At 46.5% G+C, this 71,347-nt stretch overlaps 1 protein-coding gene across 5 annotated transcripts; it reads left to right on the forward strand.

Moving 5' to 3' along the window:
• Nucleotides 1-6,833: 6,833 nt before the first annotated feature.
• Nucleotides 6,834-23,724, forward strand: Wnt5a (Wnt family member 5A). 5 transcript variants are annotated; one of them, XM_051140812.1, is made up of 5 exons: nt 6,834-7,058; nt 12,791-12,924; nt 14,145-14,395; nt 19,078-19,370; nt 22,879-23,724. In XM_051140812.1, exons 1-5 carry the CDS (start codon nt 7,053-7,055, stop codon nt 23,335-23,337), a joined length of 1,143 nt encoding a protein of 380 aa, XP_050996769.1. In that variant the 5' UTR covers nt 6,834-7,052; the 3' UTR covers nt 23,338-23,724. The 5 variants fall into 5 exon arrangements, with proteins under 5 accessions (XP_050996769.1, XP_050996776.1, XP_050996779.1 ...); XM_051140819.1 differs by lacking the exon at nt 6,834-7,058 and adding an exon at nt 9,945-10,576; XM_051140822.1 differs by lacking the exon at nt 6,834-7,058 and adding an exon at nt 10,646-10,808.
• The last annotated feature ends 47,623 nt before the right edge of the window (nt 23,725-71,347 follow it).

Raw genomic sequence — 71,347 nt, forward strand, 5'->3', positions numbered from 1 at the left:
CAGAGACAGACAGACCCTGGGGCTCACTTGCCAGCCTAGCCGAGTAGGCTAGCTCTACGTTCAATGAGAGACCCTTTTTGAGAAACTGAGGTGAAGATTGATTGAAGAAGACCCCTATTCTCTCTGGCCTCTGCATGACTGGACCCACATCCACATGCACATGAACACACCTACACATACGACAACCACACACACACACTTAGCATGTTTACAGCTTAAATGAGGGCTAGTCAGGCATCTCAGTGGTAAGAGCACTTTACTGCTCTGGAAAGAGCTCCTGCGTTCAGCTCAGCCTATAACTGCCTAGAACTTTAGTTCAGGGGATCATGATGCCCTTTGGCCTCCTCAGGAACCTCTACACACATGGTGAACATCAACTCATTCAGCTACACACAAATATACAAAAATAATCTTTTTTTTTTTTTTTTAAAATGAATGTCACATCTGCTGATAGGAATGTAAATTGGTATGGCCAGTAAAGACAGCAATATGGATGTTCCTGGAAAAACTAATAAGAAAACTGCCATGTTGTCTTAGTCAGGGGTTGGGGGGCGTGGGGGGTGTACTGTGTAATATGTTGGCTCTAGTTAGCGCCCTTTATGCTTGAGGATTGATGAGGACAGATTATTTTAGAGTTCCTAGGCTGAGGTTATATAGCATGATAGAGTACACCTGCCTAGCATGCGTAAAGCCCTGGGTTAGAGCCCCAGCAGACACAGAAAGGCCTGAAGACGTTCTCTGCACAGGAAAGAATGATAGCTATGTGACTGCTAAGTAGCTTGGTTTAGCCATAACACATTTGCACACCACAGCACTTACGCACTCTAACGGTACAATCTTTATTTGTTGATTTAAAAATGACAAAATTTATGCGTAATATTTAAAGATTATGTCTCAGGGATGGGGACGGGGAAGAGAGTAGCTTCTTCTGTTCATCAGCATTGGGAAGGGTCTGGCTCTCTCAGCCGTGCCTGCTGTAGCATTCGTCTCAACTATCTCCACGTCAGCTTGACAGGTAGCCCTGCGGAGGCTCACCGTGGCTTCCTATCTGCAAGGGACAGATTTGATCTCTAAGAAAACCTATTTAGACCCAAGTCTGCACATGTGCCAGCTCTCTTCTAAATGGTTCTGATGGTGCAGCCAGTGGGTATCACAGCATGTTCAAGTCTGAAAAAAAATGTGAAATATACTTCGTGTGTCTAGACATCCCTTCTAGAGAGAGGAGCTTAGCTAAATGGGAGAGCAAGCTGCTACTACATGTGCAGGAATGGCTGTGTGGTGGGTTTGGGGGCATGGGGGAACTAGTGAAATTGATGAAAAAAGCTCACTCTGACTTCCAATGCCTTACTGCACAGATTTAGACACATGATACTAACAATTGTAAAAACAGGTTAATAATAAAATAGAACAAAATAAACGCCCAGCCTCTTGTTCTATCTCTTTCTAAGAAATTTAGTTTCCCTTATGTGGAGAAAAGGGCCACCCACTCCCTGGAAGCAGTCAGTCTGTGCTTTCTCAATGCAGGCAGTCACCATGGGCAGAAGTTGGACCAAAGCCTTCTGTGTATTCCCAATGGTTAGAACAGCTTGACTCTGGCCCTTTTCTTGGTTCTACTTTCTGTGTGAGGAAACTTAGACTCACAGGGACGTGTGGTCACTGCACGGTCACTCAGACAACAAGAGCCACAACAGTAGCAGCAACAACAACAACAACACAGTCACACCTTTTTTTCCTACCCCTACCATCCCTTAAAGGCCAACGAGCAACAATACAAACAAATAACAACAATGGATAAAGGAACAAAATATGCATCCAGGACCACTGAGCATAAGGGGGAAAAAAAAGTCTGAGAGCAGGCCCAGGGCACATGGAGCTTGAGATTCTTTTGTTTTGTTTTGTTTTGTTTGAGACAGGGTTTCTCCATGTTGCCCTAATTATCCTGGAACTCACTCTGGAGACCAGGCTGGCCTCGAACTTAGAGATCTGCCTGCCTCTGCCTCTGAGTGCGAGGATTAACTGTGTGTGTCATCATGCCCAGCTGAGCTTCAGATTCTTGAAGCTCATCCTTGAGTCTTCCTAGAGACCAAAAATGGCCGCTACCCTCAAGGGAGCCTTTGTTCCCCACAGGCTAGTGGCCAGGGGCAGTATTATGGGATGGGATTACTTTGACTGTGGCCATGTGGTGCTGAGGAAGCACCCCCAGCCCCTTCCGGACTCTTTGTCCCCTTTCTAGCCTTCCATCTGCAGGGCCCTCACACAGCCCTGCTGCTCTTGACTCTGAAGCAAAGAGGTAAACATCTTGGGGCCCTTTATTAGTTTATTTCAGAAGATGGAGCCTGTTTGTCCCTAGGGCCCAGCCCTCTTTTATGGCCTCCAGGCCCTCTTGACAAATTCTAGTGACTGGAGAGAAAAGCTGCTTTCTACAGCAGATCATTAAAACACCCACCATAAACCCAGGGCCATAAAACATTATTTGCCAGGCATAAAAAGAAGGTAGATTTTCCCAGAATGACAAGCCAGGCCTAGCTTTCTCCCGCTGGGAAAGGCGGCACACGGATGCCGTCGTTCATAAATTCCTTATCTTGCACTGTGCTTTGGGAAAAGAACCCTGTTGGGAAAGCAGCCAAAAAAATATTGATTTATTTGTTCCGCAGAGTCCAGAGCATTTTTAATGAGAGAAGCACAGTGATGCCCTGCCAGTGTGTCTTCGGATGACTTAATCTGTGAACACACATCCCAGTACAGGCATAGTTACCTAGGAGATGAGGGACTTCCACAAACTGGAGGATGTCCTTCGGGAACCTTCCTCAGTGGAGAGGCATTGACTTCTCCCCATTCCATCTGTTGGTTTCACAGTCAAATCAACCAACCAGCAGGCACCCACAATGAGACTGGTTCTTAGAATGCAGTCTAGCTCTCCAGGGCACTTGAGTCCTTATGGAAGGGCTCAAAGGGGTTTCCTGGTTTGTTCAGGTCACATGTCTGAAGGACCACATGTCTGAGATCCTTAGTACTTGGAGCTCAGTGTTCCAGTGGCATAGCTCCGTGCAGCCGTTATTAAAATCACCAGCTACGAAGCTCTCATCCCTTTATCTGGAGTTACTGGGACCAGATATTGCTGGAAATCTTGCCATTTTTTTTTCTTGAATGATTAAAATATAGTATTTAACTTAAATAGCATTGGTGATATCTGTGGAAATAGCCCAATGATCAAAAAAAAAAAATGTTGTATTTCTTCACTGAAAAGGATGGTCATTCTCTGGCAGTGAAGTGAAGACTGGCTTGAAATGCTCTAGCCAGAATTTGCATGGCACAAAAAGGGTTTGAAAAACCTCAATTTTCAGAGATGATTTTTTTTTTCTAGAAGAGTCAGAGTCCAGCAATAAGGGAGTGCCTAGCCCAGACTCAGTGTATCTGTGACCATCTTGGTGTATCCTTACCACCCTCTGTCAAAGCCATCAATTCCATTCTAAGTGCCCTATTGCACACCATCTACTTTCTGATTGCTTTCATTTGTGGTGTGTGTGTGTGTGTATGTGTGTGTGTGCATGTGTGAGTGCATGTGTGTGTGCATGCATGTGTGTGTGTGTGTGTGTGTGTGTGTGTGTGTGTGTAGAGTACCTGTGAACAACTAGAAAGCAGCAAGGGAAGAACTGGGACCCCAGGCTCCATCTTGCACTAGAGGGTCAAGGGATGAACCATTGAGGCAGCATCTATGTCCACAAAGGCAACTGTAGAGACACAAACAATTATCCAGGTAACTCAGGCAATGGCTAAGTAAACTAGGGTTAGGCAGCCAGTGGTTTTGCTCTGACTGTAAGTAGAAGGGATTTCCCCTTCTATCCTATTTGTTTATGTGGCCTGCATTTGGAATCCAGGGCACTTGGGAGCCAGGTGGCTTCTCTGCCCTTTTGGGGGCTCCATTCATGGTTACTCCTTGCTTGTTCTAGCCTGGAGGTGTGTTATCCCAGGACAGAGCTGGGATGCCTGCCTGGGGACACCTGGGTGGGGGGTGGGGGGTTGCAGAGCATGGGAATTTCTTTGCAGCTGCAGCTACAGAGTTGAGTAGCTGGAAGCAGAGCAAAGGGAGGAGACAGAGCCTGGAAGCAATTCTCATGATACAAAGAAAAAAAAAATCAAACTCATTTTTATTCCTTTTCCTCAAGTGTGCAGATCTAAAGCTGCATGGAAAAAATCATAAAAATGCCCACAGATTGATAAGGGATGAAACCCTAGAGAGGTTTGGGAGAAAGGAACCCCAAGGAAAGCCAGAGGTTCTCAAAACTCCCCATCATGCCTTGGGGCTGCATCCTTAGCTAGAGAATTGCCAGTGGGAGGAGAAGGGTCAGGAGCCACCCATCTCTTCCAATTTGTGTAGCTCACAAAACCTTGTTTGTGCACCAGGGATGCAGGGATGGGGAGGAGGCGACAAGTCAGTGGAGGAGCAGTCACATCTCTGGAGCTGAACTTGTGGCTTATACATGTTCTAAAGTGGGCTGCCAGGGATGCGGGTCGGGTGAGGAACAGGGCAGCAAACCCAAACTGTTAGCACCAAGCTCAAGGGCAAACCAGGGAGTGGATGAAATGAACTGTCTCATGTGAGTGGTGTGTGTGTGTGTGTGTGTGTGTGTGTTGTGTTGTGTGTGTAATGTGTGGTATGTGTGTGTATGCTGTGGTGGGGTCTGTGTGTAATGTGTGTGCTGTGTATTTATGTGTAGTGTGGTGTGTTATGTGTGGTGTGTATGTGTGTGGTGTGGTACGTGGTGTGTGTGTGTGTGTTGTGTTGTGTTGTGGTGTGGTGTGGTGTGTGTGTATCCTCCACCCTTGACCATTGGAAGATGGAAAAGATGGAGACAAGAATTGCACAATCCCAGGAGACACTGTTTGAACTTAGCATCCATGGCGTGCTGGAGGCTGGGGTGGTGCACATCCATCAACTCTCTGCCCAGTCGAAGGCTTAACAATTTGAGGTATCTAGAAGTGTCTACAAGTTCTGGATTCTGGATCCTAGTTCACCTAACTTCACAATCTTGTTACTTGAGAGCCGCTGTCTGGATTCGCACTGGCGGCATGATCTCTATTTTTGCCTAGCCCTGCTGGGTCCCAGAATGAAGAGCTATTCTGTCTACCAAACACCGGGGACTTAGCACGGTGTGCAAGCCTAGCCTACCCCTCCAAGCCCAGGCTTCAAGTTTTCTTCCCGGGCCATAAGAAGGGGAGGGTCCACGACAGGGAGGTCCTCTCTGCAGAGGCTCCACTAAATGCAATTTAGGATAGTTGAACCAAAGGGTCCGGTTCGGAAAGCTGGGGGTTCAGCCTTCCAAATGGGTTGACCGCTTTAGAAAACGCTGAGCCAGTCAGGAGGCGGGTAGGCAACAGTGGCCGAGTGGACCTCGTTCAACAGATGCCTGGGGGATGGGAGCCTTGAGGAGGGGGCCTAAGGGGGAGCGTACCCGCCTCCCGGCACCCCGGCCCGTAGTACAGCTTTAAAATCCTGCGAAGTTTGTCATAGGACAGCCTCACCACGCATGCGCATAGGCAAAGTTGACTTTTTTTCGTCCCCCCCCCCCTTGCCTCTCCAGCCGCGTTTGGTTCTGCAACTTTAAAAATATTTTTTTTTCGTTGAGAACACCAAGGGAAAGAGGAATCTGGAGAGAGGGAGGGCGAAAGTGAGGGAGCTGGCCAAGAGGGCCGGGGTGGGGGTGCACGCGGTCCCCACGCTGGGCAGTCAGTCTGTGGGGTACTGCGTCGCGTGGAAAGTTGCTGCAGGCTCTGAGGCGCCGCCTCCGCCGTCCGGAGTCCTGTTAGTGCGGCCGCTGCTTCAGGGGCTCCTTCCGCCGCCTCCGCCCGGCCCCACGACCGCCCCTAGGACCCTGGCCGCGACCGAGGAGGTGGGCAGCCTCAGCCGCCATGGACCTCTGGAGTTGAGTCGCTGCCGCGGAGCCCCGCGTCCGCGGTCCCTTGCTCTTCTCGCCCTGGAAAAGCCGGGGGTTGGAAAGACGAAGGTTAATCGGGAGAAAGAAAGAAGGGGACCAGAAGGGGGAAGCCAACGTTCCCCACGGGGTAGCTGTCCATCAACGTCTCCAGCCCCCCAGCGGCGAAAAGTTCAGGGCCGACTTGAACCCATTTCTGCGCCCGGTTTTTGCCAGACCCTAAAATGAAAGGACAAAATTTGGCGCTGACTCTTGCAGCTCTGATGGCGACTTGTGCAATTTCAGCGGCATCTCCCGGAGAAAAAGCCACGCGTGCCTGATTGTTCTGTGTTCCAAAGCTGTTGCTGCTGCTGCGTGCGTGCGTGTGTGTGTACGTGTATCTCTGTGTCTGTGCGCGCGCGCGCGTGTCTGCGTGTGTGTGTGTGTGTTTGGGTGTGTGTCTGTGTGTACACAGACGTCCACTAGCTAACTCAGCTGCCGGAGCAGCCCCTGGAAGCAGACGTTTCGGCCACAGACCCGGAGAGGAGGAGCTGACGATCAGGAGGAGTGAGCCGCCAGGAGTCTGCAGAATTCGTGGTGTGAATGAACTGGGGGCACCTTGGGCACAGGGATCGCCCCCCCGCCTTCCCCGCCTCGGGCCACAGTCGAGTAGTGGGACATTTTTTTCACCTTCTTGTGAAGAATTTTTTTATTATTTGTTGTAAAGTCTTTTGCACAATCACGCCCACATTTGGGGTTGGAAAGCCCTAATTACCGCCGTCGCTGATGGACGTTAGAGAGGGAGCGCCTCGCCGCGGAACAGTCGCCTGCGCGCCCTCGTCGGACCCGCGGCTCCTGCACTGTGTCCCGGCTCGGCCTTGCGCTTGCTGCTCGCCCGCGCGCGCCGGCGCCCTCTCGGTTCCTGCGCGCATCTCCACGCTATACCAGCTCCTTAGCCCGAGCCCGGGCGCCAGTGCTCGCTTCCGCTCCGGGTCGCTGCGCCCACCCGACGCGCCCAGGAGGACTCCGCAGCCCTGCTTTGGATCTTCCCCTAAGGTTTAACCCGGCCGCCCCGCTTGGATTCCTCAGCCGCCTTTACTCTGGTGGCGACTTCCTCTCTGTGCCCCCTCCCCCCTCGCCATGAAGGTAAGTGCGCACCGACGCTTGCTACTTTTTTTTCTTTTGAAAGTTAACTGAACTTCCATCTATTCCTGGCCCCTCCATTTCTCCAAATGCCTAGAGAAAGCTAAACTCCAGTGTAGTAGGCAGGGATTCCTATCTCTTCGTCCCCTTGCCTTGGGGACACTGCCTCTGCGTCCTTGGAAACTTTTCGCACCGGCGGCTATTCTTTAAACGTTTTCAACTATAGCGAAAAGAGAGGGCATGTAAAATAATTCGGGTCGGAGAACCCGGCGTGTTGTTTACTTTGTGTATTTCAGCAACAGGATAATGTTGATAAATCAAACATTTATCAATCAGACCCTTACTTCACGGGCATTCGGAGATTGTGTGGCTGGAGATCCGAGGGGGACAAGAGGACTCCTAGGTTAGAAGAAAAGTTGCGGGACTAGGAAAAGTAGGGGCCACCTACCCCAGAGCAATGCACTCCCCACCCCCAACCTCCGATCAGGGCCAGGTTCCCGGCTGTCCAGGTCGAGTAATCCGAGCGTTCCCGGCCCCTGTGCCTTTAAGAGTGCCTGGCGGGGGGCCAGCGCGCACCCCGCGCTGGGAGAGGGGTCGCGTTATTAGCATTATTAGCGGCCTCTGGGTGAGCTCTGGCTCTTTACTGCAGCCGTGGGGGCGGGGAGTCGTGGTCCTAGTGGCTTTAATCCTGCCCCCTGAGCAGAGTCAGCCTAGTGCTTTAGGGACACCAGGGCCTCCGAGTTGCAAGAGCAGGAGGGGGTTAGTTTGTGAACTCGTGTTTGTTTTAATTGTCAGTTGTGTGTTAAAGCCGAGTCACACACTCCGAGGGTCACCGAGAGTTCACTTTTACAAAAAAGTTAACGTTTCGTCTTGGAATATAACTAGCAATTTTCCAAACAACTTTTCCTCTGTCTGCTCTCCGTGTCTCAAAAACAATTTCCATTTATACCTTGCATCTCTCGTTTCCAGTTTTCTAGAGAATTAAGATGAAAATCAGAACGAAGATGTGTTCTAAAAGCAAACAGTCTTCTTCCTTCAAAGAAAGGCTTTTAAACTCTGGTGCTCTGAGGCCCTGTTTTAACCTCTATGCCCTGTCCAAGCCACTGCTCCTGGCTGGTACTTTAAGTGGACAATTCGCTCTTGGGAAATAACTTGGGCCCTGCGATGAGGTTCCACCTCCTCATCTTCTGCCCGCCTGCCTATAATATTAGCACATTTAGCTAGGTTTGGTTTCAAGACATTTTCCATCAGGGTAGGTTTTATGGGGGGGTGGGTATGGTGTGAAGGAGAAAATATGAGTATCCAGCGACTGGGCAGTGGAGGGTATGGGTGGTCGCGTGGGAACCCTTGCTTCGCTTTGAGGGCTGGGGGAGCTGGAAATCAGTTGTTCTAAAGTCTTGGACAAGCCGACTTTAGCCTTCCTCTCTGCGGTTCTACTCAAGATCCTCCGTAGGAGGCCCAGCTCAAGCCCCCGGTTTCCCCTCCTAAGCGCTCCTGTGCACAAGGGGTGCGCTAAGCACCGGCAAAACTCAAAGCTTTAACATGGGCTTTCTAGGCAGCCGTGCGGTGCCGGCTGCCCCCTGTTGGCCGTCTGGAAGTAGGGCGCCTCAGAATTCCTTTCCTTCAGCTTGCATCCCTGGCGACCACTCACTCCTTACCTTCCCTCCGAGAGTCCTCTGAGACCTCGGCCAGGGAACAATCTGTGTTGCCTTGAGCAGCACTGCGAATAGGAAACGGCCTTAGGTGTAACCCAGCAAAGGGGCCTCGGGCAATTGGACCAAAGATTCGGACTCTTTCTGGCCCCTGGAGAGGGAGCTTCACCGTAAGAGGCTTCGGGTGTGGCCTTGGTTGTCTCACCAATTCTTTCTATGGCCCTGGATACCTGTTGCGTTCCCCTCTTTCAGCCAGCTTCTTCGTTTATAAAAAAAAACAAAAACAAAAACAAACAAACAAGCAAACAAAAACCTAGTGACTTCGTCTTCTTCGTCTATAAACTTTGTCTATTAAAAAAATCCCCTGTAAAGATTGAGGACTGAACTGACTTTAATTTCTCACTCCCTCTCGTGCACTCGGCTTAATTTTGGACAGAAAAATGTGTGCTGAATTGGGTGAGATAATTGTGTGTTGGTTTTGGGGAGCCCTAGGGTGCATCGCTGAGGCTCGGGAAAATGAGGAGAACGGAGCTAGAATGTTTTTCTCCTGGATTGTCACTATTCTCCGACTTCCCGACGATTGTAAGTCACTCAGAAACTATTCATGTACCTTACCCTGACTGTAGCCCCAGACAACCTCCGGCTTATCTCACTGGCTATTCCTGCCTGCTGCGCACGCACACGCAAGCACATATAGTGCTGTGGTCACACCTATTCATGGTTCAGGGCAGCTATAGCTCAGCTGGGCCCAGGCCCGAATGGTGGGGAGCAACGCTTCCTTTGTCTACTCCCCCTTAAGCAGACACACTACTGGCCATTTCTTCACCGCCTTCTCTCTGCTGTTCTTGAAGCCCAGGAACCAAGTTTGTGCCTGCACCCGAGTTTTCCTCCGGCAAGTTTCTCCACTCTTCTACTTAGTTCGGAGAAAGAGCAGACTGGGGAACACAGTTTAGTTTCCACCTCGTCAAGAACGGAGACCTTCTGGGAGTTTCCCATCTTCCTTTTCGCCACCGGGAGCCTGGGTCACTTTCTTCTTCCGCCTAGTTGGCATCTTTCATTATTTCCACTCCCAGACTTGGGCCCTAAATGTAGCTTCTAGCAGAAGGAAATGACCAGAGAGTGAGGTAGGGCCACTGTCGTGTCGTCCCCCCTCCCATTAAGGGGCCGCCTGTTTCTGCACTTAGGAGCTGGATGCTTTTGCACGCCTCCTAGACCAGAGAAGTCCTCCTCTTTTCCCACCAACTTCCCTTTCCCTCGCGTTGGCACCTTAGAGTAGCATTCCAGCATGCACCTTTCATCTCGTCCGTCCTGAAGTCTTTGGGGGTTCGCTTTTGGGGAATCAGCAGCAGCGAGGTCCAGCTGCTTCGGCTTCAGAGACCTGCAAATGCTTTTCCTTCACCTCACCCACTCATGCGCTGCACCTCTTAAAAGCCCGCAGCCTCCTCTGCAGGCGCGCGAGGAGGACAGATGCTCCGTCTTCTCAGTCTGCTTTCCCAAGCCTCCGTTGAAAAACAGTTGGCTGGATCTCTGGATAATTCTGACCAGAACTTTAGTTTTAGCCCTGCTGCGGCAGTCTCTCGAAAGTTCTCTTTCACACGGTCTTCTTCGCTTCCGACCCCTCGTAAACCGGGTGGACGCTTTACCGTCTAGAGTGCAAGTGTTCGTTAGTGAGTTCTCTGTGAATCCCTGAATCGCTCAAATTTGTGGGACTGCAACAGATTGGAAGAAAACCGAGGTGTTCCAGGCAAGTGCAAGGAGTCCAAGGCAGACGCTGCTCTCGGGGTTTTCCCTGTTCATCTCCTTGGGACACTCTTACTCAGAAACTGAGGAGACCGGAGTTGAGGAAACTAGCAGTTGGCCGAAGTTCTGGTAAATGGTGGATTTGCCCCGGGGGCGTCGGGCTGGGAGAGGGTTCGGTTTGTGTGGTTTCGGCTCTAACAAAGAGATTCCCTGTAATCCGCCGAATCTGTTATCAATTTCTCTACCACCCGCGCCCCGCCCCGCGCGCCCCGCCCGCCGTGAAGCTCCAAAAGTGAGTGAGGCCCGCCGCGATCTGTGAGCTAGAGCCCCTCGGAACGTGTGTTTCTGTGCACACGTGTGTGTAAGTGTACACGAGCGTGTGTATGGATGAGTGTTTGTGCGCGCGCACTCACGTTAGTGCATGGTTTTAGTTTCCACTGGGGACTCCAGCCTTTTTGCAGCCTGGGCCGCGCGCAAAGAAAGACCCCGAAGCCCACCCCTCCCCTGGAGGAAACTTGACACTTCAGGCGGGGGTAGGGAAGGAGACTGAACCTTCTCTCTTTCTCTTAGACTGGGGAAACTCCAGATTTCCATTCTCCAGGATGCTTTCCCAGCTTTGCGGTGCTTTGGGGGACGACGGGGGCGGAGGCTCCGAGCACTGGCTAGCTGGCCCTGGGAAGCACATAAGCATTTCCTCTACCAGGAGCCCGAAGGTGTCGAAGCCAAAGGGGTGGCTCACAAGGGAAAGCTACCGCGTGCTCCAGGGCCCTTTAATTTTCTACTGCCGACCGGGGGTTCCCTTTACTCCTTTTACTGAACTGGTTTCGCTCGGCAGGACCTTCGCCTGCTGGAGGTTCACTTTTCTTGCTTTTCCAAAGGAAGGGGCTCCCTCGGGGGCTGCGGGCGTCACAGAGTTACACTTATCAGAGCTGTGAAAGGGAACGCTGGAAACCTGCTCCTCCTAGCCACACTCTTCTCTCTCCGCCGCCGCCTGCAGGTGGAAATGTCACCAGTGGGAGCAGCAGCAGAAATGTCTGCCCCCGACTATCTTCAGGAAGGAAACTTCTCCACTTGGCTCCCTGTGCCCTGGAGGCCAGGGACACCTCACTTCTGATGCTTAGGAGCTGGCTCCGCTGGGGGACCTGTTGCCTTGGCCCGGCCCGGCCCGGCCTGGCCCGTTTGCCAACCTTTTGGAACTAAGTGAACTGAGCCCGACTTGAGCTAGAGAGGCTAGACGGAGGAGGCCTGGTGGCAGTGTACTTCAAGACACAGGCTCGCAGTGGTGCGATGAAATCATGGGGGACAGCTCCAAGAGAAACACCAGGCCCTTTGTGGTTTTCGCCCCCTTACCCCCAGCAGCTGCTGGACGTGGGGGCCAGAGGGAGAGGAAAAAAAAGTCAGAATAATGGGGCCCGAGAGAAGGGCATGCCAAGGGAAAGACCCTCTTATAAAAGAACTGAAGCCGGAACCTTCTTTCTACACGGGACGTATCACTCCTCTCAGACTGAGCTGAGGCTGCTGGCAGGAGGAGGCAGGTTTTCCGGATTCCCTGGGGTGGAAGAGCGGACCTCTCTTCCCAGTCATTATCCCCTACCCTCAACTCCGTCTACTCCCCGCCCCAAACTGGCTGAAGCAGATCCTAAAGGAAACCCAGGCTGCTCTTCCCCATCTGGAAGTGGCTTTCCCAAAATCGGTCCCGTAAACTGATTATGAAACATACGATGTTAATTCGGAGCTGCATTTCCCAGCTGGGCACTCGCGCGCGCGCTGGTCCCTGGGGCCTCGCCCCCACCCCCTGCCCTTCCCTCCCGCGTCCTGCCCCCACCCCCACCCCCGCGCCGGCCACCCCGCCTCCTCGGCAGCCTCCGGCAGTGCGCTCCACTCGCCTTCGCGCTCCTCTCGCCCATGGAATTAATTCTGGCTCCACTTGTTGCTTCGGCCCAGGTCCGCTGGAGGAAGAGGGTGGCGGCGGGTACCCGAGTGAATTCCCTAGGAGGGACTGAGCGCGTCGGGAAGCTAGAAGGAAGAGAGGGGGTGCGGGACTGGAAGTCGCAGGAAGCCTGGCACCAGGGCTTTGACTCAACAGCATTGAGACATGTTTGTAATCGCTGGCGTGCTCCGCGCGCAGAATCCCAGCGAAATAAGATTTCCTGGTGAGGTTGCGTGGGTGGATTAATTTGGAAAAAGAAACTGCCTTATATCTTGCCATCAAAAAACTCACGGGGAGAAGCGCAGTCAATCAACAGTAAACTTAAGAGACCTCGGATGTTTCCGTTGTTTAAACTTGTATGCTTGAAAATTATCTGAAGGCAATAAACATCTGCTCCTTTCTTTCCTCTCCAGAAGCCCATTGGAATATTAAGCCCGGGAGTGGCTTTGGGGACGGCTGGAGGTGCCATGTCTTCCAAATTCTTCCTAATGGCTTTGGCCACATTTTTCTCCTTTGCCCAGGTTGTAATAGAAGCTAATTCTTGGTGGTAAGTTGATTCTGTGTGCCTATTCTTTGCTTTTCTTTCTTTCTTTCTTTCTTTAAGTACTCTTGCATTATGCTACAGTGTTGAAAGTTGAAGAGCGAGCGTGGGTACAATTACATTTATCTAATAGATGCATATATTTTCTATGTGCTTTTAAAATACGAATTGTCTTGTAACCTGCTAATTTTGTAAATTATACACTCAGATTCATGGGGGGAATCCGAATATATAAATCTCAGCGCTTTTCTATGAAGCCCTTGTTGAGACATGGGCTTGTAGTATGTTGTGTAATAAGGGAGAAGTACACTTCTCAAATAACTGCAAGCCTATCTATAAAGTTTACTATTTGCCACCTCCAGGTAAAATTAAAATGTGTTTCCTTTTTACTTTTCTGTCATCTGGGGTTATTCATCCACAGTGTCTGAGGTAGCAGAGTTCTAGAAGACAGCTAAACCCAAGTAGAGAAGTGTTTGCTACTTGAAATTTGATCAAAAGGAGGTGAACTTGAAGTAGTCAATGACAGTCTCTCTCCCTGGACTGGAATCTGTCCAGGGGGTTGTATGTGATGGCGTTCTGGCTATTTTCTCACTGGGAAAGGCATAGCATGGCTTTTTGTTTGGTTTTGTTTTTCTGACTGTCAAATGTGACTTCTGGTCCCTGGATTTCCTGTCTTGGATCCTTCGCATTCACTCTCTTTTAATGTGTCTGAAAACATGGGGGACTTTTGTCGGTCTGTATAGACATCCCTTTGTACATCCATTCATGGAAGGTCCTGCTGCCTCCCACTGCCTAATTGTCTCTACTTTTGATGTTCCTGGATTTTTGAAACAGATCCATCCACTTTGTGGGCACCACCGAGTCATTTTCTCTAAAGTCAGTGGCTGGTCTCTGAAAAAAAAAATTCCCCCCTTTTCTCCGTGAATCTCAGAAATCTTGGTTCAGGTACCCATTGGCTGGCTAAGAAGGCAGTGAGAACTCTAACAGAGGAAGCCAGATGGCCGGGTGGGGACTACACAATACCTCTGTTTTCTTCGGAGTTTAAACAGAGGAGTTCTATGAAGCCCTTCTCATACTTTGTCATGCGGGACAAACAGGAGAGAAAGGCATCTGTATGCTTCAAGCTCTTTACTACTGACATGCTTTTGGGTGGGTGGGTGGGTGAGGGGAGCTACCTCTAGAGTTCACGTAAATCTTGAATGCACATCTCCCCCTCCCCTTTGCAGGTCGCTAGGTATGAATAACCCTGTTCAGATGTCAGAAGTATATATCATAGGTGCACAGCCTCTCTGCAGCCAACTGGCAGGACTTTCTCAAGGACAGAAAAAACTCTGCCACTTATATCAGGACCACATGCAGTACATTGGAGAAGGTGCGAAGACAGGCATCAAAGAGTGCCAGTACCAGTTTCGACATCGGAGATGGAACTGCAGCACAGTGGACAACACCTCTGTCTTTGGCAGGGTGATGCAAATAGGTAGGGAACCCCTTGTGATGCTCATCAGCTTTGCCCTGCGCTGGTCATTCCGTTTGCTTGAATGCTTGATGGGGGGGGGGCATCTTTACAGCTTGCGGTGATGGCTTGAAGATTTTTTTCTCATGATCCCCCCACCTCTGATGGTGAGTTTCTAACTTGCTGAACCAATTGGGAAGGCATCATCACAGAAGCCTACACTGCGCCGCAACACTTAATTTCTGTGAAATGCATTTTATCTAAAACAGAGTCAGGACACTTGCTTTGATTTATCAAAAATAGATGTGGCACGGGGGGGGGGGGGGGGGGGTGGGGAGGGCAATGCTGAGCCGTTTAAGCTCTTTTATATCTAAAAACCCTTTGGATGGTTATAAGTGTCTTAAGCCACAATCCAAATGGCCCAAGTTGTCATCTTTCAGAGCGTTGGCAACGCCGACAGTAAGGTTTTAATTTTCCTAATATAGACATTTCCTGGGGCTAGAGAGATATATAAAGTTAAAAGCTTTATTTTTAGTCCCAGAAAGAATTTTAATAAGAAGTGATACAATTTATGTGTATGATTTTTTTTTTTTTTTTTACAATCGGCAAAAAATTACACACTCGGGCTTTCAACCAACTTTGAAGTAGTTTTAAGTGTTTTGCTTACAGTTTGAGTTTTAATTTTAAATATGTATGTTGCTGAATTTGGTGCTCCACTCAGGGATGAGATAACATTTAAATTGAACCAAAAGAAAAAGAAATTGAAAACTCAGTTTGCCTGTGGTTTTCTGCAATAGACTAGGGTCCTACTTGACAGATGGGCCCTGTGTGTGTTTTCTACTGTGAATATTGTAGGCCTCTTTAGTTTCATGCAAACAAGCCCTTATAATTAATACGACTGCAGTGACTCCAAAAGTAAGAAGCAATTTATCAAAGGCAATTAACTGTTTATACTGACTGGAGATAAAAAGTTGGCTTAATATCCATCACAGATGGATAAAATACTTCTGAAAGAAAACCCTAAAAAAGTGCATTCATTGAGAACAAAAAAGAGTGGTCAGTGGATGCTTGAGCCAGGAGAATTCATAAACTAAAGTAACACAGTTTTGGAAGCCACTCCCATAATCCAGTGGGAGTACAGCCTTAGCCCCAGCCTGCAGGGTTCACGGGCTTTGTCCTTTCTGTCAATGATTAAAATGTGCTAATGTATATTCTGGGGTCAGCCTGGAGTACCAAAGCCTCAGGAACTAGAAATGGTCCCTGGATATAGGCTGTCTCCAGGTAGTGACATGGGGATATAGTGAAGACTTATCTCTACCTCTGACACTTCTGAACTCTCCGGAAATGTCAAGTATCTGTGTGTCTCCTCATATGTGCCTCAGCTGCCATTCAGGCCATGGGACAGGGATTAGAAAGAGCCAGAGGAAGATGCTTTGCTGGGAACTCATTTGGACACAGCTTTGATCCAACATCCTTTCCTGAGTCTCAACATGAGGCCTAGCCTGGGCAAGAGTGGACTAAGCGCTAATTTGCTGAGGGGCTCTGAGCAAAGGTGGCCCATGATTTGAAGTGTTTGTCTCCTCCAGGCCTGATTGGAACACTTACTCCAAAGGTCTATATTTAGTTGTACTCTCTTTGGTTTTTGGCTGTGTGGTTCTCCATGGTAGGGGCTGTGTGGTGGGGCTTGTGCGAGTTCTACCCCCTCATAGCCTGGTGTGGGGGGGGGGTGAGTGACCATGCGGTGGGCTGGTCATCTGATGCCCCAAGAAGCACAAGTTGCATCTTCACTGGCCAGAAGTTCCCAAGTCCCTGGTTGTCCCAGAGCAGAAAGCCACCTGGCAGATTAGGTGTGACTCTCAAGAGGCCTTTTTGTTTTGTTTTGTTTTGTTTTGTTTTGTTTTCCTTAATATTTGAAAGAAGAGAAGGAGAATAGGAAAATTAGAATGAGCTTTTTCGGGATGAGAATGGAACAGAATGGGAAAATGTCTGTACCTTCTTTTTCCTAACTGAGGCTTTGCTTAAAGTCAGTGAGCTTAGGGGACCGTTGAAAACACCTTTGGTGCCTAAGGTGTACCCAGGTCACTCCAAAACCCTCAGTACCTCAGAGATGTGGGGAATGACAACTGTCTGTGAGAGCCTGACCCTGTGTGGGGCCAGTGTCTGAGAAGCTCTTGCCGCCACGCCACCTCTGACCCCTTTCTCTGCTCATTTTTCTAAGGTGCCAGTTGCCCTAGAGGCTCTGCGCACAGCCGGCTCCTGAAGGGCCCAGGCTTCATTTTGGAAACATTCTCATTTTTCATCACCCTCCCCTTTCCTCCCAGCTTTTGTCTCTCTCTTGTCTTTGTTTCCACACTGTGAAAAGATGTCAGGAAGGCACCATTTTTAGGGGATGTGAGGATCCAGCTCAGCATTGGTTTCATGCAGAGGTAAACTTAACCAAATGAGCAGGCAGGATGACTGGATAGGCGCACAGGCCTCTGGGGGACCAAATGGCACTTTTCAAACTGCTGTTTCTCCAACAAGTCACCAATTAGCTTAGAGATTCCTACCAGGTTCTGTATTCTGGGTGAAAATGGAAGTGATTGAACTAGACCTATGAGAAAAGGCTGTGCAATTTGTGTTTTGTATAAAAGCCCCTTCTGCTCTGTGTAGTCAAAGGACACCGTCTGGGTGTGTGTGTGTGTGTGTGTGTGTATGTGTGTGTGTGTGTGTGTGGAGGGCGGGTGGGCCCTCTGTCCTCAGAGGATCACTTTATCTCCTCTTCTCTACTCACAACACTTTTATTCCACACCTCTCCTACCCAGGCCACAATGTTTTCTGTATGATCGGTGTTAATCTTCAAATAACTTCGTCCAATCCATCTGCTCTCCTCATTTATTTCCACTCCCCTGATATATGTACTCTGCTGCCTAAGTTGGACTAAACAGATGTACAGCCCCACTGGAACTTTCTGGTTGGATCCTCCTGCCAACTGCCAGCATACCCCTGAAGTTGTTGTTGTTGTTGTTATTATTATTGTTTTGTGTGTGTGTGTGCAAGAGAGAAGAGTCTGTGTGACTTGAAGCCATAGTCCTTCCTGGGGGATGTATGGGCTTATGGAGCTGTGGGACAGTTATTCCCAGAGAGGGATAGGCACCAGAGTCCTGTATAGACTTCCTTGGGGCCTGGCTGGGTCCTCCTGAGGTCAGCTGTCTTTGTGCTGCCCTTGCTCCATAAAGATTGCTAGCAGGCTGCTTTCTAAATGTATGAGAGACCCAGTCTGGTACAGGGACTTTTAGCATCAGAAGGGACCTTTTTATTTCGAGGGCCTCAGTTTCAATACCCTTATTTTACAGTTGATTTTGAAAGTGAGGCCCCCATCTTTCCTCCAAATGCAGGCCCAGCTTCATTCAGCTGGGCTGAAACGTTAACCCCTTCTCGCTCACAGTGCAGTCTGTGTGCCAGGTTGCTTCTCTGTATGCAAGCAGAACTTAAAAACAGTCTTCAATTAATAGTGTTTTCTGGGGAGATCATCTTTACCAGTTTGAGAAAAGAACATTTTCTATTCCCCACCCCACCCCCCATTTCCCCTAAGTCTGTTTGCTTCTTCTATCCATTGTCATCTCAGCAGTTTGAGGCCAAGGCAGGGAGATAGGGCGGGAGGGTCAGGGATGGAGAGGAACTAGAAGCTGTGGCACCACAGCCAACCAGGAGGGCTGTTTTAAACTTAACCGCTCAAAACTTAACCCAGATGAGAAATTTCAGGGCAGGTTTGCAACTGTTGTGCAGGTAAAGAGTGGAGAGGCCATAGGGGAGGAGAGCTTACCACTGCAGAAGGAGAGTTACATGGCAAAAAGTAACTGTGGCCCTCAGGCAATGTCTGGCTGAGGGTGGGGACCTGGGAGTCACAGAGGCTTCTAAGCCTAGTGAATTATGTTCTGCTCAAGATGAAAATAATATCAACATTAGAACGAGGGTAAAAAAAAGTCTAGGCCCGTTCTGACTTTCCTTCAACGACTTCTTTCACGTATGTTTTTGGAAATAAGATGTTTTGAATATCTTCAAAAGGGGTTAGTGAAAATCAGCCCAGCAGTGTTAAGTCCTGACTAGGCTCTGACCGTCCCAGCCAATGCAGGTATCCCTTCCTCCTTTGTAATTTCTTGCAGCTCTTTGTGACTGGATCCATCCTTCTGAGCATGCCTCAAGGTGGGCCTAGGGCCTGGGTGTGTCTTTTGGAGTGGGTTTCAGGGTGGGGTGTCAGCTTGACGTTCATCTTTGCCTGTTCACTCCAGTAGCAACATAGGCATGCTGGGTGTCTTCTCTCTCCTTTAGCAAATCATCCAGGTTTCCTATTTGTTGGGGCTCCCCCTTCTCTCCTCAGATGCTGCAGTCCAGGTTTTCTTGGCCCTCGGTGGGCCTGAGGACTGTTTGCTCTGTGTTTTGACTGTGGTTTCTTTCAGCCCCACAATTGGATCTAAGGCCTGATGTCCTGGGGGCCCCTACCTCCCCAATCATTGGTGTGTGTTGAGGCTCTTTCAGCCTTCTCCAGCCTGCACAAGTCAGTGTGCTGGAGGCCTTAGTGGCACCCCCACCCCCAACACACACACACACACACACACACACACACACACACACACACACACACACACACACACACACACACAGAGCAAGATCTAGGCCCCTGCATGCAGCTGGCCATCAAGTGACCCCCTCATCCTTGCCCGCAGGCAGCCGAGAGACGGCCTTCACATATGCAGTGAGCGCAGCTGGGGTGGTGAATGCCATGAGCCGAGCCTGCCGGGAGGGCGAGCTGTCCACCTGTGGCTGCAGCCGTGCTGCTCGCCCCAAAGACCTGCCTCGGGACTGGCTGTGGGGCGGCTGCGGGGACAACATCGACTATGGCTACCGCTTCGCTAAGGAATTCGTGGACGCACGAGAACGGGAACGAATCCACGCCAAGGGCTCCTATGAGAGCGCGCGCATCCTCATGAACCTGCACAACAATGAAGCAGGCCGCAGGGTGAGTGCCACGGTCCCCGTGCTACAGCTGCCTCAGCCCCCCACCCCACCCCGTTACTTCTTATTCCCATCCCCGCCCCATCTCCGTCCCCCTTCAGGTGTGCGCTCTTGAGAGAGGGAGGAGAGAGAGGGAGGGGGGAGGGAAGGAGGGAGGAGAGAGAGAGAGAGAGAGAGAGAGAGAGAGAGGAGAGAGAGAGAGAGAGAGAGAGAGAGAGAGAGAGAGAGAGGTGGAGGAGAGGAGTGCGAGCGCGCGCTGGGCTCTCCTGTTACCTTCACTCAGTTCAGGTCTCTGTATGCGTGGCTTGGCGTTTTCTGTCCTCCTCTGCCTCAGCCATTATTGGGCTCTTTGTCCTTCCTTCCTTCCTGTCTGTCTGTCTGCCTGCCTGTCTTTTGGAGGGGGTATCAAAACAGGGTTTCTCTATGAGGCCCTTGAGGGCCTCCAACTCAGAGATTCACCTGCCTCTGCCTCCCCAGTGAGTCCTGGGATTAAAGGTTTGTTTTTTCCTTAAGTCACTTCCTCTCTCTTGGGCCTCTTTGGACAAAGGCACACATTCCAGAAACTCTGCCCCTCCAGGGGGCTGAATGATCCGCAGTGATGGACTCTGTTTCCTGGAGCTCCAGCTGTTTTCTGAGGAGCATCTTTTAGTACCCACTGGGTGGATAGCAGAGGTCCCCCATTTGTGGCTGGTTTTCAGTTTGGAGAGCACTGAGCAAGACCTCACCCCCAGCATTGGACGCTTTTCTTTTTTTGTCTTTTGGCATTATGTAGTGGACCTGATGAGCTGAGAGTTTTTCCAAAGGGCCTTTTTAAGGGAAGTTTTAACTCTCAAGCCTGACCATCAGGCCAGTCCAGGGTGACTCTAGAGAGAAGAGAAAGCGACAAACTGTCACCAGCCTTCCTGAGCCTCCTGGTCCCTGCTCTTGCCTTCCCCTGGTGGGGATATGAAAAGCTACTCCAAGATATTTTAAAAGGCCCCTTTTCCCCCTGCGGTTAAACACATGGCACTTTATGGCTGCTTTAAAATGAAGGGGTGAAAATGTTTCTTAACTTTGGCAGCATTGAAAACCAGGGCCATTATTTTTTTTTTTTTCACAGAACCCAAGGTAGGTGCCAGGAACTTTCTGGTCAGAGATTTCACTCTTCTGTATTTTGGTGTGAGGGAAAAAGGAAGATAATCACAGAGTAGAACTCAGAGGACTAGAGGGAGCCTCAGAGTGCCCAGTCCCCACACCCTCATGTTACAGATAGGAAAACTGAGGCCAGGAGGACCTTTGAGTGGCTGCATAAGAAACGAGGCAGATCTGTGTTTGAAGCTTCAGTTAACTGGCTTTAAACACACGCACCAGAGCTGAAGGCTGAGAGGTGGTGTGTGGAGATGCTGCCTTTAAATCAGGTACCCCTCTCTTAGTTTCTGAGCCTCAGTTTCCACATTTCCACACCTCCCAGTGGTGGTGGTAGTGACTGCCACTTGGAGTCCTCGTGAAGACTAGTGAGGTCAGGGTTAGGGTCTGCCATAAGAAATCTGACTTGCAACAATGTTTCCTTTGGTTCAAGCTCAGATTTTAGCTTAAGGTCAGCCAGTAGTCAGTGCTTAATAAACGATACGTTGAGTATTAAACATTGCAGAATAATAAGACATGGGGAAGTCAAAGGTCATGGAGATCATCCCAGCTAACTTCCTGTCAGAGTGGCTAGTGGCTGTTAAACGTTTGAGCCTGTCAGGGAAGGTCTAAGTACAATGAGCTTTTGTTTGTGTTTCCCTGAGGGGACAGACTTGGGCCCTCAACCTCAGGGATGGTCCCTCTTTCTAGGCTGTGGTTGCTCTGAGCCTACATGTGACTACAAGGGAGTCTTCTGGCGCTATTCTCTGGACACCCCTAGGAGCCCTTTCCAGGTTCCCACCCTCCTGCCATCATCATTCCTCCTCTGTGTCAGATCTGACTGGCACATCCAACCAGAAGAGGGGGGCAGGGGCATCTTTGGAACCTCCTTCTCACTTCTTTCTGAGAGAGAAATCCTGAGGGGTATTGTCAGGAGAGGGACACGCATTTCCAAGTGGCATGAGGGACCCTCGGAGCAGTTGAAGAAGTGCCTTTTCCATTTTTGTTGCCCTCGATACTGACATTGCATCTTCAAATGTGCCGCTTATTTGGTCTTGGTGTCATGGGAGCGATGAGCTGAGAGAAGGAAGCAGCCCTTCTCCAGGGTACCTTAGAAAGTTCTACACTTTGCCAGGAAATCATATGAACATTTCTGCAGGGCGTTAGCATTAGGTTTTCCTTAAATGGGAGCAAAAGTTAAATATATTTGCAAAACCTTGCTCAGACTGAAAGTCTTTATGGCAAGAGAGTATACCGTGACCCCCTATTAAAAGAAAGTTCCTAGTGAGTCCTTGGAGGAGGAAGGTGGTTCTTTGGGTAGAAGAAGCTCTGGGTTATGGACAGGCCCCAGCCAGCACTGCCACACCATGATGACTTGGGAAGGTCGCTGGCATGAGGAACTGTGGGCAGCCAAGGCTATAAATAGGCAACCACCACCTCCACTGGGCACAGTGCTGTGGGGCCAGACCTATGAGCCCTGCTCCTGGGAGGCCTGAGGTGACTGCGCAAAAACCCAGGGCCATGGCCTCATCACCCTGGAGAAAGACCAGGCTTACTGAGTGGGTTTGGAGTGCCCAGTGCTTCCCCACCTCCCTCCATTTTATCCTTCCAACTGTGCTAGGAAGTTGGTACCATCCACAGGTGGCAAACAGGCTTAGAAAAGGAGTAGCCAGTTGCCTAAGTTCAAGAGCAGAGTCAGCCATCTTATGTCCATAGCTGCAAGGTGGTCCTAGAGTGGGACAGGACAGGGTAGAGACTGTAGAGGAAATATCAGTGGGCATAACTGAGACCCAGACCAAGTTCCCCTGCAGCCTGGCTGTGTGAGCCCCTTGCTGCGTCACTTTGCTGTCATCTATTTCTGCACATGCTAAAAAGCTGCTGGTATGATTGGACATGGTAGGATGGGTGAAGATTGAAACCCTGATCTCTCTGGGGGCAGACCCCTTCCCAACTCAGCATGTAGCAAGTCATTGCACATGCTTGGTGTCCTACTGTTGGGGGTTCAAATCCCGGCACTCCCCTATTTCCCAGTAGTTGGGCAGGAACTCATTTCTAGAGGAGGCCCCCATAACCTTCACAGAGAAGGGTAACAGCACACCCCTCAGAGGCTTGGGTGTGGGCACATTGCCCTCCTGCAAAAGTGAAGGTCACTGGAATGTTTTGTTACTGCTGTTCCCATCCGACTGTGATAGCTGTAGATTGATAAAACCTAAGAAGTTGTAGAGCTTCAAAGGGATCCCACAATATTTCTAGTGGGATGAAGAATTAACACGGCCCCTGATTCTGCCAAGGGACATGGCCGCCTCTTCTAGAGAGCCGAGGACAGCTTTGCTCACCTCCCCATGTCTGCATCTCAGTCCCTCCAGGGATGTGTGCCCTTTTGTAACCTTCCCTCTTTCCTCCTACAGACAGTATACAACCTGGCAGATGTAGCCTGTAAGTGCCATGGGGTGTCCGGCTCATGTAGCCTCAAGACATGCTGGCTGCAGCTGGCGGACTTCCGGAAGGTGGGCGATGCCCTCAAGGAGAAGTATGACAGCGCAGCAGCCATGCGGCTGAACAGCCGGGGCAAGCTGGTGCAGGTCAACAGCCGTTTCAACTCCCCGACCACTCAGGACCTGGTCTACATCGACCCGAGCCCAGACTACTGCGTGCGCAATGAGAGCACGGGCTCGCTGGGCACACAGGGACGCCTGTGCAACAAGACCTCAGAGGGCATGGACGGCTGTGAGCTCATGTGCTGTGGTCGTGGCTATGACCAGTTTAAGACGGTGCAGACCGAACGCTGTCATTGCAAGTTTCACTGGTGCTGCTATGTCAAATGCAAGAAGTGCACGGAGATTGTGGATCAGTTCGTGTGCAAATAGTGGTGTGCCTGCCCATCACCCAGTCCCACTCCCAGGACCCACTTATTTATAGAAAGTACAGTGCTTCTGGTTCTTTTTATTCCCCCACCCCTCAAGAATTGCAGCTGGAACCATGTATATTTTTTTTTCTTTTACCATCTAAGAACTCTGTGGTTTATTATTAATATTATAATTAATGTTTGGCAATAGTGGGGGAAACTAAGAAAAATATTTATTTTGCGGATCTTTGCAAAGTTAGTACAAAACTTCTCTCTGATGCTACAGGATAAAGGGGAAATAACACATATTTGAACTTAGCTGTGCAGTTGGGGCTCCCATCTAAGAAGGTATAGGAACCATTTTCTCCTCAACTATGGAGTTCTATGGGATGGGTGGTATCCAGGTGAAAGAGTGTACAGACCCATGGGTGACTCAGTTCCTGTGACCAAAGTGAATTGTAGATGCTCTCGTACAAGACAAAAGATCTCAAATATAGATATGTTAACTATACATATATGGCAAAAATACAGGCTATGAGACACGCCCCATTCCAGAAGTTACCAGCTTGCTTTTTGTACTTTAAGGAGGATTTTTTTTTTTAGGATCTTCTATCTTCATAAGCAGGTATATCATGTTGGCTACTATATCCCATCCACAGATCCATTTATGGATGTGCCTTTTTCTAACAGTTCATGAAACTTGGGGAGCTGGTGGGCTAGGGGAGGGAAGTCCCCAGAAATGAGAAAACTTGAAATATCCTACATTGTGGCCATAATCTTATGAGCCCACCTGATTCTGAATACTAGACTTGATGTCTGAGAAGAGATTTTTGACTAAAAAAAAAAATCTTGTTTTGAAAGCCATTTTTATTTTCTTTAAAAATGAAAAATTGCCCATGAATCTCCCACTTGCAGACCGTCTACCCAGGCAACAAGGAAATCCCATGTAGCTGAGCACTGCAGAAGGGCAGAATGCCTCTTTGAGGAGACAGTGGCAGCCACCTTCCTACGGTTTGACCCCAGGCCCTCTCTGGATTCTGTGCTGGTTATGCTAACAAAACGCAGCTCCCGGGGGATGTTCACTATGCTCAGCAAGCGCTACTCGGGGATTGTCTGTCCTCTCAGGCTTTCCTTTGGAGGTATAGTAACTTCATGTGTTTTGCTGATATTACTTGGCCCCAAGGAGTCCAAAGAGGTGTCGAGGCTATTTGGCTGTTATAGTCCTGTGTTTAGACTATCCATTTGTGCTTTTCCTATTATCCTGCAGGTGTACGCTAAAACTGTTCCTAGTGTATTTGAACAGTTGCATTTATAAAAGAGGGGATATGGTTTAATGGTGCCTGATATCTCAGTCTCTTGTACATAACATATATATATATATAAATATACATATATAAATATAGAAATACTTATATCTCAGCACAGCCCTGGGCTCACTCTCTGCCTGGAGTACTGTTGTCCTTCATGGCAGTCCAATTGAGATTTCTTTTTTTCCCAAAAGGTTTGAGTCTTGACATTGGCCTATAACTCCACAGGATCCTACCAGGAACACCAGAAAGCAAGCTAGACTCTGAAGAAGCATTCTTCAGGGCTGATGTCCCGAGACGTATGTGGGTTAGAAAGTGGCCTTTCTGTTTCCTGCCCACCCCTAGTTCTCTACCCTCTTTGGTATTCTTTTGTGGGGAGAGCACTGTGGCTTGTCACAGCCATGGGCCTTGACAGGCTTGAGAGGCCCCCAGAGGCCAGAAGCCTCAGCCTCATCTCCATTTGTTCAGCTCATTTCTCAGTGAGGACTTGGGCCTGTCTGACTGATGGGACTGATCTGAAATCCTGAAGCAAACCTGCTCACCACAGAGATAGCTAGTTTAAACAATGTGTTAAAGTAAGGGCACCTCTATTTCAAAAGTGACATCTGCTGTGCCGTTTTCGTGGCCTGATACTGTTTTTCAATGTTAGAAAAGACGTATGTGTCCCTTCATGGGCTTGGTAGCCTTCTGGTCACCCCAGTCCTGTGGCTCTTAACTTATTGCTCAAAAATATTCGTTTCCCCTTTAGCTACAGTGAATTGCAAGCAAAAGATCTTGAAATGAAAAAAAAAAAAAAAGCACTAATTTAGTTTTAAAATGTCACTTTTTTGGTTTTTATTCTACAAAAACCATGAAGTACTCTTTTTTTTTTTTTTCTAAATCAGATTATGGTTTTTTTGTTTGTTTGTTTTTGTTTTTGTTTTAGTGATTCATGTTTATGAGCAGAGTGGAGTTTAACAATCCTAGCTTTAAAAAAAACTATTTAATGTAAGATATTCTACGCATCATTCAGATATTTTGTATATCCTCTGTGGCCTTTATTCTGTACTTTTAATGTACATATTTTTGTCTTGTGTGATTTGTATATTTCACTGGTTTAAAAAAAAAAAAGAACATCGAAAGGCTTATGCCAATGGAAGATAGAATATAAAATAAAATGTTACTTGTATATTGGTAAGAGGTTTCAGTTGTCCTTCAGCTAATTCATGTGGAGAAATATTTTTAGGAGAAGCCACGAGAAAGCTTTGGGCAGCTACGTATTCAAATAAAAGAAAAGTGGACAATTTTTTACCCAAACCGAACTCTTTGGAAGCCTCAAAATAGCTCTATACGTAACAGAACAAAAGTGGAGTTCTTGTTTCCTATATGTTTCTTCAAAAAGAGAGACAGAAATCAAGCAGATGGCTTAAAGCTGGTCACAGGATTGCTCGCATTCTTTTAGCATTATGCATGCGACTTAATTGTTTTAGAGTGTGTTGCTATTGTAACATCCCAGAGATGAACCAAAAAGGCTCATGCTTTCATCCGTGACAGGATTTTTAGCTTATACACACACACATGCATGTATATGTGCATGCCTGTATGTATCGTTGTGTTTATCACTGCGACTATTGTGCCTCTCTGTTACCATGGGCCTTGTGGGGCATCTCTGTGTCCCACTTGAAGGCAGTCTTTATGGGAAAAAAGCAAGGGTTCCTTGCAAGAAAGAAACTAAAGGTTCCTTGTGTGATGTGCAATTAATAGAAGGCCTTCTGCTTTCTGGAAATGTATACCAGAATCCGGCTAGGACTGTGTAGACTGATAGATACATTAGCTAGCCCTTTGCCTTTTTCTTTTCTTTTCTTTTTTCCTTTTTCCTTTTTTTTTCCTTTCTCTTTCCGGATAACCTTGTAACATATTGAAACCTTTAAAGGAAACCAAGAATGCATTATTCCACAAAAAAACAGTAGACCAACATATAGAGTGTTTAAAATAGCATTTCTGGGCAAATTCAAACACTTGTGGTTCTAGGAGTCACATCTGTTTCAGTTTTTCTTCAGTTGTATATTGACCAGTGTTCTTTATTGCTAAAACATATACTCAATGTAGCAATGTCAGCATCTTTTTTCTTCCCATCCTGGAGCGCATTCAAGACCTTCCCAGTACAGGAACATCAATGAAACATTTATATTCAGGCAGTGGCAAGCAGAACCATGTCCAAAATGGTCAGTATTGGGCTCCAGGTCAAGGCTGTATTGTTGCAGCCCTGCTTCTTTGTGCTTTTTGACCTTCTGGGGCTGCCACTTCCTGTGAGAGCAGCTGCCTGTCCACATACTTTTCTCCAAGGATTTCCCCAATAGCAATTTCCTATGTATTTTTCTGCAACATTATTCAAGCCACTGGAACCTTCAGATCTGGCCAGAGAGCAGGATGAAGCAGCCTGTGGACAAGAGCTGACTTAGCTGGCCAGAGTGGTCACTAGTGCACGCCACCTGTAAAAACTGTTTGGTCTGAAATATAGGTAGAGAACGGGGATAGCACAGTTGCTTGTAACTTTGAGTGAATATTTAACGCAAACAAGCACGTAGGCGCAGCTCTATGGCACTGCACTGTTACTGTAAAGCATACGTTGAAATATTTATTTTCTTGAAACATATTTCCTAGTTTTCCCTCTCTCTGAGGACTGGTAAACAAGATGCGATGTTGTTAAAGTTGAGATGATGGGTTTTTTGTTTTTTTTTTTTTGTGTGTGTGTTTGTTTGGTTTTTTTTTTTTTTTTTAAGTCGCAGAGACATTTAGAGACATAAGAATTAAAGCGTATAAAAGGGATCCTCTAATTTGCCTGTTATCATGGAGTTTACACTTAGTTCTGATGATTTGATGATGTTTTATGTTAGGGAAACACCTTGTTAGCCAACTTTATAAAGCAGATGTCACTAAAGGTTGGTGTGAGCCAATCTAGATTGAATAAAAGCTCTCATAGTGTTTTCAAAGAAAGGAGGGACTGACATATTAGACGAATTTATATATAGTCTTCAATTTGCTGAGCTAGAAAGGAGACAAAGATTATTTATTTTTGTTCATATCTTGTACTTTTCTATTAAAATCATTTTATGAAATCCAGCATGCTCCTGTGTGTGTGTGTGTGTGTGTGTGTGTGTGTGTGTCTGTGTGTGTGTGTGTGTGTGTGTGTGTGTGTGTGTGTGTGTCTGTGTGTGTGTTCAGCAGAGAGGGCTTGAGTTCATCTGAGTCTGATGTGGGCTTGGATTATGGCTTAGAACTTCCGGGGGGGGGAGGGAAAGAAAGAAAGAAAGAGAAAGAAAGAAAGAAAGAAAAAAACACTTCTATTTCTGGCATGAAAGGCCATTATGTTTGAACCCCAAGGATTCATTTTATACATTAATGCTGATCTCTCACTGGCCTCTGGTCAACTGCTCCTTTTTCTTATTTGCTTTGCTGAGGCTGAGATGTAAGAGTTGTGCTAAGGGATTCTCCCCTGTAGACATTTAGGATGGAGAAAAGGGATTACATTTAAAAACGAAGTAAAACAAAACAACAGGGTGGTGGGGGGGGGGGGGAGAACGAGCTGAAGGGAGAAATAAAGTGGTGTGTGAGATCAAGAGCAGATGGAACCAACCGGAATGTTTTGTCGGTCGCTTCGTTCATGACACAAAGACTGTGGTTTCTTAGCTAGGGGTCCCCTCACCCCAGCACTACTGGAAGGTCCAGCTGGGTGGCTGGCTGGCTGGAGTAAATCTGTCCCTTTCAGATTTACCAGTGCTCCTGGCCTCCACCTACTCCACGGCCAAGGCTGCCTCCCTTGATGGTTGGAACATCAGACAAGTGCCCTGGGGGAAGAACCTCACTCCCAGTGGGAAAATGCAGCTTCTGATGTGGGGCTGAGGTTCTGGGCACTTGGGGAACTTGGGGGGATCAGACCACAGAGGGGTACTGATGCTTGTGTGTAGACCCAAGAGCAAGATAAATCCCCTGTAGATGTTTCTGTGTAGACACTGGGGATCCTGCAAGTTGTCTTTCTCCCTAAGAACAGATATGGGGCTAACAAGGGGTTTCAGATGTAAACAGTGACATTTGCTTTGCCACCTGGCACAGCTGAGGGACAGCTTTGCGATGCTGAACACCTTGTACTTCAAATGGAAGAGGACAGGATTACTTAGCTCCTAGAGTTGCATTGCAGGAAAACCCACATAAGCAGGATTCTATGACGTACTCATAGCACCATAAATGTTGCCTGGGAGGGGAGCAGGTAAGGCGAGGGACTGTCTAAGCCGGAGGGTTCCTCTAAGAGGTAATGTTAATACTTGCTCCCTGTGCGGAGTGGCCTTTCTCCAGGCAAGACTACAGTTCTGGCTCCTACTCCCTACACCCTGATTTTGGTGCCTCCAGATTTGTTTTGTTTAACGTGCATAGAATTTTTAAGGTATGCAGATTAGGTGTGGACTTTTAAAAGAGACATCATTTCGCATTAACATTTAGGTTTCTGGCTTGAAAGTCAGGAAGAATCGGGACTGGGCACTTGTACAGCTGGTCCAAGCAACTGCCACTCCAGTGCCCCCCCACCCCTCCCTTGTTTTTTGTTTGTTTTGTTTTGAACAGAGTATCCCCCTTCCTCAGGGGCTCTTCACCTCAGCATGGTGACCGTTTTTTTTGTTGTTGTTTGTTTTGTTTTGGTTTGTTTGTTTGTTTTTCTGGTCCAGGTGATTCTCGTATGCAGCTCTCTCTAGCACATTGGTGCTACACCAGACTTGACAACATCACTCTCCCATGCATGGCAATTAGATTTTTGTCTCCAGACATTGTTAGATCTCCTGGGGTGGGGAGCACCTAAGAGTGAAGGCAACATAAAAGGGTGTGTTTAGATACTTGCCAATGAGGATGAAAGGGCAAAGTAACAAAAACCCCAGGCTTTCTGTGCAAACACAAATCTGACATGTCATAGCAACTCAATAAATGCTTTGTGTGTGTGTGTGTGTGTGTGTGTGTGTGTGTGTGTGTGTGTGTGTGTGTGTGTGTGAAGAGGCTTTCCCATCCCAGGTTCGGCTCTGCCACTCACCTACAGTATCATCTAGAATCTTGATGATCTCAGCCCTCATGTGGAGCAGGGAACAAAAGCAACCACCCAATTAGAGTTAATATTTAAATGATGTGACCTACCCCCCCCCCCCCCCCCCCACCCCCTCCCATGGCTGCCTCACAACCTACTGAAAAGGTGGAATTCGTTGAAAAAAAAAAAAACCTTAAAGCACCAGTGATATTGTCCTAGCTAGCCCGACCCTCCCCCATCCAGCTCAATTAATAGGCGCTCTGGTGTGTGACAGTAGCTGAGTGAGCCAAGACACCTAAAATACTTCCCATCAACCTGATGGCAGGCAGGAAGCACTCCTGGCCAGGAAGAACCCTCCTCCTTCGGAGAACTCACAGCATCCTTAATGTAGGATAGGGCAGTGCAGCAACCCGAGTGCAGGCAGGAAAGAAGCCTGCAGCTGAGCCCCCTTCGGTGGAATGTGAGTCTCCTGCTCAAAGTGTGGACCAGTCTTATTTGTACAAATTGGGAATTAAAAATGTAAGTGTGCCATTGGAAGGTAATTTTTTTACTGCCCCCCCCACTTCTCCCCTTTCTGTCCTTTTCTTTTTTTGACTTGACCTGTCAAGTCAGGGTCTCTCCACAATGTAGGCTGGGCTAGCCCCAAACTCGCTGTCCTCCTGCCTCCACCTCCCAAGGTAGAAGTCTATGATCACAGGAGTGTGCTACTGTGCCTGATAACATTTATTCTTGTCTGACACTAATGGTTCCTTCTTTCCTTTTGTTATTTTTTGACTCTGATTGGTCGATGAAGGAATGGGTAATTTTGAGGATTTAAATCTGACTCTTGCCCACCCATCCACCTTCTTCTCTCCTCCTGCCACAGTTTGGCAGGTTACCGGAAGAAGGCTATCTAATGGGACACTGCTTTGTCAGAGTCCCCATAAGTATGACCAGACTCGTTCTGTCCAGTGGGGGGATTGGGAGTGTTGTGTAGTTCAGGACGGGGGATTAGGAGATTGGAGCCTGAGGTTTTGAAAAGTCACTGTGAGTTCTCTTTGTGTCTTTCTGTCACCCACCCTGAATACCAGCAGGAGCCCCAGTGTGGAGAGGCCTGGGTCCCTGACTCACCCTGTGTAGCTGTGTAGGAGGGGCATGCATCTACCAGGCATTCTCTCGGTGGTTTCCTTATGAACTTCGACTGTAAATCTCTGAGATTTGGGATTAGGAATTTCACTTGTCCAATACGCTGGTTCTCCTGATACTTCCTTCCTAAAGGCCACCACTGTGTCCCCAGACTCCATGTGGGTCCTCTATCCAGAAGAAGATGCAGACCAGGTGAGTCCAGGGAACATACTGGTATCCCGTCTGATCTTCCAGGAACATGGACCCCTGATGACTTTTCCTGGAGGTCTCTTCAGGATGTCTGCTTACCCTAGATAGGAGCAGCATGGACAGACTCGAGAACAAGCCCATCCAAGTCTGCCTTGATGGACTGGTGCCCAGTGGAGAGGGAGGCTTTTAGGGCTCTGTCGCAGGTCCTGCAGAGAGGTCAGGGCTGTCTACTGTGGTGTGTGATCCTCCATCTCCAGGGAAGCAGTCTGAGCTCTTTGAGACCTCTTGAGACCTAGACTCTGTTGCTCTCATTGCATTAGCTGGCTTGAGGCCTGCTGAGATTCAAAGGCTGGGGAATGACTCACTTACTCCCACACACCCACCACAAGCATGGTACAGAGGGAAGGTCAAAGCTTGCAGCTAAAAGCAAAAGGAAAGGAAAACAACAATAACCACCCCCCACAAGCAAGCAAACAAACACAACCCTGGCTCCAAGCTTTTTCCATGAGCTATGCATCCTTTGGCTACTTACTGAACCTCTCTGAGCTTAAATATTCTCATCTGTAATACAGGAAACTGTGACAGTGTTATGGGTAACGGTGGAGACTGTGGCTCCTGTTATCTGATACCTAGCAAGTGCGCTTACTATGACCATCACAGGCATCTGAGAAAAAAAAAGCCTTTCCCATCGCCAGGGTTCAGCAACTCGGGGTGCTCCACTCAATGACTCAGTGTGCGCAGGAATACCTCCAGAAGGCTTTCTCCTGTTTCAGGAGCGACCACCGCCATTTGGCAGGATATAAGTTCGCCGGCTCCACAGCCCTGGCCCTAGCATCCCTGGCATGTGCTGCAGGCAGCCACCCATGATCCTTGGCCAGACCCTTGGCTCCCTCCTGGCTTCAGCTTTCTCCTTCAGCCCAGGGACCACAGCACAGGATTCTGGACCCTAGTAGCTCCCATTTAGTATGCCTAGGCTTCCCAGGCCTGGGGAGAACACTGCAAGACCAGACACTCTCACAACTTGACATTTTACAAGAACTCTAGTCCAGTAGCGGTCACCTGGCTGTTCCTCCCTCTTCTGCCATTGGAGGGAGCCATGAGCGGCAGGCAGGGACTTTTCCTCTGCACATGAACCAAGGTGCATCAGGGTCCTGGACCCATGCCATTTGGTCTGCATTCTGGCTCACCACCATCTACCATTTTGCTGTCTGGCTCTGGGCAAATCGTGGGTCTTCTCTGGGCCCTCATTCTTCACACACATGTGCACAGCTGTTTGGAAAGAGTCAGAAGCATTTGGGTTCTCCTTCAGCAAGTCACACATCCAGAAGGTGATCGTATTCTGAGGTGGGAGAACAGAACATGATTGAAGAAGCAAATGGAACCGGGACTGAATTGGTTGGCCTTAGTCCTTTTGTCCTTCTGTCAGGCTGTCCATGTGCCTTGGTCTCACCTTGCCCTTCCAGGCTCAAGATCAGGCTTGCATTCTCTCTCTCTCTCTCTCTCTCTCTCTCTCTCTCTCTCTCTCTCTCTCTCTCTCTCTCTCTCTCTAATTCTGACTTTTGAAAATACCCACACAGTATTAGCCCATTGCCTGGTCTAACCCTCGTCCCTCACTCCCTTCTCCCTTGTCTGTGAAAGAGGCAAGTCCCACCCATTGTGCAATAAGCTCCTGAGGATTTCCCAGGAAGACTTATGTGCAGGTGACTGGCCTGGACAAGGTGACCACACAATAAACACTAAGTGGTAAGTCTAATGCTGTAATCTGCAAGCAGGGAGGGACTGTGCCTGCCCCGTCTGCTATGGAGACCAGATGAATGGTGGATTAGGAACAGGATGCCGAGCAGCCTGCTTTCAGCTTGCCATCAATCTCCAGGCTGTTTGCAGTGTATAGAGCACAGGTCCTGCCTAACAGGCTGGTTTCCTGGAGGGATTGCTGGCAGGTGGGTGGGTTTCCTTTCTCGGGATCTCTCCTGAAATCCATAATCTAGGCTGTGGCCCAGGCTCTCCAACTTTATTCTTCCCCTCCACATTTTCCCTGGGGAGGGGGGGGGTAGGCCTCCACCAACCAAATCTTTTGCTGGTTAAAGAAATCACCAGGACTCTGTCTTGTGGGAAAGGATACTGACTCAATACCATTTGAGGTGGGGCACTGGGACAGAAAGAACCCTAAGAGGGTGCCCCTGTGACAACAGGAAAGCCATGCTCCCTGTGTTTTTCCATGAGAAGCTTCAACCACTTGAATTTGGGTCTCGGAAACCCAAGAAACCAGTTCTAACTGTTTGCACCTCTCCCGTTGCTTCTTGCTAAATTTCATTAGGGCTGACAATTTGTAGAACCACTTACAGAGTAATGTGATTTGAATGGCTGGCCCTAACTGTTAAAGATGGAGGATCCCCTGGGCGTGGGAGCCCAGACCGTGGAGACATTTCCCAGGCAATGGGGCCTCCCTGAAGTGGGGTGTGGTGTGGTGCTATGCAGGCAGAAGGCAACTCGCCAGGCGCGGTGTCCACCCTCAGAGTCAGGAGGAGCAGTCTCTAGCCTCCCTTCCTTCTTTGCCCTGCAATCACTTTTGTTCTTGGAGGCTGAGCAATCTTTAGCGTTTCGGCATGCAATAAAACATGTGCGACCACAGGCCTGCCTTGAGCCAGGACTGTTCGAGCGGCTCGCCAAGCCCGCTGGCCAGCAGTCTACATGGGTAGGCGGAATTGATAGTGTGGGTCCTGCCTCTGGCTTTGCTTTCTGTTTTGGCTTTGTAACTAAAACAGAGTTGATGCCTGAGAGATGGGACGGTCCCATTTTTATTTTTATCCCCTATCAAAGTTTCACACCCATGTATGTAAGTGTGGAGTAGTTATGTGTGTCACAGTCTCAGTTTGCATTTGGATTCCCGCCCTGCCTCATCCTGTGACCTCAGGCATGCCATTCCATCTCTGCATATCAGTTTCCTGGTTTACTAAACTAAGCCGGTGTTTCCTACTCTGCGCAATTAATTAGGCGAAGCATCTAACACAGCCTCATCACCAACAGCCATCACCACCTGTGGAGAGCTAGCTCGGTTGAGCACTCCACTCTTCAGTGCTTGGAGCCACAAACCAGGGGCTCAGTAGGCACAAAACTAACCAATAACAGCACAGCTATAGGATTCCCCATCCGGACACCGCAGACCTAGAATGCAGCAACACTCCCCACCCCCTGCCGCCTCTTTCTTCTAGAGAATGTTAAGAGGTTCAGTTATTGGGAGGGTAACTTGTAGGTAATCACAGCTGCTCTGATCTCAAGATGATAATGGCCCACGGGCGCCTGGAAGGCAGTCATTGGTTCTCACTGAATGCACACAAGTTCCTAGGGAAGGGATTGATTGGCTCACATGTGCACCTATTGTCAAATCAGCAAACATCGGAGCATGGGGCCTCAAGCTTGGTTTCAAAGGGCTAGTTCCTTCAACTAGCCCATCACGTATCCATCCCGATACTGAGTCAAATGCAGGTGCCTGAAGAAATACCTGCTCTTTCACGCCAGTTCATATTTATATTGTTGCTAAGACTATTGAAAAGAGTGAAGACACAGAGGCAACCTCAGTGTGCAGCATTGAATGGACAGACCATGGAGGAGGGGTAAGTACCGCAATGAAACACTTAGTCTTGAGGCAGAAGGTGATCTTGCTGTAGGAGGGGACACAAACGCGTCTGGAGGAAATGAAGCTAACTGAAATAAGCCAGGCACAGAAACACAAAGACTGGATACAGTGCCCCTTAGAGAGTCTGAAGTTGCCACATTTGTAGCAAGGCCATCACGAGTTCCAGGGCGGGTAGAGAGGAGGTGAGCCACAGTGTGCCCAGTAAACAACATGATAGCGTGCTGAAAAAATACACCGATGGTTCTGAGTCAGAGGGAGGAACGGAATTTTAACGATTTGCAAATCCATCTCCTTTGACAATGTCACTCTTCCTGTGTTATTTGTGAAGTTCTAGGGACCAGGAAGATCTTTTGTTCCAGAGTTTCTTTTCTTTTTCAGGGAGTCACTTTGAAGGTCTTTCCCTTACCCATCAGTGTTTGTTGGTTACGTGGTGTCTTAGTGAAGACTTTTCTAGTTAATCCTGTGACTATGAGGGTATCCCAGGGTGGTGTCAGGCATCTGACTTGGTGGTACCCAAGGGTCTTCATCCTCTTTTTGCACTCAACTCTGATCTCTTGCTTTAGAACAGGAATGAACAGGTAAATTTGGTCTTGTGTATTTATGAAGAAAAATCAGTGCTGTGTTCCCTAGTCATTAGCTCTAAGTGGCAAAAAATTAGTGTTTGGTTTTGTTGACTGAGAATTGCCTTTACATAACACCAGTCTTTTAAAATATAAAGATGGACAGGGTTCGTGAAGTAACGATTGACGTGTGTTGTGTGATCGTCCTGTGGGAGATGTGAACTCTACCTCCTGTAGGACAAGGCCAGTCCTTTCTTCACCTGTACCCTTTGTCTGCACACCCATCGCTAAGGCTCACTTCCTATGTCCCTGCAGGCAACTAGGACCCAAGTAGGGCCTGGACCCTGCATCTGCCCACACATAGTAGAGATGGACCAATAAGTCTGCAGCTGACGGGGAACCCTCTGTCACTCTGCATGGTTATGCCTGCAGGTGGCCTGGCCTCCCTGCTAGGGAAGCAGTTGGTCCAGGGCCTACCCATGAGAGCGGCTTCCTTCCTGGCAGCTGGCAGCAGAGATCACCTGCACTTCTTTGGTGAACTGTTCAGGCTTTAAAGCCTTCCAGAAACTCATAAATACAGCCTTGGCTCTCTGTCAGCTTTTCCCTAGGAAGCCTGGCTCCACACCAATCTTGCCACATTTGCTTTCAAGTGACCTGGCCAGCCCCCTACGTCTGCTTTTTCTTTTTCTCATCCCCTCTTTGATTGCTTTAGTACTTTACGAACCTGATTTACATGCTGGTCTAAGTCACTCAGATCCACCAGAGCCTTTCCCACCTCATAAAGATCATGACCCACTAGGGGTCTTGGCAAAGTCACAGAAGCCCATACCAGTCTCTGCTGAACTCTCTTCCTTCTTAACGCTCCTGCAAAGAGTTCTAGCTGGCCTTGGGGAACTGGGCACTACACTGGGCGCTACACAGAGGCTCTCTCCTGCTTTGCTCACTCACTATCACTACTACCTTTTCCCTCCTGGTTCCTATGGACTCAAAGGTTTTGGATCCTAGAAAGGGCTACTTAGCACAAATTTGTTTGGAGCCCCTTTCTTTTGTGGCATCTTAGCTGTAAGAAACAGCAAACAAAAACCTCTCCACCTCACAGTCTCCTTTATCCAATTACCAATCCGTAGGCTAATATGGTGGATGGTACCAGCTGGCCTCTTGCCTCAAAACTGCTTCCTTATGACGGCAAGCTCTTTCTGGGCAGAAAGCTAAGCTTTGGTTGCAGTCTTATCACCCGTAGCAGGGGTAGGTAGGACGGCTTCTTCTACAGTTCTAATGATCCCTTTCCTCTTGTGCTACTTCCAGGGATTACAGTATGTCCTCTGGTCCTCAGCCATTTTGGGGGCTCTTAAAATGTTTTCCACGTTGTCCTGGCAGACCACATTTATCAACGTCCCATACAACATAGAAGAAGATGGCCCCGTGGGATTCCCACCAGGGACACTGCAGCTTCACACGCAACAGCTTCAAGTGAGTGTCTTCTCCCCTGCTGCAGAGGTGGTGCAACAGCTTCTGTATATCAAAAAGGTGGTCTATACCACCCAGGGAGAGGTGGCTATGTTGAGATTGTACTTGTGTCATCCTCATATAGCCTAGCTTCACACCACATGCCTTTCTACTCGCACCAGGGGCATTGTGATGGCTCTTCCAAAACCCACCTTTGGTTCTGCCCTGCTCTGTTTAGGTACCAAGTGTTATGTGACTCTTTTTGGGGAGACACAAGTGAATGTCTGTTCCCTCAAGACTGGGCAACAGTGACAGACCGAAGACCACCCCAGTTTAGTAAACCAATAAGTTTGTTGGCCTTACATATAGGAACAGGGAAGATTATTTAGAAGAACATGGGATATCTCCCACAGACAGTGACATCGGTTGAAGAATGCCACCCTAGAGGCCATGGGTAATAGCCACCCCATAGCTGCATAGATAGAGTTAGCCCCATCACCAAGCTTTCCACCAGCTCTTATATATGCTAGCCGACAGGGCTGTCTAATCTTTGGCTCTGGTGATATAAAGTTGGACCACATTCTTTGATGTTCTGGGGCACATGTAACCCTGAGCCGGGTACACTTACTAGTACCATGTGGGTCTGTACACAGCTGGGTATAATCACACACTGCTAAAATGGATGAGTTGTTGCAGTCTCAGGTGGGGATTTGATGACCCTCCCCTCCTATTAGAGTAATGGGCTGCAGTTTTGTGGTGCTTGTTTGTGGGTAAACACAGCTGGTCTGGTTTCAAGATAACAGCGGCCAAGGAGAGGATGGTAGACAGCTTTCCACAATGGTGGCAAAGGGCAGCCAGTGCTCCTTAACAGCATGATGCATCTTTAGCCAATGCCTAAGCTTCCCCCTTCATAGGGAAAAAGCTGTCTCCTTTCTAAGATGACTTTTCCCAATGGCACAATGATGCAAATAATTGCTACTCATTTGTTCACTTGGCATCTTTCTCCTGAAGGGAAACTTAACAGTCTATCTTCATGCTAAAGTGTACAGCCCAAAGCTGGCTCTTGAGACTCACCTTTTCCAGTCTGGTCATTCAACTGCTTTGTGTCTTGAGGTTTTCAGTCCCTGGAGTCTGAGTCTTTTCTCTTAACTGACTATGAGGATTATATTAGTGCCGTGAAGATAATATTATTGCTTTGTTTTGAGGGTTCTATTTGTCCAGCTGTGTGGATGATAAACAAACAAAACAAAACCCAACCAAAGCCAATGGCAGCCATCTCCTATTCATTCTCCACTGTTCGGCCCTTCCTAAGTGTTTCCAACAGGCCGTTCTGCCCAGTCTTACCTGGCGTCTGTCTTTTGTATCCTCTGAATGTAACTTTAAAAGACAAAAGATTTATATTGTCTGAATAGAAACTGGTGTATTGTAGGCAACTTTAAATCACTCCAATCTACTGCTGTGTGGCAATGCCAAATGATTTCAGAGAGTTCATTCTTTGTTTTTCTCTGTGCCAGGGTTTAAATGTCTTGGTATATTCAGTAATCCTATTTGTGTGGCAGACTAACTGGGAATCTCATAAGTCATTTATGTCCTAAAATATGGAGTTTTTTTCGTTCTGTGGATGATGCTCCCTTTAATACAAACTTACCCTTTACTGGAAATGCTTTAGATTTAATTTTTATGTACATCTTAAGAAACTTGGTACATACAAATGTGTAGGACTGTTTGGGAATCCTTATTGTTTTATATAACTATAACTTAGGTAAGAGCTGTACCTCCTATGTCATGGGGAGCAAGCCTTAAGGATGTAGTGAAATAAGCAGATTGTTTGAGGTTACTTTGTCCTGTGTGAGATACAGCTCCATGGTAAAGCACTTGACTGGCCTGCACTCCATCCTTAGTACTACAAGCACTTGAAAATAAGCCAGCATGGATAGGATGTGGAGAATGGGGAACATTCCTTCATTGCTGGTAGGAGTGTAAACTTGTACTTTGGAAGTCAATCTGGTGCTTTCTCAGAAAACTGGGAATTGCTCTACCTCAAGACCCAGTTATATCACTCCTGGGTATATACCCAAAAGATGTTCCACCATACAACAAGGACACTTGCTCAACTATGTTCATAGCAGCCTTATTCATAATAGCCAGAAACTGGAAACAACCCAGATGTCTCTTAACTGAAGAATGGAAAAAGAAACTGTAGTACATTTACACAATGGAATACTACTCAGCTATTGAAAACAAGGACATCACGTAATTTGTAGGCAAATGGATGAAACTAGAAAAGATAATCCTGAATGAGGTAAACCAGACCCAGAAAGACACACATGGTACATACTCACTTCTAAGTGGATTATAGCCTTATAGTGCAAGATAACCATACTACAATTCACAGACCCAAAGAAGATAAGTAACAAGGAGGGCCCAAGGGGGTGGTGGTGCTTAAATCTCACTCAGAAGGAGAAATAGACTAGACAGCCAACAGAAGCAGTGGAAGAGAGGGAACAGGGTAGGAGAGGGAGCATGGAGATAAATGAGGGTGCAGATCACACCTAGGAAGACCAGGGGTGGGAGGACCAGAGGGCTTTCAGAGAGAAGAGAAATCATGGGTGCGGGGAAGGGGCATCTCTGTGACAAGCAGGAGACCTAAGATAGGCTAGGTTACTGGGAGGATATGGGGTGACTCTAGCTGAGACTCCTAGTAGCTTAGGTCATGGGGACTGAAGAGGACATCCTCTACCTAGATAGGACTCCTAGTGGAAGGAGGGGAACACCAACCCACCCAGAAAAATTTCCAACTAAAATTTACTTTGCCTACAAGATGTGCAGAGATAAAGGTAGAGCAGAGGTTGAAGGAATGTCCAACCAATGCCTGGCCCAACCTAAGACCCACCCCATGGGAGAGAGCCAACCCCTGACACTAGTAAGGATTCTCTGCTATGCTTGCAGATGGGAGCCTAGCATAGCTGTCCTCTGAGAAGCTCCACCCAGCAGTGGATTGAAACAAATGCTGAGGCTCACAGACAAACATTGGGCTGAGTGCAGGTAGTCTTGTGTGGTGTGTGTGTATGGGGGCAATAGAAGGACCCTATGGAACCCCACAAGAAGACCAACAGAGCCAGCTAACCTGGGTCCAAGGGAGCTTGCAGAGACTGAAGCACCAATCAAGGACCATGCATGGACTGGACCTAAGCCTGCTACACAGATGTAGCCAATGGGCAGTTTGGTCTTCATGTGGGTCCTCTAGTAAGGGGAGCTGGGGCTGTCTCTGACATGGACTCTGTTGCGTGTCTTTTGATCACTTTCCTGTGGCCAGGATGCCTCACCTTGATGTGCTAGGGTGGGGACGACTCTCCCTTTTTTGGGGAGTGTAGGAAGGTGGATGAGGGAAGGAGAGAGAGTGGATCTTGGAGAAGAGGAAGAAGGGGGCTATGATTGAGATATAAATTGAATAAAATCAGATAGACAGGAGGGAGGGAGGAAGGAAGGAAGAAAGGAGGGAGCGAGGAAGTAAAGGGGAAAGAGGGGGTTGAGGGAGGGAGGGAGGGAGGGAGGGAGGGAGGGAGGGAGAGAAGGAGCGAGAATAAGCCAGCATTGCCTACATGCCTGTCATCAGTTCTCCTGCAGACTGGGGCCTTAGCATATGGCTGCTACAGCAAATGGAATTGCTCAGGCTCAGTTGCAAACCCTCTCCCAGCCTCAGTTTTCCGGCATACAGACCCAGGCGTAGCATTGCTTTACAGGATTAAAGAATGGATGTGAAGCCTCCTGGGAGGAACTCTTTGCCCAGACCTGTCCCCAGAGGAGTGGCATTTGTTTCATATGGAAGGATCTATTCTATGAAGCTATGCTGTTCAGATCTCTGCTCCAACTGTGTTGCCAGTTTATCAAAACCTGTGTGTCTATGACTCCTCATATACGTAGCCAAGGTGATTCACAAAAGCATGCCATGATGCATCACCCAGAGATTAAAAAGGGATAATACTCAGTGCTGGTAGACACACAGTGAAATGGATATTCGTATTTAGCTGCCACTCAGTGTGGGGCACGAGCCATAAAGGCGCTCATGCAGTTACCCAGGTCTTCCTACTGCTCCGATCCCTCATAAGGAAACAATCAGGGATAGGTGGGTGCATAAAAATTTATGTAGCAGCATGTTCGTGGCAGCATTATTTATGGCTGTGTGATACCAGAAACTGCCTACATGTCTAACAATAGGGAAATGGCTAAATAAGTTATGGCACAAGCCAATGGTAAAATATTATTCTACCCTTAAAATGTGGTTCACAAAGAATTTTAATGACAAGGAAAAGCAGCTCTGATGTGACCTAGGAAGGGAACGACTGGCCACAGCTGAGCAAATGCAGTGTGAGCTGTGGCAAGGGGCTCTCACAAAAGGCTTCTTTCTTCAGACTAGCCTTGACACTGGGGAGCAAGCAACAGATTGTCTCTGCTGGTTGCATTTGTAACCACTGTGTTTATTTGTTTTCTGTTGATTTTTGTGGTGCATGGAGCCGGCGAAGCGCCTTGAACCCACTAGGCAAGTGCTCTGCCGCTGAGCTCTCTCTACGTCTCAGCACCTGGTGTTGGAGTTTGGTTGAGGCTATCATCACTTGTCTTGTGGCCCAGAATAGTCTGACAGGAAAGGGGTGGTTTGGTGAAATAGCCTAGGCTCCATGGGGTGTGATGACTGCACGGAGAGCATCAAGCATGGTCAGTGTCCAGGGTGATTGGGCCCCAGCCTGGTGGCAGGAGGCTGATGGCTGCTTTAGCTAACAGGGGGTCCCTGTGAGGATTCTTGGGTTTGGCATTCTCGTGGAGCTCCCTGTGCAGCACCCTTCCACACCTTCTGAGCTTCGGCTTCCTTAATAGAAGACCACGGACTAGGGCCTTGAACAGAGAAAGCGCCTTCTCCCATTTTAAGAGGCAGGAAGCCTGAGACCATGTGCGTGCAAGCAGGGTTTGTTTCTGGCGAGGGCTCCCTAATGTGTAGATGGCCGTTCTTCCATGGGGACATAGATGTTTCTTTTTTATAAGGCCACTAACCTCATCACAGGGGCACACCTTTATGATCCCAACAGCACCATCTTCAAATACCATCAATAGGCAGATTGGTCTGTTAGCATAGCAATTTTGGAGGGACACCGACATCCAACTCATAAGACCTCCATTCTTCTAAATCTGTCTTGTTGTCTGTCACATACCCTGTGCCCTTACAGACCATCACCAGATACTTAGGCAGGGAGATAGAGAATGGCCCAGACCCTCTTCCTATACTCTTAAGAGTCCACAGTGAAGTAGAGGACTTGCCACTGTCAATAGCTACCTTTGTTTGGAAGCAGGTGTCAGGACAAGGAGTCAGCCTAGGTGTACAGCCACAGGAGCTGGGGAAAAGAAACGTGGGGGCTAAGTACCTACAATAGAATACTCTCTTAACGTAACAAAACACAAACTCCTGTCTTTTACAATAGGCCACAAGGACATCACAGTGGATGAAATAAATCTGGAGCTATGTGTCAAACTGCATGGCCTCATTCATGTGAAATCAGAGATTTTTTTGGGGGGGGGTAGAAATTGGGAGAACCATAGTTGCCAGGGTCTGAGCAGAATAGGGAATGGGGAGCAGTTGGTCAGGCAGCAGGTGCAGTGTTTCTCTTGGCTAGGAAGGGTATGTTCTAGTGTTCCGGGCCCAGCAGGGTGAGTGTGCTAGAGGTCATACATTACATATCTCAGAGTAGATCTGGGAATCTGATGCACTCACTGTAGAGAAAGAAACAATAGAGTTTAAGGTGATAGGTTAATCACTCATTACTCTATGCATATGAAAATTAATACTTTATCTTAGCCAAAAGGCTGAAAAGCAATATACACAGGAGCTGGACAGTGACGGCACACACCTATAATCCCAAGCACTCTGGAGTCAGGGACAGGCAGATTTCTGCGAGTTCAGCTTGGAGCCTGGTCCACAGAGTGAGCTCCAGAACAGGCAGGGTTACACAGAGAAATCGGGTCTCAAAAAAAAAAAAACAAAAAACAAAACAAAACAAAACAAAAAAAACCAACCAACCAGCCAGCAACAACAAAACAAAAACAAAAACAAAAATCCCCAAAAGAGGGGAAGCAATGTATACACAAAAGAGGAATCATATGGTACTTCATAAATATGTAAAGATATGTCTATTTTAAAAAAGGCAACAGCTTATATTTTGGGTTGTGAGCCTAGCCTCTAATGGCTGAGCCATCTCAAAGGCACCACCACATTTAGCTTTCCATATCATGTATTGCATCTCCAATGTTTTCCCTCCCATCTTGAGGCCCAGCCCTGGCCTTGAGACCCTTATATTCTGAAAAATAAAAATGTCGGACCTGAAGAGAATTATGTGTTTTGTAACAAGTTGCCCTTAAAATTAAAAAAAAAAAAAAAAAAAAACCAACCAACCAAACAAACAAACAAACAAAAAACAACAACAACACCTTGCATAAAGTCACAGACTGGAAGCAACACTGGGGTTCAAAACTTTGTCCATCTGTGCTCTTGGGACACACTATGGTCCGGAAGCATCCAGACAAGCCCGTGGGTTCAGAGCCAGCCTAGTGATGCTGAGCAAGGTCCTCAGCCCGTGTAGCCTCTAGTTTTTTTTTTTCTAATGAGGCTACCCAGGGTTGCTGAATTGCTTTAGCACTCCTGTGAGCACCGAGTACCCTCAGAGTAGGAGTTTCCTGTACCTCTAGCGACAAGGATGGTAAAGGACGGGACACAGAGTATGGATGAAAGGGAATCCTGGATCAGCACACGAGTCCATGGAGGCAGAGCACGAGTCGCCCAATAAGATGACACCAGCAAGGAGCTCCCAGGAGCACTTGCTGCTACTGTTGGAGACTGGCAGGTGTGCAGCTCCGGGTGTGAGGCTAGACTCTGGCTTCACATCTGTTGAGCATTAGTGCTAGGGCGAGGTGGGTGTGGCTGGGCAGTAACCAGCTTCAGACAGGAGCAAGTCTGGGCCCATGTACCCTGCATCCAGGAGCCAGTAGCTCATTAAAGAGGAGGGCAAAGAACAATTACGCACAGAGTTCTGAAGGGAAAGACCACGAAGAGTGGGGGCAGAAGTGGGAGTTCTCTCCCTGGGGCCTTGGCATGCCAGGAAGGCGGAAGGCATGAAAGGAGAAGGAAACGGCTCCCAGGGGTCACTTGTTAAGGTCAGGACAGTGCTGTGAATCAACCAGGGTGGCCAGGAAGGGAAAGAGGCCTGGCCTTGGGCTTGATGGGACCTGAACTGGAGAGCCTTGGTGAGCTCTAGGTGGAGGGAGGGGCAGCCTTCCAGGAGGATGAAGGTTGGTTCATCCTCCTGGCTGGGTTTGGGGTGGAGGAAGAAACATCAAGGTGTGACTGTATCTAAAGTCTGGCCCTATTGCTGACTCTGCCCTTTTTCCAGGACGGCGCTGCCACCTACAAGTACAGCGCCAGCCATCTGTGCGCTTTAAATTTTTCCTAGCAGCCTCTAATAAATAGCAAAAGAAATTGACCTAAGAACTTTGTTTAGCTTAATGTAGCAAAAATAATCACATGTTTAATATGAAAATGATTATTAGTATACAACACGTGTTTTTTTTCCCCCTTGTTTGTTTATTTGTTTTTGAGAGTGGCTGGATGTCACAAAGCTCATCTCAGTCCAGACGAGTGACAGTCCCAGTGTTCTTGGTGGCTCCTGGCTGTGGGGTGGACAATGTGACCTCTACCTATAGAGGATGTGTCAAGTTGGTCTCTGTGTCACCTTTCCCCAATCCCAGTTCTCTCTCTCCCTGCATGCCATTGCAAGGCGGACTTAGATGGAGGACTGTGTCTTCCTTGGACCCTGGGGCAGGTCAGGGGCTCCAACTTAGCCTTTCTTGCCATTGCTTTGCTGAGCTCATGGGCTGGTGGCTGCTGTTAGCCTAGAACTGAATAGTAAGCCAGGATTTCTCAGAGGAGGAGATATTCAGAATGGAGGAAGATTTTTAAAAACATAATAAACCCCCAAACCCATACAGTTCCCTCTGTTCTAAAAGACCTCTGATCTCCAGGGGTGGGCAGCTACAGATGACCCCCTTGTGGCTGCTTGTGTTAATATGTGAAAGTATTATTGGATAATTCATTTGAAACCTGGATTTGAAGCTAGGGCTGCAGGCCATATAAACTAAATTGAAACCACAGTCTCTGGCTGTCATGGGTAAACAGGTATCATGTCTGAAGTCTACCTCTCCACCCCAGTTTCAAGCTTCTAAATCCACTTTGTTTAGAAGAAAAGGTGCTCACATCTAGAGTCTAGAGGTGTTTGGTGTTCTGGGATTCTGGTGGGCTAGGGGCTTAGGGAGTAAAACTGTGTTGTTCTGGGTTTGAGTTTTAGATAAATGACCATGAAGTCTGCTCTCTTTTGATTTCCTTGTCTATAATGTAGAAACACGAACATTACAGTTTGAAGGTTTGGTTAGGGTACAGTAGGAGAGAATGCATGAAGCTCCTGACTTGCAGCTGATCATTTGGAATAGTGTGGGGTGTGGTTGCTGGTGTCACCAATACCACTAGTGCGCCCAGAGCAAGCCTGGGCTGAGTGTGTGGTTTGGGTCGGGACAGGCACTGGGAAGAGGATGGCATGGGAAGTGGGGAGGGAAGGAGGTTTTCTTACCAGAAGCCTGAAAGGGTTGACTCAAAGGTCTCTCAAATACAGGGTGAGGAGGAGCAACCTGGAATTGTCTGAAGCTGTAGTTTCAGCACCCAGGCCATACCAAGGACTCTGCCAAGTGCCATGTTCTTTCTCACAGGTGGTTAGCTCCACTGTCCAGAGTTAGCTTCTAAGCCACCTAAGAGAGAGAGAAAGAGAGAGAGGGGGGGGAGGGGGAGGGAGAGAGAGAATGAGGGTTCAGTGGGAAGTTATCCATTTTAGTACACGTTGGTTCTTGGAGTCAGACTATTCAATCTCCAGCTTAGGTGAAAGACTTTTGTCTCCAAAAATGATGGTTAAGAGACACTCAATAATAACTTCTGGCATCAATATGTGGACACAGGAGTACATGAACCCACATACAGAGGTGTATGCACATACCATATACACAAGTAAAAAAAATAAAATAAAAAAAGAATAAATGTTCATGAATGAGCCAAAGCACCAAGGATGACTCCAAACAGCATATGCATTCTGAATAAACCCTGCCTTACCAGAGTTAACCCTGAGGTTCATACTTGGGCAAAAGCTGTGAAGGGCCCTGGGATCTGTCTGTCTTTTTTCCCTCAGAGCTGGGTTCCAGAGGCTGACTTCTACACTTGACTCTTATGTGAGTACTGGAGAACTGAACTCGGGTCCTCATGATTTTACAGCAAGCCCTTTATCTGCTGAGCCATCTCCTCCGCCCCCCTGAACACCCACTGAGCACCAACTGTGACCTGACTTGCATTTCCTTTTTCTTTTATTAATTTATTCAGATTACAACTCAGTTATTATCCCATCACTTGTATCCTCCAGTTCCTCCCTCCCTCCCACTTTCCCCTATTCCCCTCCCTTAGGTTTATGACGGAGGGGGACCTCTTCCCCTACTATATGGTCATAGGCTGTCAAGTCTTACCTTGGTAGCCTGCTTATTCTTTCTTTGAGTGCCAGCAGGGCTCCCCATCAAGAGGAGGTAGTCAAATATGGGGCACCAGAGTTCATGTTAGAGTCAGTCCCCGCTCTCCACTACTCAGATATTAAAAACAAGGAAATTCCAAAATTTGTGGGCAAATGGATGGAACTAGAAATGATAATTTTGAATGAGTTAACCCAGAAGCAGAAAGACTCACATTGTATATATTCACTTATAATTGGGCACTAGCCCAAAAGGCAGGTCCCGTGAAAGTCTTCACTTACCAGGAGATTGGGACAGATGTGAGGACATCCCACTGGGACTCTAAGTAAGACTTGCATTTTTTAAATATTTGACAACTTAATGGTACTTCTGATCTTTGCGAATCTCTAAGTCTTTGGAGTAGGTCTCTCCGGGGTTCAGGAACTATACTTTGGGAAGCGCTGTTTCACAGGAAATGTACCCTGTGTGGTGGTTGGTGTCTGGCTTGGGTGTTTCCTGGTTCTTGGCCTCTTAGCCAAAGAACTGAAAACAAAGGCTCATACAGATTTGCAAAAGAAGCAAGATAAATTTATGTGGAACAAAGGGCTGGTGCAGATTAAAAGAGAGGCACATCTGTCAAGCCTGACAGTGGGCCACATGAGTGGGGTACTCAAGAGCCCCAGGCTAGGGCTTGGGGGCTCCTTTTATGGAGTGTAAGGGAGGAGGGGCCAGTTTCTAAGGGGATGTTGTTTGTGTAGCTCCCTATTTTGATTTTGATCAGTTTGGGCTATGTAATTATTTCTATACAGCGCAGGTCCCTTCCCATGAGGCATCTGATTTTTATCATATACACACTCAGCTATGCATAAGTATAAGATGGCAAATAGGGAACTCCCCTGAAGAGGTTACTAGAGGATGCAGTTTTGACTTACTGCACATGTACTCAGAACTAGGTTGGGCCGCATTGGCCCTTCTATTCTTTATCCCCAGATAAATTGGAATACACCTGACTAGAAACTGTCTAACTATAATTGTTATCAGGAGCAGGGAAACTCATATGACTGTTAAAGCATGGGAGTGCACGTACCCTGATGCAGCTGAGACACTGGAGGGTTTTGAGGTTTGCTAGCACATTTTTTCTTTTTTCTTTAATTTTTTATTTTTTAAATGTAGTTTATTAATTTATTCATATTACATCTCAATTGTTATTCCATCCATTGTATCCTCCCATTCCTCCCTCCCTCCCATTTTTCCCTTACTCCCCTCCCCTATGACTGTTCCTGAGGGGGACCTCCTCCCCCTGTATATGCTCATAGGGTATCAAGTCTCTTCTTGGTGGCCTGCTATCCTTCCTCTGAGTGCCACCAGGCCTCTCCATCCAGGGGATGGCTAGCACATTTTTTCAAAGAGGGGTGTACATAGAATGCATGTGCAGGCAAAGGAGCTATGCTGCCAAATACATTACAAAGGGGTGTGTGTGTGTGTGTGTGTGTGTGTGTGTGTGTGTGTGTGTGTGTGTGTGTGTGTGTGTGATCTGAATGATCCAAGATAAACTATTTCCTATGCTTACCTGCCTCACTTCAAGTGAGGTATGTAAGCCTAGAATATGACAGTCTAATCTAGGCTTGAGGATAGAAGGCTAAGTCACAAAAGAGGGCATAAGAAATCTTCAGGCAGGAAGAAAGCAGGGACAAAAGGCCAGTGGTAAGGGAGATCCTAGTAACCAGGGGTAGCTGAGAGAAGACTCCAGAAACCAGATTAGAAAAGTCAAGTCTGGCCATTTAAGCCATTTAAGTTGAATCTGCTTTGTTGGCGTTTATTTCTTACGGTGTTCAGAATTGAACCCAAGGCCTTGCACACACTAAACAGCGGATACACCACTCACTTAGCTCCTAGCCCTTTAAGCTTGGCCTCAAGGGTTAGTACAGGAACTCCATCCAGGCCCTTGCAATGTTGTGTGCGTACCAGGCTGGTGGATAGGAGGTTTTGGAGGAGAGAAGCTTCCATGGCCATTGGTACCTCCTAGTACACTGAGTATAAATCAGACCAACAAGTCTGAGTGCTAAACTCAGTATAGATTATTGCTAAGGGCACAGTCAAGAGAGCTTCAGCCAGCACTCTGCATACAGAGGGCAAGCTGTGTCATCATTTTGGACCACCACGAAGAAGCTAGACTGTATTGTGTAGGGACAGAGATTCTGTCTGGTCTCAGATCCCACCTCACCTACCAGTTGACTGTACAACACTGGAAAAAGTACTCTGCCTTTCTCTGCCTCTATCCCTTCATTCCTACAATAACAATAATATTACTAACAGCACTGAGTGACGTAGAGTAGTGTGTGTGTGTGTGTTTTGTATGTGTGTACATTATTCTCTTGAGACAGGGTCTCTCGGTGAACCTAAACATCACTATTTTTCAGCCAGTCTGGGAGCCAGCAAGTCCTAGAGATCTTCCTTTTCAGCCCTTACTCCTTAGCTCTGGGGCTGCAGATGTCTGCACCATGCCCGACTTTTTATGTGGAAGCTGAACTGAGGTTCTCCTGCTTATACAGCAAGTGTTTTTACCCTCTGAGCCATCTCCCCTATCCTCAGCAAGTTACATGTACAGTTTGCTCCCCCCTGAACAATGCTCAGCTTCCCTACCTACCTCAGATGAAGACTCTGTGACCCTGGGGTTCCCCTGGCTCACAGTCCTATGCCTTTCAACTGCCCAGTCCCTTGTCATCTGTGTTCCTTCTTAGGTGGCTGGATGGGGGAGGGGTATTCATGCGTGCCCTGTGATAGCGGAGTTGGTTCTGTAAATGTATGAGAGTGGGAGAGAACAGAACTGAATAGATCCCCTTTTGTTCTGGGCAGAAAAACTAAAAGGGAGACATGAAATAGAAAAGTACAGGCCTAGCATTTTGCTTTGATAGCTACGTGATGAGTGTATTGCTGCCCCCAAAGCCAGGAGCCGCCTGCAGGTCTGGCTCTGTCATTTCTCTAAGTATATGGCAAATGTGAGAGCCTGAGTGAAGAGCATTGGGAAGGGCATTGGAAGAAGGGGTCTCTGCATGCTACACACCCCCAGGAAGAGAAAAGCCCAAGGATGTGCGCTGGAGCTTAGCCACTCCCAGCTGAGCCTAGTCCTGTAGTCTCAGCAGAAACAAGAGCCTTTACAGTGAGTAGGCCAGACCACCCTCTGGGCTGTGGGGAGCCAAGCCTGAGAAGGGTCCTCCCACTCAGAAAACAAAACAACACAACAGACCAAACCCCTCCTTTCCAGGCATGTCCTCCCAAGGCCCATATATTACTCCCTCTATACACAGGTGCAGAAAGGACAACTGGACAAGGAGAGGTTCACACATTTAGAGCCAGACTACAAGGTCTGGATACAGCTCCACCTGGGAACAGCTAGGGGAGGTTTACAGCAATTTTTCCTTCAAAGAGTAGGCTGATAAGATCCCTTGGATCCCTGGAGACTCTAAAGAAGTTGACTGCCCCCAAAGTTGGGTCTGCCATGCAGTAGGTGCTTGTAATTACACATGGAGGTGCGTCATTTGTGGAGTGTTTGTTATCCTCAAGGAGGGTACTTGGTCCTCTGGCATGTGGGTTCTTCTCATCTTCATGATGGCCTGATGAGAGCCAAGCCCTACTACCATTGCTTCTTGTGTAGATGTAAGGGGTTCATGTCTTTGGTTCAACACAGGATGCTGAGAGATGGTTAACAACTGATTTTGGTGGGTGGTGGGGCAGGGTCCTTGAAGCAAGAGCAGAGAGGTGCACAGATTGGGTCATTGGTGCTCCTGCACTGCAAGGTGGAGCTTGCCAGGAAGATGGGGATTTGGTGCTGCCAGTGTTGCTTCCTACTGGCCTTCTGCTAACCCCCAAACCACTCATAGGAATTTGCAGCGCCCTCACATCTTCCTAGTCCCTGGCCACTGGCAAGCTGAACTCTCTTGCTGAAAGCATAGACTTATTCCCATAACATAAGGTTGCTTCAAGTTGGGGAGGAAACAAGTTTCATGAGCACCACATAATGAGGCACAGTGACCTCTTGTCATGAAAACTCATCTTTCCCCTAGGAACCTTGTCTATGCAATGGCACCATGCCTGGAGACGGTATGCACTAATCGACTCGTGTGACTTGAGATAATGGGACTAAAAGGACCAAATGTTTGCCAAAGGACCCGATGATTGTGTGCCAGGCTCGGGGGTGGGGGTGGGGATGGTGGTCAGGGAACCATGGCATGTCCACTGCTGCCAGCTCATAGGCACCCTAGGCCTGCGGGCAGCAAGTGTTTTAGTTCATGAGAAGGACCTGCAGGGTGAATCCTCTATAGTACATGGCCTCAGAAGGTAGGCTGGTTAGGTTTCCTATTGCCTCTCTGTGGAGCTCCTGACCCTTAGATCCAATGCTCCTCTTTGTCATCTTTCCTTGAACACCTGCAAGACAAAGTCTTCTCTCTCCTCTCCTGTGTAAATAACTCCTCCAAATTCTTCTGGCTGCACAGAGGTGCCAGTTCCCCCCATTTAAACAGAGAAGCTGGCTTTCACCCTTGATACCTCCTTATTGTCTTATCCAACCCAGCACAATGTCTTATGGGCTTCACTTCCAGAACCCAACTTGCCTCTATTTTCTGCCTGTTTTATACCACCACTCTTGCAGGATCATCCCCATCTTTCCAGGCAGATCTAGCCTGTGAATAGTCTGGTCTCCCTCCATCTTGTTACAGGAACACTGGACTGGATTCTGCCCTGCTCCGTGCTCCGCCTTACTCCAATAGGATCTGTTAACAACACTTCAGGTGGCTGATTGGGTTGTGCTCAGCACTTCCTTCCTTCCCAAGCATGAGGTGGTTTTCTGGATGCCTCTTTAGGGTCCTTAGTCCTTACTATCACTACAGACTACATTTTCCCCAATGGCCCTTTGTCTTCCTGTGGGTCTCAGTTTAACTTTCATATTTCAGGAAATGGCTTCCTTGACTCCTATCACTGGTACTTTCCTATCTTTTTATCCCAATCATGTGCCTCCCTACTGTTAGCTATTCTCTCACTGTCTTTTTTGCCTATTTCATCTGTTGTCTATTAGAATAGTAAAACTTTTCAATGTTTTCATAAAGAATACAGCCTCTGTCACACTGTTCACCTCTGCTACCCCTCTGTGGAAGCAGACAAGTAGACACTATGTACACAAGTGGACAGGACTGTGTTCCAGTAAAACTTTATTTGTAAACTCTAAGATATTAAAATTTCATATCTCACAAATATCATCTGACTGTAAAAGTCCTTAAATTATAGAACTTATCTGTTGCTATTGGACTAAAAGATACATCCAATGGGACCAATTTGGACTCACCTCAGTATAGAATATAAGCCCCATGGGATCCATAGTTCATCAATGTGTCCCACTTTTTTTTTGAGAGTTCTGGTAGAGAGAAAAAAGCCCTTTAAATACCTGAGGGATGAAGGAAAGAAGAAGAATATCTACTGCATTTTCCAGCATATAAAATAACTGGGCATATAAGACGACTCCCAACTTTTCCATTTAAAATATATGGAATACTTACCATATAAGACTACCCCTCTCCACACAGGTAGCCAGGCACTTTATTAAATGCTGGCAGATGACCAGTACCAGCCTACACTGTCCCTTTAAAGTGTGCTGCACACTTAACCTGAAGATGGGCAGCTCTCTGAGTTGAATGGGTGGGTTCTGGTGGAGAGCCAATCCAAGCTCACAGTCTCCTTCTCGGGGTACAGGAAGATGTTTGCAGCTTGCTCCTCCCTCCTTCACACTCCCCACACAGAGCAAGGGATTGGCCATAGCACCCCCTCCCACCACCATATGCACTGGACATAAGAAGCAAGGAGAAGCAAGCTGCAGGTAAGTACCTGGCATATAAGACGACCCCCGAAATTGGCACGGATTTTTCTGGGGGGGATTAAAAAGTTGTCTTATATGCTGGAAAATATGGTGTATACATGGTGTTGGTTGGACATCTCTCAAACATGGGCCATCTTGTTTTAGAGAACCAGGAATAAATACAGGAACAAGAAACAAAGGGAAGACACTAGTAGTGACAGGACATCCAGAGATTAGTCAGAAAGAGTCCCTAGACCTCAAGCTAGCAGTCTGACTTTAGCTTAAACAACCTTATTTGTCCATAGGTTTTGTTTTCTAAGCCCGGAAACTTCTAAGCGAAGGCTGTGAGCCATGGGTCCCTCGAGTCTTCTTCAGTCATGGTAAAGGCCATAGATGTTTTGCGCTAGCTCAGGGAGCTGCCACCCGACTACATTGATATTTAAGTGTTTTCATGAGGAAACTTGCTCCTGATCTTTAAAAATGAAGACCAACCTTTCATTCCTACCCTGGACTTGTATCATTTATTACATCTAGTTTAACCCAGAGCACTTCTTACTGTGGCTGTCAGAAAATATCTCTGTGTTTCTCCGATGGCATTTGTCCCTCTACAAGAGCTTTGGGACAAAACGGTTTTCTTAAAAATACTCTCAGAGGGAAAATATTTGGCTCTCTGCTTTGTAATTTATGATGGAGCCTGTTTATTGCCTTGTGGTCATTCCATTGGCGGTCACTGGATTCTGTGGACTGACGAGTGAGGCCCCTTTTGGGTTGTCTCTCTGGACATCAGTGGAACCATTTGTATTTAAGAAAAATTCAAGCAACTTATTGAATTCGAGGAAAAATATAAATAGAACCCATGTTTCATTTTATTTCAGAATCGAACATGAGTCAGACTTGAAGGAAAAAAAAAGATTGATGAACATTTAAAAGACATAGCTTAGAGGCTGTAACACCTCCAGACATGCAACAGAGACAGTGACACAAAGATAAAGCTGATTTGTAATCACTAAGATAAAGTTTCAGTTCAGGCCTTCATCCACAAGAGGAAAATTATGAATAACCATAACTTTGCAGAATTATTTCCCGGCAAAGCACAGAATACATAGAATGTTCTAATTACAAGGACAAGGAATCCCAACTGAAAACCATCTGGAGCAGTGGTTCTCAGCTCATGGGTAGTGACCACTTTGGCAAATTTTTATCACCAAAAATATTTGCATAACAATTTATAACAGCAGCGAGATTACAGTTATGAAGTAGCGGTGAAAATAATTTTATGGTTAGGGGTCACTAAACCATGAAGAACTGTATTAAAGGGCCTCAGCATTAGGAAGGTTGAGAGCCCATGGTGTAAGGGACCTGTGGTATGTCTGCCTATCTGAGTTTGTGCATGCATACATGTATATGTATGTGTTCGTGGTAATAGATCTAGGCAGATTCCTCAAGAAATAGATGCACTTAATCAGCAAATATTTGGGGAAAAAAATGCCCAATCTTCTTAGTAATAAAATAACCCACAAATGAAAAATCCTGAGATAACCATGTTCTGTCCCATTGGCAAAGATAAAAAACAAACACTAGTGAAGTGTGTCTTCAAATGTGATGAGGTCAGCACAGCTGTGTAAATCTAGAACAGGGATTCTCAACCTGTGGGTCACGACCCCTTTAGGGGTTGCATGTCACATAGTCTACAAATCAGATTTTAAGTTACGATCCATGACAGTAGCCAAGTTACAGTTATGAGGTAGCAATGAAAATAATTTTATGGCGTGAGGGGGAATCACTACAACCCAAGGATCTCGGCATTAGGAAGGCTGAGAATCACAGCTCCAGTGTCTTCAGTTCTGTTTGAGAACTGAGCATGTTTAGAGTTTCTCAGTCGTCCCATTAGGATGAGGACCCTGGCTGATGACTCACCTACTTGGTTGAATGAAGAGATGAACAAATAAAGGGATGCTGAGGTAGAAGGAAAGGTTGTCAGGATGCTCCTGGTAGCAGGTTCACTGGAGACACTTTAGTCATTCGTCTGTAGGACATTGCTCAAATACTGAGAGTGTAGGGTGCCACCACCAGTTTAATGAGCTGCTCACTAGTTGGTTGACAAAACTGACATTAATAGTCAAAGTGAAGCCATGAGGGAGGGCGTTGTGTGATGTGTTCGGTGGCTGTATTCTGTGGGGGCAGAGGCACCTGGAACATACCACTGGCTTCCATGCCATGTTGTGTTTGGACGCAAGCATACTAAACATTCTCTGTTTTAAATCATTAAATTCATTCTTGATCACCAGCTATGGGTTTTTAAGACCTTAGTGGACTAGTTATAAATGTGAAATCTATTGTAAATGCTTCTCTCTCAGTCTTCTTTGGAGTCAGAATTTAATTAATTAATTAAAAAAAAAAAAAACCCAAGTGAACAAACACAGTCTTCCACTTCAGCAGACATGGTGCACAGGTAAGTTGGACCTGAGGTCTAGAGCACTCCTGTCACAAAGCTTGGGGAATAGCATTTTTGCTTGAAGCAATCTAATTAAACTCCATGTTGACTTTCTGTGGCCCACAGTGGACAGATCAAAACTATTTTTAGTTTGCAAATGCTTTGAGAAGAAATATTTAATTAGAAAAGGAGATGTTTAAAATAGCTTTCTCTCTTAGTGTCAGTACCTGCTGGCTTGTTTCCCATGTCATTAATCACCAATGAAGGGACTTCAGGAGTCACCGCCGAAATCCGCCTTCTGTCGGCTATGTGCATGTGGGTATGTGTCGTGTGACCCCAAAGGCCAATTCTGTCTGGATTTGGGCATTTTTCCTTCAAGTGAATGGCACTGAGAGTTTCAGATAATTTAATTTAGAGTTTTTTTTTTTTTTTTTTCAGAGAAGCACCTCACACAGGGCATTTCTCCCACTGTGTTCTGTGCATTGTGGGGTCACATTTAATCTAAGGATGTAGAGAACATTCCATCATCCCCAGGCCATGAAGGACTTGAACTGCTAGGACCTACAGGAAGACTGGGCTAAGTAGTAAGTGATGGGGGGGGGGGGAGGCAGGGGGAGAGAACAGAAGCTCTGGGGTGGAACTCAGTGGTGGAGCTCTTGCTTAACACCAGCAAGACCCTGAGTTCTGTTGTACCATCAAAGCCCCCGAACAACAAGGGACAGCTCAAGCTTGCTGGTTTGCCAGCCTAGTGTGCGATCATCCATTCTAATGTTTTTCTGGATGAAAAAAAAAATTGAAATAATTTTTTGAAGTCCGATATTTAGATTCATTTTGCTTTGTTGATGGACTGACTGTCAAAAGGGTCAGGAATTAAACTCTATTCTAAAAATGACCTACTGAGTGCTTAAGAGATGCTAACAGATATTATTTTTAGTTGATTACTTGGGAATCTCCCATCATGTTCATCTCGCAGCCTTCTCACGTCTGCTCCCTTCCTCTGTGATCTCTCCCCAAAAAAGAAGAAGAAAGAGGGAAATACAAAAACCAAACCCAAAACAAACCAAGTTCATTCTGTGTTGTCCATATATTCACTGGAGCACGGTCAAATTCCACATGGCCGTTCTAATTGAGTTGTGTGATTTCTGCCTCCGGCACTATTCTGTAGTTTTTTTAGATGGTTTCAGTTATTATGCCCATTATATAAATAAAGAAACAAAGACACAGAAAGGCTGTAGAACTTTCCCAAAGCTTCTCCCAAATGAGAGGGAGGGAGAGAGAGAGAGAGAGAGAGAGAGAGGAAAGAGAGAGAGAGAGAGAGAGAGAGAGAGAGAGAGAGAGAGAGAGAGAGAGAGAGAGAGAGAGAGAGAGAGACCCAGGATTAGAACAGCATGGTTCTGGGGTTGGGTACACAGCTGGGTCTCACATCTATAACTAAGGTTGCTGAGGGTTTTCTCTACATCGGATGGTTTTTGATAGGGCATATCTCTTAGAACTTCGATTTTTTTTTTTATCTTTCCCACAAATGATTACCCATCTCCCAAACTCATATGTTGTTGGAAACGCACTATTTGTGATAGATGAGGTCATTTTCATCCTGCATATTTGGGAGTAAAACCAAACTCTGTCAGCTCCTTTAGTGTAACACTTCAAATTATTTTATCTTGTGTGGTGTATGTGCATATGTGTACGCATACACATCAGTGTCCATGGGTGTGGAAGGCAGAGGCTGATCTCAGGGGTCTTCCTTGGTTACAACCCACCTTATTCATGGAGGTGGGCACTCATATTGTAGCCTTGCTTCCTCCCTTCCTCTCCTCCGTCTTATAAAAAGCTACAACAAATTTTCTTTGTTCGATAGAGCTAGGTATTTGGTTGTATAAGAGAAACCCACCCCCCATTCTCATGCTCTCCCACTCAGTACCTACACACCAAAGCACACACACAGTAGCTCATGCACATATTCTTGTACACAAAACTAGCTCTGCATCCATCTCCATTTCTTTTTTTAAAAAAGATTTATTTCTTTATTATTATGTATACAGTGCTCTGTCTGCATGCACATCAGGCCAGATCATATTATAGATGGTTGTGAGCCACCATGTGGTTGCTGGGACTTGAACTCAGGACCTCTAGAAGAGCAGCCAATGTGCTTAACCTCTGAGCCATCTCTCCAGCCCCCCATCTCCATTTCTTGTTGGTCTAAGTAGTACCAGTAACACACTGGTTCACCTTGGAAGCAAAGCACAGCAAATTGAGGGACTTGAGACTGAGCAAAATGGTGGTCCACATGTCATCCAGGAAGTGAGTTACAGGAAGTTACCCACTGCAAGTTCACCTACCTGCTGCAGAGCTCTCTGGGTGGTGGTGCTGAGAGTCTCATGGTTATAAACATTTCCCTCTGGAGATAGATCTCATAGCTGTACCCAGGGACCATCAGTGTGGATTGTCTGGGTAGCCAGCTTGCCTTTGGATCACCTGAACTCCAGCCCTCAGGCTTGGGCAGCAAGCAGTTAAACACTGAACCATTTCCCCAGCTCTGACATTTTTACTGTCACAGATATACCCCTGGGAAATAATCTAAGCTCTGTACAGAAAAACAGTAACTAGAGATCTCTCTCTCTCTTCTGTGTTTCAGAACCTCAATGGTTCCTGGCATAGAGTGGACACCCAGTGGAAAAAAAATTAAGCAAATAGATTACAAATTAGAAACAACACCTCCCATTCATGCATTTTTAGTGTTCATTCAGAGGAGGAAATCATTTTATGTCCTTTGATGTGTGCTCAATAAGCATAAACCACACCTGTAGAAGAATTGTCATTGAGAATAGCTTTTTAGAAACTTTAGTAATTGAATGTGACACGGTCAAAACAACAATTACATGGCGTTGGAAACATGGCTTAGAGTTTAAGAGCGCTTGTGCCTTTTCTTTTCTTTTCTTCTTTCTTTCTTTCTTTCTTTCTTTCTTTCTTTCTTTTTTGTTTTTTGTTTTTTGGTTTTTTGAGACAGGGTTTCCCTGCATAGCCTTGGCTGTCCTGGACTCACTTTGTAGACCAGGCTGGCCTCAAACTCACAGCGATCCACCTGCCTCTTCCTCCTGAGTGCTGGGATTAAAGGCGTGCGCCACCGCTGCCTGGCTAGCACTTGTGCCTTTTCAAAGGTTGGAAGTTGAGTTGCCAGCACTCATGTTGGACAGCTCCTAACTGGAACCCCAGTTCCAGAGAACCTGATGCTGTCTTCTGGCTTCCACAGTCACCAGCACACATGTGTACATACAACACACACACACACACACACACACACACACACACACACTCTAATAAAACTTAAAAAGTGGACACTATTTTCTTTCAATGTAATTACTATAATTCCTATTTGTAAAGCAGTGTATTTATAGTTTTAAGTGATCTGGTAGAGTTTCTTTCAAAATACAGGTGGTAGTAAAAGTTGGAAAGTCAGAGGTGATTCTTATTCTATACCCAAGAGCATTTCTAAAGCAAACATAAAATATGAATACTTTTGTGATCAGAAGAAATGACTACTTAAAATTGTGTTTTCTACAGAGTTTTGAGTCATCTTCCTCGTCTTCCTCCTCCTCCTCCTCCTCTTCTTCTTCTTCTTTTTTTTTTTTTTTTTTTTGAGACAAGGTTTCTCTGTGTAGCCCTAGTTGTCCTGGGACTCCCTCTGTAGACCAGGCTGGGCTTGAGCCCACAGAGATCTGTTTGCCTCTGCCTCCCAAGTGAGTGCTGGATTAAAGGCATGTGCCACTACCACCCAGTGTGGTGCAGGTATTTACCAAAGCAAGGAAAGGAGGAAACTAAACTGAGAAAGACTTAAAGCTGTGGTAAAATACCAACAAGTTAGTAGTAGCTGTACTTAACTAGTTTAGTTAGAGGCAGCTTAGTTTTTATTTCTCGAATTCAAGTTTCCAAGTCATCAATAATGAAATTTTTATTTAAAGCGTATATTTACTTTTTAAAACGAAAGCCAGGAGTTTAGGCAGGGAAGTTTTCTGGTTTTGTGTCTTCAGACGGAGTTGGAATGCAGAGCCCAGGCTCACCTTGACTTCATGGTTTTTTGCCTTTGCTCTGTAAGTACTAGGCTTGCAGGCAAAGGTGCCTTACCTCAAGGCATTAGGATTGACTGCAGTCTCTGCTTCCAGTCTGGAGCTTTGCTTTTCTTCTGCCTATGGTCTTGGACAGCCTGCTGACCAGCCAGTGCCTGTGTGGCACATGGCAGACTTTTGGACCTTTGTTTACTAAATACACTAAGCAGCTGTGAAGCAGTCGTTAATTTGGTATTTTAAAAGACATTATTTTTGTGTGATAAGCTGGGATAATTCCCCCTGGTACCCATCACCTCTAATAACCCCTTGTCTCCAGGCACTACCTCCTCACCCAAGGGCAGCATTCCAAGTCAATCCTACCAGCACAGCTGTTTTTATCTTGTGGAATTCATTTTTACAAGTAGTGAGGCCCATCCTTGCCACCTCCCACTTCTTCTTGGCTGTTCACATGTCATTAGTCTTCACACCACAACTGCCTCCTCAGGAAGTGCCGTCCTAGCTGTCTCGGCGCTCACCTGCATCCCTGCAATAACCCAAGAGGGTACTATGGAAGGAGAGGCAGGCCTGCCACTTACTTGTACCCAAAGGGATAGCCATTGTTCCCCCACGAACTGCTGGCTGGGCTACATCAGCTGCCAGGAAAGCCCAGGATGCTCAGAGATGCTTCCTCAAGGGCTGAGAGCCTCCCCAAATTTATGTTTGTTTTTAAAATCTAGTGTCTCATTATCCTGGTTTATCCTCATTATTTCATTCTGTCCTAGTTTAAAGCAGTTATAGAGTTCACTGACACACACACACACACACACACACACACACACACACACACACACTCCTACAATTCTAGGCTCTGTGGAAATGACAATATAATCATCATTTTAAAACTGCCCCTAGTTCCTATTTACAAAAATAACATCTGAAGAGAATGCTACTCAGCCAGGGGGAAACCAGCCAATGTACCCAATACCCACCCCAGCCTCCTCCTTTACAAGGTGCCAGGTGACTCTCCCAACCCCCCCCCCCCCGAGTGGGTGAGGGTCAGTGATCAGGTGTCAGACCCACATGGTCTCAGGAAATCCACGCTGTGAGTCAATAGCACCAGGGTGACCCATGTCTGGAGAACCCAGGAAAAGCCAAACTCTACAGGTGTTTACCAGGCAGTGGGGCAGGCAGCTTAGGAAGGACAGGAGAAAGTGGGATGGGACTGTTCTTTGATATGATATGGGCAAGGACCTGTAAGGTTAGAAGTGAGTGGGGAAATCCAGTCCATGTGAGCTTGGCTGCTTATTGCTGGATGCCTCAGTGGCTGCCTGTACTGTTTAGAGGATTGCTTTTTTTTTTTCTTTTTTTCCTTTTTTAAAGCATGTCATTGAAAGTTTTTCCTTTCATACTTTTTACTGTAACATCTTTTCAGTATAACCTCCAGCCCTTTCTTTCAGTTTGTCCTGGATGCCTCTCCACTGTTCTCAATGCCACCCCCCGCCCCCGTCGTGTTCTCCACCGTGTTCTCCGACCTCTTGTTTCTCACATTACACACCAACCATTGTGTCAGAGTTTGGGTCACTTTTGGCAGCACCACCCTGAAATACATAGGCTTATGACAGAGTCAATGGCTCTTAGTTAACTTTTGGTTAAATAAAACAAACACAACAAAACAAGAACAACAAAAAAACCCTACCCAATTCCTTCAAGAAGGGAATTCTGAAGAGATGACTCACCGAGGAGCAGAGTTCAAATCCCCAGAACCTACATAAAAACCTGGCCCTGCAAGCCTGGAATCCCAGCATTGTGGAGTGGGGTGGGAAGAGGGGACAGGGAGACCAGCGTGTTCCTGAATCTCATTGGCCAGCTCACCTAGCGGTCATAGCACCTCGGGGTTTAGTGAAAGAACTCATCTCAAAAGTCAAGGAAAAGAGTGATGGGGAAAAATATCATACCATAGATATACACACACACATACACACGCCACACACAACATTCCACAATACACAAACACACACACACCATACCCCACACACCACAATACACACACACACACACACACACACACACACACACATATTCACACAAACGCATGCATACACATACACACACAGGCATCACACACTACACCACACATACCCACACACCACAATATCACACATATACACATACACACATACATACACACACAGAAAATATGAATATGAATGTCACTGCTTTTGCTTGGCAATTTTCACTTAATCACATACAAAAAGAGCAGAATTCCTGGGGCTCTTGATCTTGCTTCAACACCTTCTGTGACTTCCTGCTAGCTTAATAATGTTTCCATTTGCATATTCCTTGGGGTTGAGGATGTAGCTTAGAGGTAGAGCATTTGCCTAGCTTATGTGAAACTTTGGATTTTATTCTCAACACCACCACACATAAGCTATTTGATACTATGGAAGAATAATTTATTCTGAATTTGAGAGTGCGTTGAAAGGGTAGGTGCTGGATTTTGAGAAACCAATTCATGTTGCTCAGAGAACATGAGCCAAACGCATGGTCTAAACTCAGGCCCGTGGCCATAGCTGGTACCTAAAGGTTATTAGAGGCAATAGGAACCATGGAAAACCCCACCTCCTCACACAAAAATAGTAAGGTTAAGGCTGTGTGCTCACTGGCATTAAAAATGATTCCAGAAAACACAGGACACTTTGGGCAGTGAGAGTGACTCTGCTCCTGGCCTGCACTTCATTCCCACAGACTGTGGTGAGATCACCTTTCCTCAGATCAGGACCTGGATGCGGCATTGTTTTCTATACTTGCATGTTGACTTTGTGGCAGGAGGAAGGGTTTGACGCACGAGATCCAAGCCTGACTCAGAGGAACACATTCCATATGATTTGGAGTGTGGCACCCAGGGTTTGGGTCAAATTCAAGCACACAGCTCATAAAAGTCCAGGCAATAAAAGTGAAGATGCAGAAGATAAAAGGGGTTCTTACAGATGCCATGGAATCTTGTTTAAAATCGTTCTCAACTGTAGTCTTCTAACCTTTATATGTCCATCTTTATGCTGGGGGTGGGGGGCGGAGGTGGGAGGGGAGAAAGAAAGAAAGATGGCTGAAGAGGCTCACCCGGCCTCAGGAGAAGAACATCTTCTGACCATTTGGAGCAGGCTCTGCGTGAAAGTAAAGGCCCTTCACGTCACCCTGAGGTCTGGGGCTTGCTGTCATACTTTGGAATGTGCTCCTTTCTGTGTGCTTAGGACCCACTAATGCTTTAATTCTTACAGGTAAATCCCGTGGTCAAAAGTAAGAGTATACCCCAAATCCCTAAGCAGAAGGTGTTGTTTCATCTGCAGCTGACAAGGGAGGCTTGCTGTCACTAATAACAGTTGTGGCATGCTCCTGAACATAATTATGGTTAGATTTGAATCGTTAAGCACTCACTGATGCACTTGCCAATGCATCCACTGGCTCTGATTTCAAGGAGCAGCAAAAGACTAGCTGATGTGTCTGTGGAGTGCGCTGAGGGTCAGGTTCTGTGTCTGCCTTGCGTCATTTTTTTCCCTACAGTTTGCCAATATACCGCCAGGGCAACGCCACTGCATAGGTACAAAATGTGAAACTTAGAGGTGAAGAGAAATGGCCTGTCCAAGGTCAAACTGTGCTGAAATTTTATTCTGAGTCTCCCATTTTGTTCGAGAGTCTAGTTTCTTGCTCACTTTTGATGAAATGCATTTTATTAATTTAAAAAGTTTCTGTTGCTTTTTAAATTTTTATTGTATTTGTGGGGAGTGTGTGTGTATGTATGAGAGAGAGAGAGAGAGAGAGAGAGAGAGAGAGAGACAGAGAGACAGAGACAGAGAGACAGAGACAGACAGAGACAGACAGAGACAGAGACAGAGAGACAGAGACAGACAGAGACAGAGACAGAGACAGACAGAGACAGAGAGACACAGAGAGACACAGAGAGAGACAGAGAGAGAGACAGAGAGAGAGAGAGAGACAGAGAGAGAGACAGAGAGAGAGACAGAGAGAGGAAAGAGATGGAGGGAGGAAGGGGGTGGAGGGAGGATATGACTGTGTGGCTGTGTGGCTGTGTGACTATAGAGGTCATAATACAACTTTTTTCCTCCTACCATGAGGGTCCCAGGGACTGAAGTCAGATCACCACGCTTGGTGCCAAGTACTTTTACTGGCTGAACCACCTTGTCAGTCTCCAAATGTCAATTTAACAAAAAGACAATTGAAGTTTCTTAAAATTAGAAACTAGACTGAGAATGTGGACTGCACCCTTTCACTGACCCTGAGATTGGGCCACTATATTGTAAATGTAGAAGTGATGGAGTCACGAAAAGTAGTTTTTCTCTTCCTGGCTCTTAAGTTTTCTCATTTGCAAGATGAAGGAAATGGATGAGCTAAATACAGTCCAAGAGCCCTTTTCCTTCCAGTGCTCACTCATTTGTCATTTCAACAAATGTTTATTTGAATTTCAAAGTAAGGAGAGTTCTGGGTGATAGAATCATAATAAAGGAATAAGGAGGCGTGGTCTCAGAGTGTGGAGAGCTTTCAGTTTCATGTGAAAGAAAAATTCATGAACAAATCAAGGGAAGCAAGTGTAATCTGTGCTGCAAAAGGACATGTGTGTAGGTCTGAATATTTCTATGCACATTTATAAACAGTATACACAGTGACTGCACACACACGCACACACACGCCTGCGAGGACAAGCAGACACAGGGACTTGGGACTGGGGAGTTTGCACAAGAGTGACAGTTCCGTGAGAAGGTTCTGGGTGTAGCCCTAGTTCTGAGGCAGCCCTTGGGCCTGATGGGCTAGCAAATACTTGTTGAATGACTGCATGTGTGAAAATCTGAGACTCCAAGTTGTTAAGGGCCAGTGGATCTCAGGAGATGGAAAAGAGAGGATAGAATGTTGGCTCCAGCCAGTAGACACAGCAAGTACAAATTAGGAGCACACGCAACATTGAGGTGGGATGAGGAGAACATTGGGAGCTGGCAGGAGGAGGGCACACGTTAATTAGGAGATAAAGGGTAGACTTTGGCTGAGTGAGGTAGAGGCCATAGGTTTACCGGTATGAGTGTCTATAGAATTCTTCCAGTAGAACATATATGACTTGGGGATGGCTTGTGATGTTGCCTGTTTCAGAGATCTATGCCTTACTTATCTGCACTTATGGAGTCTCCCGTCTTTTGATATGATTAATTCCAAATGACAGGGCAACAGTAGGAAAGGGTAGTGAAGGTATGTGCATATTTACAGAGAAAACAACCATCCCAAGGAATCGTTCCTACCAGTCCAAGTTAAAGGGGAATTGCTGACATCAAAAAGGTTGTCTGGTGGAACTTTGGTATGGGAAGCTGCCTGGTTGGGGGAGGAGTGGTCTGTTAGCTGCCTTAGAGAAGTGAGAATGTGAGAAATGAGATGTGCCTAGTTTGCTATGATTTCTTGGCTCCACCTACTAGAGGCTGTCTGTCTGTCTGCTCCTTGAGGCTGAGCTGCCTTGCAACTTAAATCTGCTACTGGAATAGAAGCAACGGAATGCTAATTTTTTAGCTTGGACTGTGGGGCTCTCATCTACTTCCTTTCTCTCAGGATATTTTCTTAAGAGTATTTCAATAGTGTAGAAGAATGGATTTCATGACAATTTCATACGTGCATATAATGTACTTGGATCCTGCTCTCCCCCTTTCTTTTTATAACATCATTGGATCAGATGACTAGGCAAAGGGTGACTTGCTGCTTGTCCCTGGGTTGAACCCTAGCCTAGCTTCAGACATGTGACTAAAGTCGTCTTGAAACAACCAGTTCTCAAATAACCTGCCAGGCATGCTGACAAACTCAGAATGATGTCATCTGCTAAACCCAGCCTTGATCAGGTGAGCTTCTCGGGCAGCATGCAAATTCATTAGCAGGAATGAATGGTAGTTGGTTTAATGTAAAAAGCAGTGTGTGTGTGTGTGTGTGTGTGTGTGTGTGTGTGTGTGTGTGTGTGTGTGTTAGAGACAGACACAGAGAGAAACAAAGACAGAAACAGATATATAGAGAATATGAATGAATGAATATGCATGTGGTGATTTACCAAACAGCTGTCACTCACTGTGAGTTCCCATTTGGGTCCTCGATTTCTCTACCACACTTTATTTGAGTCAGTGTGCTCAGCTAGCTAGTATCACAAATGCTCATTGAAGTATTAGATTCCTCCTCAAAAGAATGTGATCCTGAAGTCTTCCAACCTGACCAAAAAAGTTCGGTGTTGTCAGAGGGACTTTGGATTTTATTTGAGAAGTTTAAGGTCAGACCTTTGAATTCAAATTCCAAACTCAGATCTTACCTATAGCATCTTGGTAACATATTTTACTTTACTGTGAACGTTTCTGCAAAATGGGCTTAAATGCTTCCTATCCTCTTATGGTACGAAGGTCTACTCAGATGACTTAACCAGAGTACCTGTCAGTGAGCCTAAAGGCACCAGGGCCTGGCAGTAAGAGGACCATCTTCAGAGCCCCTCTGATTTAAGCCAGACGTGGGCTAACGGAAAGAAGTTCTCAGGAGAGGTAGCCACCCATCTCCTGATCTGTACCCAGAGGCCCCTGCGCCTGGCACAACCACTCTCAGGCATTCCAAGCTCAGGCTTCTTTCCTTCCTGGACCTTGCTTCCTCTCAGTTAAGCCATGTGGTGGAGAGTAAAAGTGACACGAAAGGCACAGTGTCAAGTCTCTGTCGATTAGAAGTAAAGAGCATACGATTGCAAATCCGCATAGTGTACTTCCCGGTGCATTCCTGGCAGCAACCCGACACCTGTCAAGATCAGGCCGGATGCTGTGCATCAGGCCTCCAAGGCTTGACCAGGATGTTGGCCTGGCTGGCTTTTCCCCTCCTGTTGTTTCTGTCTGAGCTTCACTTGGGCAAAGGCCGGCTTCTTCTGTTCCTGGCACATGGTGTGTTGTCTGGTGCATAAATAGCAATGGATAAATATTTGCTGAATGGACGGTTGTACTCCTCCAGTCCCAGAGAGAGACAGAGCAAAGAGTCCACCCCCACCATCCCTAGTGAATCAGAGAAGCCTCCAGAACTAGGAGGGAGGAATTGGAGCGAATGGTGTGGTTTGACAGATAAACAGCAGTCTCGTCTTAGCAGCTTGCCTATCATCCGTGATTTGTCCAGCCAGTGAGCATGAAAAAGGCTTTGTTACTAAGAGAGCTGTAACCACAGACTTGGTTCCCACTCCAAAGCTAGAAGCGGGTATTACATTTTCAAGTTCTTGGCTAAACTGTCTCTTGAGTTTCATGTCCAGCAGTTTCCCTTTCCCACTGCCGTGAAGAAGTGGGGTACTGTTTTCAAAATGGGAAGAGGCTATAACAAAGAATAAGGCAGCAAACAGGCACAGCCACAGATGTGGGGTTGGGATGGGGGGGGGAGTGACCCTCTTTAAAGGGTGCTATGGAATGATTCCTTACTGAGATGAATTCTGATTGGCAATCTGGAGGGACTCAGCCATGGACATCTAATGTGGAGAGTCTCGGAGGGAAGGAACAGCAAGTGTGAAGGTCCTGAGGCTGAAGATTAGCAACAAGAACCATGTGGCTGGTGGTGAATGAGCTAAGAGAAAGCTGTAGAAAGGTGAAATTTAGAGACCATGAGCCAACAGGTGGCAGAGGGCATGGCGTACGATGGTATGGGTACTGACGCTTTTGTTGCATGGGCTAGAAACCGTTCCTAAGCTAGAGCCCATTCAGAGCTTTCACTGCTGGGGAAGCATCACTGATCAGCAAGTCGCGGAGGGTCAGCAGGCAAAAACATAGATGTCAAGGATGCTAAGATGCCCCACTGTGTCCCACAGCTATGTCCCACAGAATGTGATTTACTTCCTTTTCAGTCCTTGCTCATTAAGAAGCAGTCTAGGTGTGGTGACAATGCCTGAGCGCCTCCTTGGTGTTTCTTCACTAACTAGGAAAGATGAGAACACAGGCTCAGAGTCACAGAGGACAGCAGGATCTCACTAGAACTTAATGACAAGGACGTAGGGGATCCAGGCATGAGGGAGGTCCAAGAGACATCAGGAGAGGAGCTGGAGCACGGAAGCTACAAAGTGCAAGAACTGCTGGGATGTAGGCTGGGAGGAAGCCAAATTAGCTTAGAGGGTAAAGAACAGAGCAATGACTGCTCAGTTCTTGTGCTGTGAAGCTCGCTTAAATAATAAAATAGAGCCTCAGTTATTGGTGTGATAGCGGGGTTAAGAGAGAAACTGAGAAGCAAACACAGTTTTATAAAAATAACTCTAATATATGTGTGTATTTTTGTCAGGTGCACAGTTCATGCTTCTTGTAGATATGGGGTTAGATGTCATTGAGGTTTTACTTTATAAATTGGCAGGTTTTATTTTTATTGTTTGAGAGTTTAATGCTTTGCTTATAATGTGCTTTGATCAAGCTCACCTTCCTATTCCTTCCTCTCCGATTCCTCCCCAGTCCCTACCCCTACTCTACTATTCCTTCCCAATTAGATTAAAAGACAGAAACAGTGAGTTTGTTTAGTGTTGCTTGTAGGTGCATGGCTATTGACCTATCCACTGCATCCTGGGCAGCCTCTCAGGGGCCATCTCCCTGAGAAATGCTGGCTCCCCCCGCTTCAAGCAGCCATCAATTACCAATAGCTTCTCAGACAGAGATAAGACTTTGTGACCACTTCCCTCTTTCATATGGGGACTTGGCCTGGCTTGGTTTTGTGCATGTTGTCACATCTGCTGTGAATTTATATGTGCTACTGGCTTGTTGTGTTTTGAAAAACTGCTTTGCTGTAGTTATCCACTGCCTCTGGTCCCTAGAATCTTTCTCGTCTTTCTTCTGTGATGATCCCTGACTCTTGGGAGTGTGTGTGTGTGTGTGTGTGTGTGTGTGTGTGTGTGTGTGTGTGTGTGTGTGTGTGTGTGTGTGTGTGGTGTGTGTGTGGTGTGTGTGTTTGTGATATAGATGGACCATTTCTGAGCACTCAGCAGTCTCTTACTCTCCGCATGTTGGCCAGTTGTAAATCTCCATGTTAATTGTCATCTACTGCAAAAAGAAAGTTCTCTGATGAGGGTTGGGAGATGTCTATGGGTATAACTTGCTAGGTGTTGATTTAAAATAGGGGAGTAAGTTTAATACTATATTTGTTTTAGAATAACTATAGTAGTTTCTCTCTCAAGGCCTATGACTTACCAAGCCACTTGTTCTTGGCCCCATTAGTGTTCCCAGACTTGATTCTGTCTTCATGAGCTGGTATTAAATTCAATTAGAAAGATTGGTAAAATAAAATAAAATAAAGAAAAATTGGTTGCTCCCATAGCATTTGTGACTCTACTGTTCCGGTGTGGTTCTCAGCTGGGTAAGTCTTATAAGATGTACTTGAACCCAGGCCCTGGGGGTTAGTTGGTGTAGAGTCAATGACATAGACTCTTGAGTGTCAGCCAAGTGGCAAAAGGGGACTCCTTTATTCCAGGAAGAAGATGCCCCTTTATTCCCTCTGTCCAGCATCCCATTGGCTCAAGCTGCTGCTGTGGCTCCTCCTCATTGGCTTGTGTCTAGCTATTCTCATCAGTCACTGGGCATGCCCAGGCAGATCTCAGCCACATGTGCAGGTTATTAGCAACAAGCTTTGTTCCTGCTCAGAGGCAGGCCTTGTTCCTCCTACAAAGGTGGTGTGGCCAAGGCCGTTTTTGAACATGCGATTCTCCTGCCTCTGTCTCTCTACCCACCACAAATGCATCACCATATCTTGCCTGGTAGGTTTTTAATTTTTAAAAAATTTTATTGAATTTAAGTTGTATTTCCTGTCACTATGGAATAAATATAGCATCACTTTTTCTCCTTGTAGGTCCATTTACAAAATATGTTGTCAGATATTGTACCCGTTAAATACATATGATTGATAATTGTTTCCTAACATACAAGTTCTCAATATATATATATATATATATATATATATATCAGAGGAATTGAAGTTAATTCACTGATTTCTTTCTTGTGTTATTGTTATCCAATATATAAATATTTTTTATAATGAGTTATTAATGCCTCTAGGCTTTCTTCTAAACTTTCAAGTTTGTTACATGAGTCTGTTGCTCAGCTTTTGCCATTTACCAACACTACATTATTTTTATGATTAATGGTTTGGGGCAGTTTTTCATGTATGTGCTTGTCATTTGTTTATTTCATTTAAATAAATGTTTATTCAAAGTCCTTATTAATTTTTGAAAAACTAGGCCATTTTTCAGATGTTTTAAAACATTTTTTATTTTTTACATATACATTTATATTATTATATATATATATATATATATATGCAATAAACTACCTGTAGCAAGAAGTACCATGACACAATCAGGAATTATACACATGTTACAGTCTTAGTATTTTGGCTATTTGTATTTGACAGCCTTGAAGAAAACATCTTTCCTATCCTGGTGCATCTAAAATTCTGAATGTAAATCAGTCTTCATCACATCTTGTCGTTATCAACTTAAAACATCTATCTAGACCTAAAAACATCTTAACCCCTAAACAACTAAGCGTCATTGTAAAACTAAGCTACCTGGTCTTCAATCCCATCAGAGACTAGAGAAGGAATTTTTTTTTTTTTCAGATTTGAGTTGTAAGATCCTCTCTGTATTCTGGATGCTAGGCCCTTTCCCAGGGTTTTGTTCTGCTGCTGTTGTTGTTTGTTTGTTTCCTCATGCATTTGTGTCATATTTAAGAAACCTACTGCGTGGCCACAATGAATTACAACTATATGTTCTTCTTTAGAGTTCAGTTAATCTAAGCTGGGTGTGGTAGTGCTTGCCTGTAACCCAGAGCTTGGGAAGCAAAGGCAAGAGGGTTAGGAGGTTAAGATCAGCTAAAGCAGCTTATTATATTTGAGGGCAGCTTGCATTATGAGAGACTTTGTCTCAAACAACAACAACAACAACAACAACCCGAAACAGTTCTTTAGGTCTAGCTTTTAAAAAGTTCTTTTGAGACTCATGTGAATTAATTTTTGTGTGATGTAGGGGTACAGTCCAAATTCATCCTTTCATAAGTTGATAGTTAATTGTCCCACCACAACTGGAAGACTATTATTTTCTCCGCCTGGGAATGTCGTGGTTTGAATGGAAATGGCCCCATAGGCTCACATACTTGAATGTTTGGTTCCTAGTTGGTTGAATGATTTGGGAACATTTAGGAGGCGTGGCCTTGGAGAAGGTGAGTCCCTGGCAGTAGGCTTTGATGTTCCAATATCCCATGCCATTCCCAGTTAGCTTGTTCTCTGCCTCATGCTTGCGGATCAGAGGTAAGCTCTCAGCTCCTTGTCAAGCTCCATGCCTGCCTGCCCGCTGCTATGTTTCCTGCCATGACAGCCATGAATTCTAACCCTCTGGAACTGTGAGTCACCAAGTTAAATGCTTTTTAAGTTGCTTTGATCGTGGTGCTTTGTCACAGCAGGAGAAAAGTAACTAAGACAGGTGGTGCTGACAATCTTACTGACAGTCTATTGATCATAGAAGGACTCCAGTGTTCTGCATGTATATTTCAGTTTTGTTCATTCTCTACAGGGGTTGTTTTTGGCTGAGTTCTTTCTACGTTTCCATGTAAATTCTAAGATCTACTTTTTAATTTATGGAAAGATGCAGTTGCAAGTTTGATAGGGACTATGCTGAAACCAAAGATGAATTTGGGGAGTGTGCCGAGTTTAACAACATCTACTCTAGATAAAAAGGTGTGCCTTTTTATCTACTTAGATACTGTTTAATTTCTCCCAAGAATGTTTTGTCATTTGCAATGCACAACTTTTATATTCCTTGCTTCAACTTTTCTCTGAGCATTTAGGGTTTTTTTTTTTCATTCTTGTAAATGGAATTATCTTTTAAATTTTGTTTTTTCCATCCTGCATTTGTAGCCTGGCTATCAGTAAGATAATACACTTGCGTTGTTTTAGTCTCTGGGTTTATGATAATATGTCACCAGCACAGAAGAAAGCTAATAAGCACTCTTTGGTTTCAGTTTGCTGATGCTTGTTCAGATTTTGCCAATGAAAGTGTCAGTTTTAATAAATGTTCAATGAATAGTAGAAAAATATGTTTCCATAATTGTCAGGTCAAGTGTGTATGAGATCACATATTGTTAAGCCAAGAAGATGTGTTTGGAGAATTTCTCTAAACACCATTGACAATTAAAGCATCTGTAGTGATTTTTATCATGGTGTACACATCACAGAGTGCCCTCTTTGTTTGTTTGTTTGTTTGTTCACTTCATATACTGGCCATAGCCCTATCCCTCCTCTTCTCCCAGTCTCACCCTTCCTCCATCTCCCCCTACCCCCTCCCCTATTCACCAGAAAAGGAAAACCGCCCTTCCCACCCATCCAGGCTCATCAAGTCACATTAGGACTGAATGTGTCCACAGAGTACCCTTTTTATACAAAGTCTAGTGTGATGCCACTAGGTAATGCCATCTTACAGGAACATCAACAGTTGCTGTAATGTTGCCTGAAGTCATGGTATGACTCATATATGCATATATGTTCACATACAAATCAAATCCTGACTGAAGTGTTTTCCCATTGATTGTATTAGTTATTGAAGAAGAATGCCCAGTTCTCTCAATATGATTTCCAATTTGCCCTCTGTAGATTTTACCTTGACCAATGTTTGCTTTGGGAGTCTTTTAGGCACTGTTATTCAGTGTATTATTCAGGGTTCTCTAGAGTAACAGAACTTACAGAATGAACCCTTCTGTATACATGGAGAGGGGTCTTAGTGGAATGACTTACAGGCCTTGGTCCAGCTAATCCAACAATGGCT

The sequence above is a fragment of the Acomys russatus genome, chromosome 3 (genome assembly GCF_903995435.1).
Source record: "Acomys russatus chromosome 3, mAcoRus1.1, whole genome shotgun sequence".
Taxonomy (NCBI): Eukaryota; Metazoa; Chordata; class Mammalia; order Rodentia; family Muridae; genus Acomys; species Acomys russatus.

Bases quoted from the DNA above. Each gene is read 5' to 3' on its own strand.
- Wnt5a (XM_051140804.1), top strand. From the start codon at position 12,353: ATGGAATTAATTCTGGCTCCACTTGTTGCTTCGGCCCAG. The intron at 12,925-14,144 runs GTAAGTTGATTC...TCCCCTTTGCAG, and splicing joins ATAGAAGCTAATTCTTGGTG to GTCGCTAGGTATGAATAACC. The intron at 14,396-19,077 runs GTAGGGAACCCC...CCTTGCCCGCAG, and splicing joins TGGCAGGGTGATGCAAATAG to GCAGCCGAGAGACGGCCTTC.